At 41.5% G+C, this 72,089-nt stretch overlaps 1 protein-coding gene across 1 annotated transcript; it reads left to right on the top strand.

Moving 5' to 3' along the window:
* The first annotated feature begins 30,871 nt into the window (after nt 1-30,871).
* Nucleotides 30,872-70,651, top strand: CRB2 (crumbs 2, cell polarity complex component). Its single transcript, XM_019472423.1, has 13 exons — nt 30,872-31,062; nt 42,805-43,506; nt 45,823-46,018; nt 46,761-46,900; nt 47,393-47,575; nt 48,491-48,604; nt 59,884-60,828; nt 61,673-62,229; nt 63,116-63,281; nt 64,135-65,002; nt 66,658-66,774; nt 67,248-67,374; nt 70,424-70,651. The coding sequence occupies exons 1-13, from the start codon at nt 30,990-30,992 to the stop codon at nt 70,649-70,651; spliced, it is 4,416 nt and encodes a 1,471-aa protein (XP_019327968.1). The 5' UTR covers nt 30,872-30,989.
* Nucleotides 70,652-72,089: the final 1,438 nt, after the last annotated feature.

The following is a 72,089-nucleotide window of genomic DNA, read 5'->3' as shown; positions in this document are numbered from 1 at the left end:
CTGCAGTACAAGGATGTAAATTTAACAAGGAAAAAAACATCTGAGGTTTGGAAAAAAAAAGTTAATATCTGTCTCTAGGCTTCATGGAATAAAGAGGAAGAAAATTGAATTTATATCTCAATAAGAGATGGGGACTTGAATTGTGCCAAAAGCAACCTGGGATTAGAGTTACCTTGATGAAAGTTAAAGTAATTAACAATAATTATGCTCTTTCTTGGGACAAAATGCTGGCATAGAAAGATTTTTTTTTTTAAATATATAACTATGATGGAAATAATGTGTGTTTCCTGCAGATCTTTTCATAGAAATATTTAAGACATTGTCATGTATTCTTGAATGTCACCAGCATCCCCAAGGCAACTGCGGGAATCACAAAGGCTGACGAGTTGCAGAGACTAAGTTAGGTGAAACACTTTGCCAGAGGTCACACATACAACAAGTAGCATAGTCTGGATTAGAATTCCAAGCCTTGTGCTCATTCCAGTAGGCTGTCCTCACAGTCGTGAGTAGAAGCAAATCTAAAAGGTGATAGTATCTTTGAAAATACAAAGTATATGTCATTAGCATGTAACTTGGAAATTTTTTTTTTTTTTTAAAGAGGTTGATGATCTAAGTGATTCCGGCAAATCTAAACTTTCTAGGAAAAGTGAATGTGGAAAAGGAACTCATAGTTAACTTCTGAATACTGCATAGTGGCTTGTCCTGTCTCTTTGTATCTCCCGACTGGCCAGATTAGGTTAGGATGGTCTGATTTTAAGTACTACGTAGGTTTTGTGCTGTAACAAGTGTGTATAATGGAATAAAACCAATCATATAAGAACAGCATACAGATCTGAGATGCTAATGCAGAGAACAGTCGTGGTGACTGAAGTCTTCTAGGACTCTTTCACTGATGTTTACTGACACAATAAATGCAGAATTATAAAAAAAAAAAAAAAAAAAACCCTCTGTTCCTGGACTGATTTTCCTGCTTGTAGATCTCATACCTGATTATGCCATATTCTATAAATGTGATGAAGAAATTTTATTACCACTATTAAATAAAAAATAGATGCAAGGCAGGAGCTAGTATATATGACCAGCATGTGAAAGCAGTTTTCCTGGGGGCCAAAATACCCCAGAAAAACAGAGGGACCCTTTACAAAATGTTGTTGATAGCTACCGGTTTTAAGCTTGGAGCAAACCAGGCACTGAAATCTGCAGTGAGGCAGCCCCACGGGATGGTGTACTTGGATGATCTAGCATCAGCTACAAATACTACATTAAGGACTAAATGGCTATTAGCTATAGTAAAGGGAAAATTCCTAAGTGAGCAAGGATGAAATGTAACCTACCAAATTTCAAGTGTTTGGTATTGTTTACAGACAAATGGGAATGTTCACTTAGTGCCTGAGGGAAGAGGTATTTTTTTCTTGTTACAACTCAGAAAAGAAATCTCTGTTTGAGACTTACCATTGTCCAGTGACCCAGTTCTTTACAGGTTTCAAATTCTGCCTTTAGACGTACTAAAGTTAATGGGATTTGTGTGAAGGTATCTGAGGACAGACTTTGAATTGGAAAAAAATAACTCTGTATGAGGCGTGTATTTTAAAAATCTTCATAGAAAAAGCTATCTATACATGTGAAATTAGTCTCATAAGCTTCACAAGAACTTAAAAATAACAAAAAATTGGAGAATTTTAAAAGGAACTTGTTTGACTTTACATCTTTTTAATCTATAAAAACAAATAATTGCATGTGCTTAACTTTAATTTCAGTGGGACTAATCACACATTTAATGTGGCTGTTTGCATGCTTTGAAGTTTGGCAATGTTTAAATACTTTCCACACAGGAGGCTTGGATTTGGAAAGGTGATAAGCTAAGAAGATGACTTGCAAATGCAAAGTGTTTTGAAGAAAATCTTGAAGTTCAAAAAAGCAGCTCATCTGTAATGACAAGAATGAAGCCAGAAACAATTCCATGCAACATAAAACAGTGTCCAAAGCCACTCTTCTGTCTTGCTGTATTTGCTTGTGTGGAGAGAAGTCATGAGAAAAGAAGGGAGGTAGAATGTCAAAGGGTGCAGAAAAAGTGGAAAGTCATGATGTCATCTGGCTTCTACAAAAAAACCCCAACAACATAGAGAGCAGAAGGTGAAAGTTAAAGGGTTATGATATAATCATAAAAATAGACGTTGAGCGGATGGAGAGCAGAAGGTGAAAGTTAAAGGGTTATAATATAATCAGCATAAAAATAGACGTTGAGCGGATTAAAACTGCATTCAGAAAGGGTAAACATTTTTTTTAAAAATCCCCTATCTTCACAGGGCGACTATGCAAGTATTAAAACCCAGAGTCAATAAAAATATTTCTGCAAATCTGCATTAAAATCAAAGGCTAAATATCTCAGTAGTCAATTTGTGGGATTGGTCTGGGGGTGCAGGAAGGGAAATCAACAGTGAAAACTTGGCAGATTTTAATTGAATCTGTTTCTCTGCAAGATGTGGGCAGAAGATTCACAGTGGGGGAAAAGAAATGTGAGATGATATCAGTACTAGAGTAGTCTTTGCTAGGGTAGATAAGCATTGCTTGTGGTAGGTGTAACTGTGTGTGGGTATTGATCTTCTGAAAGCATATCCAAGTCTTAACCAAGCAACTCTCCTTACACCCTGTTTATGCTGGGACTGATGTGACTTAAGCCTGGGTTCTCACCACATGGCTAGGAGTGCGAGTACTGTTGAGTTTTACTTTAACATGGGCTCTAACGTGTCTCTTTCCTAGTGAGGATCCTGCAAAAGTTGATAAACTGAGTTCGTGCTCGGTAGTTCTCAAATGCCATTTCTCTGTTCCTTGAGCATCCCACGTTGTTCATAGGTGTCAGAATTTACCTTGTTTTGTGTATACTTGATCGCAGCTTTTATCGTTTTGTTTCATTCCATTCTGCCTTCATTTTTGTTTGGCCTACAGCTACTGGCTGGTTCATCTGTGGCATGATGTAGCAGAGAGTTTCATTCTGAAAAATGCTTACAAGATCTGTATTCATTTTAAAAAAGAGTATATCTATCTCAGGCATAAAAGGGAGAGAATCAAGCGGATAACTATCCAGTGTAGAGGGTACTTAAAAATCTAGAATCTGTGCTGCAAAACAGAACATGACATGCATAAATCTGGCAGTTCTTTGTGTACCTGACTCATTACTAAGAGTTTTACAGAGTACTTGCTAATACCTGATGCAGTCCTGAATTATAGTTGTTTGACTTTGGACTGGAGCAAAGGAGGTAAAATGGTACTGGAGGAAAATTAGACACTAAAAGAGGAGGAATCACACCATGAAATGTACCACAGTGCTCTTCAAGTCCCAGAGCAGGCTCCATGGGGTAACATTTCAGAGATCTTTTTAGCGATAGGGATGAGGATCAGCTTGAAAAGCAAGCAAAACTGGAACCAAGTAAGTGGGAAATACTTTCAGGTTATGACTAATGCAATTATTAGAGAGGCTACTGCATGCACTGTGGTGGATTTAGCTTCAAATAAGAACAGAAGTTATGCCATGTGCGATTGATTCCAGGTTGGGTTACAATTTAGAAGTGCAATTAGTGAGTCATTTGCTATTTTATATCAATTATTAAAAACAACAAAGGTCTAGGTTAAAAAAAAAAAAAGAGTGCGTATCTCAATGTGTGCTGCTCTACTGGTTAATCTTCTGATTTCACGTTTTTGTTTGATGTGATTTAGCTTTGCTGAGTGTCATGGTACAGTGTTCCTTAAACTAGCAAGTGAATTGCTATGCACTGTACCGGCACTCAGCATTACAGTCCCTTTGGTATGACCCTGTCACTGCATCCCTTACTTACTTTGTTTGGCTAGAACCAGCCCAAGTGAATTTGTCTATAGTGAACCTGCAAATCGGCAGCTTCCTGAACCATTTGTAAACAGAAGTGCTTTAATCTTATTTTTATAGGCGCTGTTTAGGACACAGTGCAACGTAGCTAGCCTTCGCCATCCTAACATCTAAATTGTTTTGTAGACTGTGCTGTCTTCAGTCCACTAGTTGTATTCCCACCCCCATCTGGTAACTGCTGAATGTATAATTAAAACTTTTCCACTGGTGGCCATGACAAAACTCATAGCAGTAAACAAGCTTCTTTAAAATGTGAGTGTGCATGTGCAGACATGTTTTCTGCTGCGATCATTTCAAAGTGTTTCTGCAGGTTGGTGGAACCTAACAAACTCTAGTTGATGGTACGATGTCAGTCCCTACAGAAAGGGAAGTGAGACAAAGCGGTAGTTACTGACTCCGTACCTGGCTAACATCACTGATGTTAACAATTGCGGACCCTGGGGAAAAACAGAGAGAACAGACCATGGGAAGAGGCCAGGCTCACAGGCTTTCTCAGGGTGGTATCTCCTGTTGCCACTTTCAGAGACACGATACCAGGCTACACAGGAGCGTTGATCTGACCCAATAGAGCATTCCTTATGCAGTAGGAAGGCCTGGAAACAAATAATACTGCCAACCTTCTATGAGCATTTAATTAAAATTTCTAATAAAGGTGGGGCCCTAAATGATCATCTGAAGTCTTCTGATCCTTAACATCTCTCCTTTGGGAAACGGGGTGTTGATATATCATCTGGCCTTCAATATTTTTCTTTTCTTGTGAATGGAAGTGCTTTTAGCTGCTGTGCACATGGGAATATGGGGCGACTGCTGCTGGTTACAGGGCATCTCTGCCTGTGTGGTCTGTGCAAGGAAAGGTGGCAGAAAGAAGGTTCTACTGTCATGTTGTAGCTGAGCATGTGGGGTTGGCAGTGTCTTATGCAGCAGGTTTCTCATTGCAATTTAATGGCATAAAGTTCAAAAGATTGACTGTTGGTCTGCAACTGTCCTCCCTGGAGAAGCCTGGACTGTATGAACAGACATCCAAAGTAGGACTGAACTTCACAGAGGTGTCCACAGTTTTCAGTCTTAATACTTTATAATACACATTTGATACTTGATCCTGTGATTGCTTAACAATGATTGTGCTTGATGTGGTTAGCACTTATATATTACTGGGATTGTAGACATGAACCAATCTGGAAATCAGCTGTTTTTTCCATTATGTGGGTAGGATATGGTGCATGTTTATCTCATATCAATATAAGTATTTTCATATATATCAGTGGCAAGTAGATAAATACTTGGGGGAATATTAATGTCCTTTCTAGAAAAACAACGATACAGTTGTAAGGGTTATTGTTTTAGGGAAGAGTGTGATTGGACCAGATAAGGGAAGACAGGAGTTTAGTGCGGGTCCTTAGATAGATATATTAGGGTGGTTTTTCTCCTTTTCCTTTGAAGTTTAGGATTGAAAACCTGCCGTCATTCCAAAGAAGAAACAACTTGGGTGGCCTTTTTATCACTAATAGGCAGAGTAACTAGGCAGGACTGTGACTCCACTGAAAGGAGGCTCTGTCATACAAGAGGTTTTCCAGGTCAAGATTAAAAGCAAAATGTCTCTCATCACATGAGCCTTTGTACTGCACCCATATTTTCTAAATGCTTTTGGCTTATCTTTAATGTTTATGCTGCTATCAAAAATAAACCCAGCTTCCATCTCTGCGGGTGTTGTATTTAACATCAACAGTGAATAGGCTTTTTCATTCCTAAATGCTAATTTTCTTTCTGTTTTCAATCTGTTTCTGGTACAAAAAGTTTTTGTTTTCAGCGGTGGTTATTTTCTTCTCATTGGTTTTTTAACTGCATGTTTTCTCCTTCCCATATCTGTTTTCGTCTATGGCGATCTGTATTTTTTTTTTGATGGGAGCAATAGCTGAGTGTCTATCGATGACCCTGAAGCCTAGAACTTGGGTCAAAGTCTGTCTGAGTGCAGCTGGCAGCACAGTCATAATAACAATAATAATAATAATTTAAAAAAAGCTTTACCAAGATTCATTTTCATCAACAGAAAGTGGAGAACTCTTAGAAATAATAGTAATTGTTCGATAGAAATAAAATGCTTTGAACTGTGGTTAGAAATCTGGTCTAAAAATCTTGCTATAATGAGAATTTTGGTTATAATGAAGTAGTTTTATAACTTCATTAAAAATTCTGTGAGACTACAGCCAGAATTCAATGGCATTTGGAAAATGTTCACAAGCTGTACCCTTGGGATAAAATACTGACCTTGTTGAAGCTTATGTGAGTGTTTCCTGAATGTATTGGTAGCCAAACCCAGTATCGCAACATGGGGTCAGAGCAGTTTTTAATTCAGATGTCTATTCATCTCGAAGTAGTTGACATTCTAGAACAAACAGATGTGGTCCAGTACACCAAAATCTAGATCTGACAAATGGGTGTTGGCAGGTCCCTCTAACCAGAATCACAGTAGAAGGCTTACTCTTTGAAATCTGTTCTGTCTCTTGTGGTAATGTGCTGTGTTCCTTGCATTGCATAAACTAGAAGTAATCTTTCAACATTTGAGACTCTTTACTCCATGTACCCAGTATGCTGCTGCTTAACTAACTAGTATTGTCGTATAAAGTGATAAATGGGAAACATATCTGCAACAGATACAGGTCATATTCCAGACATTAGGTGTGTACCTCAAAAATTTCATAAACTTTGATATGCCAAGACGTTATCTAAATGTAGGATATTTAGTAGCTGGAGATTTCAGTAAGCCGTGACTAGCAAATGAGTCGTGTGTGCTGCTGAAACACTGTGAAAGATTTGGATGTCTGTGTCATATGAGGTATGTAGACTGAAATGCTGACTATCAGTTTTGCAGTATACCAGATTTCCCCTTTAAGGGAAAATTGAGCCTGGTCTGTAAAGATGGTCCCCTGGACAGCCCAAGTGTTTGGTAGAATAGATATCCTTGTGATGACCATACACCTGGAAGGAATCTCCCAGGGTTTACTTGCCCAAGTGCAAGTCTGAAATGGTCAGATTAGGTCGGTAGTTTCAGAAGACTGTAATCAGTTATAATTTAGAGAGTCTTTCAACCAAATATGGTAAGGAAGGTAGCAAACTTTATTCCCATAATCCATTTTGAGGAAGCAGGAACCTATACAGATGTGGAGGGTGGAGCCGTTCTGTAATACATAGGGATCAGCAGGAGTCTAGAAATGAATGAATGAATGAAAGAAATGTTTGAAAATTTAGAAGACTGATTTCCCTGCCATGACTGAAGGAGCTGCAGGTTGGAGGCCTCCTTGAGGAGAGATGGTAAAGGATTTTAAAGTAAGGCAACAAGCGGTCTTTATAATGGCGTAAGGCGGGGGACAAGTGCCTACTCTGGGTGTGACAGGGTACTGTACTGGAGTAGGGTAGATGTGGCAACGTAGATTAAACCTGAGGCATTTGAGCAGAAATGTACCTGTATTTTCAGGAGGGTATATTTTACATACATTTTCTCATGTTTAGTGTAACACATCTATGAGTGTAGAAATGCGTCATTCTGTGTGTTGTCTTTGCTTCATGCCTTAGATTAGAAGGTTCTCTTTGAATTTTTTTATCTAATTTCACTTGCATTAGGAGTGGGAAGTTGAAGGCTGTTGATGTATGTTCTTTTTTTTTTTTTATTAACCCGCCAAATAATTTTAATGCAGGTATGTATTGTTATCCTATTTTGCTTTCCTATTATAGATGCTATTCTATTCAGCAGTTCTACCTCTTATGCTTTGGTGTGCAGCCTTTCTATCATGTAGCTCAACAAGTAAATGTAAAAATTCTATTAAATGCAAATGTTCATGGAGCTATGACATTTTATTTATCCAACTTGCTATTTGGTGACCTAAATTATTTCAGCTCTTCTAATTACTTATTTAAGGACTATTGATCTCTCACGTTTCTTCTGGGAGGCCTTATAGAATAGTATATCACACAAATAGCATTATAGTTGCCTGCAAATTAAGGCAAGCGGACAGACTGCTGTAACATTGTAGTAACCAGGCAGGTGGCTTATTTTAGGCTAAGTTCTATGTGAAATATTGATGGACTGATTTAAATACTAAAGAGGTGGAGTTCACGCAGTACTGAGGATTCGCCTCTATGTCAGTCAGCAGTTGAATCTTCCTAGTGGAAAGCCCCACAATTATGTTCTAAAGACATTCAGCAGTTAGGGCCCTTTGCTAGGAACCACAGAGGTCTGAGTCACCGTCCTTGGCTTTCCATTCCTGGAGTGCTAGTGTAGTCATAGGAGAAAGATAACAAGAAGACTGTGAAATTTAGTACATACAGAAGTGTTGTAGCATTGAGAGTTAACATGTGATCATCATTCATTATGTTTCCTGATAACTTTTTCAGGATAGCATTTAAAATGTTCATATTTAAAATTTAGAAAAACCCTAATATATATGGTTCTGTAGGGCTGGTCTTTGAAATTTTCCTGCTCCGTGTCCCAAAGTGTTCTGTGTTTTATGCCATCAGTCAGCTTTTGCAGATAGTGCTACATGACCCCCGTCAAGTCTCTAATAAGGTGCTGTGAAACAATTTTACTGAGACTGAGTGTTGGGATGTTCCTGCTGACTTGCAAATAGGTCCTCTTTCCTTGACAAGAGACAAGTGGCTAATTTGATTTGTTTCTGAACACCATGAGGGTCACTGGCAATGGGGACTGAAATACATAAATAAGTGCTCCTGGTGTCTCTTGGAGGGAGACGTCTGAATTTCTGTTTACATCGCTTGATCTAATAGGCAAGTTAAGTTAGAACTTACAAGTTTGGTAGTTTTATTATTAAAGTCACTGCTCTGTGGTCCAGGTAATCTGTACTGCAGGGTGTGAGATGGAGACCAGTAACTAATAATTTAGTCAAGATCTGGGGGAGATGAGATCTCATTGCATGGGATAAACTATTTCAGTAGTCTTCCAAAATATCAACTACCATTTTCCCCACCAGTCTCTTTTGGTTTATGGTTTTTTACCTTTTACTTTGACATAGAAGCACAAGCCAGACAAATTAAGTAGCAGTAGCTTTTGGTAGATGCAGAGATGGCACCTAACTCTTGTAATTCCAAATTCTCTGTGTTAGTCTTCTGTGTGAAAGAAAAAATAGAGATTGCAGTGTGTGCAAGAACTCTGTCTGAAGCAGATTGGAAAGAGTTGTGTGTCATTGGGGACAGTAGAGGGTACACATTGCTGCTTCTCTGGAGGTGTCAGGAAGGAAGGACACTGTCTTCTCTGGTAATTTGTGTGGTAGTTAGATATGCAACTGGAAGTTAAGATAGTGGGGCTATTATCCTTCTCTGTCACTGTAGTTTGGTGTGTAACACAAGTAAAATCTCAAATTATTCTGTGTTTTGGTTCATCCTGTCTATGCAGTGGGGGATAGTGGTGATCTACTGAGGGTTTATGGAGTTCTCTTAAAAATGCTTGCTGTACCTCTTTGGGTAACATATTCCAAACCAGTCCGTATCATGGAGAAGAATAATGATAATAGTTTGAAGACTTCAGTACTGCTGGTGCAAACTACTTCCTTTTTTTCCTTTTCCTTTAAGGAATTCCACCCTCTGTACTGCATTTCCCTTTCAAAGAAAAGCAACATGCTTTTCTAAGGTACGTTGAAGATGGTAGGTGTTTTGATCATGCTTAAATGTTACTGATGACGTTTTTCTTCCTTTGCTAATAAAAGCCAGGAAACCTTTTCTGAGATTCAGAAAAGGTTTCTTTTAATTTATTTTGCATATTCCCAATTAATCTTTACAGACAAACTTTTCCCAGCTTTGATAAGTGATTAAATGGGGTATGTGAAGAGGATGCAATATTTTTAAAGGATAGTTTCCTATGGGGCACTTCAGTGGGAAGAGTACTAATGAACGGTTATAATTTATATGTTTGAAGCCAGCATGGTGTATTTGTTGTAGATAGCATTCAGTGTAAAAAGGTTTCATTGTGTGCAAAATTAAAGTGTTTTTAAATTATTGGAAAATTTTAAATGTGGAAGTCAAAGGAAGAAGGAGGTTTTCCTGTTTCCTTTCAGTTCTGCTGCATTGTGCATCTTGCAGTTAGTAACCAACCTGCGTATCAGCACTCCCACTGGATAACAATCTTCCAGGCTTATGCTGCTTGTACCCTGAAGCACAGCTCTTCCCAAGGGACAGGCAGAATGCAGTCAACGCTGCTTCTCTGTTCTGTACTCACTAATTGATCTCTGGCTTGGTGACTTCCAGCAAGGTCACAGAATTGGCAGCTACAAAAACAGCGTTCTCTGGAAAATTTAAAGGGGAAGAGTAGAATTACCTAGCTTTGATGTTTTATTTTTTTTAAATTTATAAATACTTTTATTTGGTGGATCTTTGATTTTGCTTCTGCACAAGTCTGAAACTTGGAAAGAACTGACACCAGAAGTTTGTCCATCGTGACCTGTTCCTTCAGTTTGTGAGTAATGCCCTATCCTGAAAATTGTTCTGTTCTCTCTTTGTAATTCTACTTCTGTCTCTATTATAATAGGGCATCAGCATTCTAATTATAATTCAGATCCTGTAAAGGCAAAATGATTTCTAAGCAAGTATAGTGTGATCTTCTCAAATTTTTTTCTTTGCAGAAGACTTGCCATGCTGGCCTTGAAAGGCATCCATGTGTGTTTTTTGCAAAAGGGCTTGAAAACATATATGCTGCTTTCTCAGAACTGACTGATTAATTCAGGCACTTTATTATTTGAAAGGTGATGGAAATTTGGCTTTAAAAAAAAAACCAACAGCAAACAAACCTAAACTGTCAGTCTCCAAATGCCATGGTCTGTGTTGCTCATTAAACACTATGCAAGTAGCGCTCACTGTCTTTGTCATTGTTACAGTAATGCCCTTTTTATAATGCTCTGAATGCTGGCGGCTGTGCTCAGCAGGTAGCATTACAATGAGCACGGCCTCTGTTCCAGGGCCACATGCTGTCTGTTATGCTATTCTAGTTGAGCCATTCTAAGGATATTTACATGCTTTTTTTTTAAGCTGTGTAGCATGCTGCATGTGTTTAGTCTAGCAAAAACATGTCAGAACTGCAAATAAAAAGATGCATTAGCAAAGCTTAAGTGCTTAAATACTTGAAAAGCAGAAGAGTCGACAGGGTTTGGATAAAGGAAATGGTCCAAACTGCATGAATGCAAGACTGGAATACTGAGGGCAGAATTAAGCTGTACTGCGTTATAAGGGGTTTCATGAACGATGTGGCAGAGACTGGAAAAGGGGTTTGGTTGACCTGGTGAGGCTTGTGTGAGCTAGAAATAAAGGGATCTTCCCAAAATTTTGTGAAGATACAGATCTGTTATAGGAAGAAGCTGGAGCAACTGATAAAGGAAGGTTGACAGATGGCCAGTTTTTCTGGATCTTTGGATGGATGCAGAGGTCAATGCTGTTGTCATCATTATTTAAGAGCCTGGATACCCTGATGCTAAGAGCTGTAAAAATAGTTAATAAGCATTATAAAACATTTGCTTCCAATGAAATCATGCATGTAAATTTTTGTTCTTACCTGAACTTTTCCAAAAGAAGGATTTGCAGGAATTTGGCAAATCCCAGGTTTATCATATTAAATTTGTACATTCGTATTTTTCCAGGCCTCGTGCCCAATAATGAAGCAAAAGAAGGGTGCACTTTCCAACTAACTCGTACAGCACTTGAGGCACCAAATATGCAATATACAATTCTAAAACTAGACACGTTTCAGGAAATAGAGGAGTACACGTACAGAATGGGAAACTCAAATATAAATAGGTTTAGGTATAATAGAGGGATACCAGTTACAATAACTCCCCACCTATGCTGAAATAAGAGGCAAATGGAGATTTCGCAACTCTGACAGCTGTGACTTGGGTTTGGAAAATATTAATGTAGTGGGTGAAAAAAGAATATTCTAAATGACACAGTTCTGAATGAATGGAAGTTTGGTAGATAGTATATTCAGTCTCTGCAGTAACTACTTCTGTTGAGAATATGTAAATTATATTAAATTGTTGGTTTCTCTCTTACACATACACAGTTACTGCCTGCTCTGATTTTAACCCATATTTGTTTCTTCATGGAAAGTTAACAAATCTTCAGTAGCAGTAATAATTATTCTAGATCCTGAAAGTTACCACTACCAAAACATCTTGGTGTATTTATGCTTACTCTCTGTCTTCATTTAGTGTCAGAAGAGGTCCACAATATTTGGATAAATGCATACTTTGTAAATAGAGCACTCCTATTTGATGAAGTGCAGCTGGTGTGCATAGAGCCAGCTTGGCTAACCTGGTAAATTGGCTAGATGAATTTCAGTTAATTGAAGTTTTATGAAATACTAAGATGATCTTTAATTATGTCAGTGTTTCTAGATTAGAGTTTTCTTCTGTGGACAAAACAAGCAGTTACTATTAGGTGAAATTATCATTATTCAGAGGGTTTGTGATATTTATTTCTGTGGTTAAATGCCCGTGGCTTATAAACTCTGTCCTGAACTTCAACTTGTACAGTCTGTCCAAAGTTTCCCATCAGAAAAAACAGTTGATAAAAGTTACTTGTCCTTAAAGAGCCTTCTTCCTAATCCTGCTTTGCTAACTATTGTATAGTTGGAAGCATTCTGGCTTGGAGCGTGTCAGCAGTGATGTTCTGCAACTTTGTGTGTAACTTACTCTGAATGGCGTTATGGGGTTGGAGACTTGGGTAGAGAGGAGTAAAGGCTGGGGACTAAATTCGTAGGGAGCAGAAAGAGTCCGTATGCCCAAGGTTAGGCATAAACTTACCTCACAGTGTTCAGCTCAATCCTTCTGTAAAAGTCCTGCAGATGTGAAATTGTCAGTGCCCTTTAATTTATTTATAGATCAAGCAAATAGTTATTGCTGTATGTATTTGAGGTTCACAATGTCATGAAGGTTTTAAAAAGACTGTGAAACAAAAAGTGGAGAGTGTAGATGCAATTTGGGTAGGTCCCCTTGGCTTGACTTAAAAGATTTTTCTTGTGGCTGGACTTCGCAACTTGCTCCTGTGTTAGGCAAAGCTGCTGAAGTCATGGGGCTGCCTCTCTCATGGGATGGAAGGTTGTGGCCATAGAATCAGAGCTGTTGCAGCATCTTTAAGGAATAAAATACGCAGCTTCCTCAGGAGTGGAATGGTAAGCAAGGTCTCGTGAAGTAGTCATTCAGAAGCATCTGTTTGTAGAATATTGTTTATTCATGTTGTGAACCACATCGCGGTAAGTAAGTAACATATACTGTGTTTGTAGTTGCTCTCAATAAGCTAGTAATTGAATTATCAGCTAAAGACATAAAGATTAGACACAATGTCTTTGGAAGACGGGTGTAGAAGCAAGCCTAATTTGATTATTGCAGCAAATCCGTTTTCTGTTCATTGTGAGTTGAAGCAAGTAGTTCGATGGTTCAGAACTTACGTTCCTTCTGTTTCAAAGATAGCTGGTGGTGTTTGATGTTTTAACACTTGTGTGAGGCATGATACCACAGAGAGGAAACAGAAAATGAATGTGTTAAATTGTCACGAACCCCCGAGCTAATGAATTGATTTGATACTGTTTATTCTACTAGAACTCAAAGTGATTAATTGAATAAATGTTTAAGTTTGAATCTTTAATTTGTCTATAAATATGTATAGTAATTAATGAGGAGGCAAGAAGTAATCTTGAGAGTCACCTTGGGCAGAGAATAAGCATGCGTGATGCATTCTTGGGAACCAGAAATGTAATTATGGTATCTAACCTCTGCCACCAAGTGGCAGTTAGATTTCACTGCCTATCATTGGCCCCATCCGGAGGAGGTCTGGCTGCAAAGCTGCCCTGCTAATCAGCAGGCCAACATTGTCACTGTTTCAAGGGAAGGTCATTGTGCCTAAGGGGAAGACAAAGTTGCAAATATTCTTTATGCAAAATCAGACCTGGAGTTTCAGAAATTTTTCCAGCACAAACCAAACATCAGCCTGCATGTGTGACTCTGTATCTGAAGTTGACAGCTACTGTTTTCTGCTTGAAACTTAGCTTTGGGGAGCAGTGTTTACTATTTTGCCCAGTGCAAGGTACAGACCCAATGTAAAGAGGTGGTGGGGTGGAGGTGGAAGAATGTTTCTTATTGATGTCTGACTATTGAAATGGGTAAGGACAGACCAACCTGTAAAACTGTCACAGAGGATTAATCATTTATCTACTACCACTTCTCTAAAAAGTATTTATTTATTTATTTATGTATAATACACAACTGTGTTTAAAATGAAGAACATAAAATAGAAAACAAAAGCAAATGGGAAAAAGAGAATGGAATTAAGGATATAACACAGGAGTCGTTATACTAATGGATCATTTGTATATGTATACATTTATTATAGATCCACTATAGGTAGCAGTGGCAGAACTTGATATAATGGTTAATGTAGGTGTTGTCACCACTATGTGTGTAATCGTAGCATGACAACACTAAAAAAAAAGTTGACTTTTGTTTCCAAGTGACACTACAGCTAGATTATATGACATTATAAGAGTTGATTCAGTTCTGTCCCTCACAAAAATGGTGGAGGTGCAAATATTGAATTAGAGTAGCAAAACCAGTCATACTTTTCAAAAGAACAGTAAAATTGCTGATTAGATAAAGTCCCAGAATAATCTGAACAATTCTGGGACTTGCCATACGTTACAATACTACTGACTAATATGAAAGGCATGATGTATATTCTCTATTTAAACACTTCACATTAAATCAGTTAGGTCTTACAGGCTTATAGGTGTAATGTACCTATATATTACGTTATTCTTGAACAGTATTTTGGCTAAATAAGAGTACAGCAGGATATAGGAGAAAGATTTTGCTCACCAGCAATGTAGATGTATTCTGAGGGGTCTACAGGAAATTTCTTAGGCACATGGGACAGCTTCTTGCAGTGAGAATGGGTGTGCAGATTCTCTGGGAATTATACGATTCTGTTAAACTGGAGCGAACCTGTTGTAGGGCACATTCATGTCTTATCCTGGGTGAGGAAATACTATGGCACAGTGCTGCTTCTTTCCACCAGAATTCCTGTACGCCCTCTGTTCCATACATAATTCAGATGCAATACATAATTAAAGGACTATAAAGCCACACTTACTTTCATATATTTAAATTACTTGGTGAGCCAGAGATGGTGTTTGCCTTGTCTGTGCTTTTGCTTTGCCTTTTTCTATAGTTTGCTGAAACAGTGGGGACCACAGCCTGATCAGTCAGAAGGTATTGAGAACCACTACCAAAATGCTTATCAGTACTAACTGATTGTCAGGATTAGTATTATATTAAAAAAAAGTATAACTATATAACAAAGTCTAATTAATTTGCAGTTGATACTAGGAAATATCAATGTGTTCTGCAGGTATTCACTTCGTCTTGTTAGCAACATCTTTGTAAAGTATAGACTTTTCAAAGGAAAAAAAAACCTAACTTGTTTTCCTCTTGAAGCATACAGATCTCACAGTAACAATAAAAAAACCTTGCATTGAATTGCCTGGACTAGCACACTTCCTAGGAATAGTATCTGTGTAGCAAATGAGTGTGTATAACATCTGTTTTCTCATACAGGTCCACAACAGACTAGCTTACACATGGAATAAAAAGGAAAAAAAATTAGTCTTACATCTTGAACTTTTTCGCTGTTCCATTCTGTTCTGGATTTCTTTTCTTTAGAGCAATAGTTTGTGACTGGATCACATGATAGTATTTCCAGTATTTCCAGTGGTATAATGAGCTCTATGTGGAAAGCATTTCTTAGGTGCCTTGGGCCTTTTTGTTTCAAATGTTGGATGTGTAACATTTTATGTATTTAATCACTATCAAGCAGAGTGTTTGGATACAAGCTATTTAGAGCAACTGTGCTATTGCAACCCACTCTGGGCCCTGAGGGAGACCTATGAACAGAAAGAAGTCTCAGATTTCTTTGAGCAATTCAGTGTTGCCAAATACTGTGGTTTGTTATGGCTGCTGGGTTAGGGGATGGAGAAGTTTTGGGAAGATCTGTTCAGAAAACATTGTGTTAAAAAAGATCTGTTTAGAGATTCAGGAAAGTATTCAGGAAAATGCTGCTTCTCTCTGCTCTGAGCACCAGAACTGTGAAGAAAACACAACTTATGTTGAGCATGAGGTAGAAATCAAGATCTGAAACATCCTTCAAAAACAGAATTGAAAACTAACGTCCTTTTACAGCTCATGGCAGAAAGAACCTCTTCTTTAGTTGAACAAGTTACCGTTTACAGCAATTTTAATAAAGGACCTCCTGGCAAAAAGACTAAAATGTAACATCTCCAAACCTTCTTTTTATAGATAAAACAGTGTGTCCCTCAAAATCCATACTGCTCAGTTAAACCTTGCTAGCATGTTTTGTGATGGGGATACGTAGTCTTTGATAGTCCACATTAAGCCTTTTCCATTGTATGTTGATAACATTTAGTTCCTTCCACTTACGGGATGTTTTCTCTTCTGTACTTTCCACTTCCTCCCCCCCCCCTCCTTGTGGGTGGAAACAACCAACCAAAAGCATTACTCTGTCACTTGGCACCTCTCAAGAGCTCCACTGCTCAGAATTTGCATGAATACTCCTGTAAACAGTATCGTGCCAGGGTTGATTACAACACCAAGCCATCGGTCTGGTATACAGGCTGCTGTTGTACTGCATGCAGTCGTTGGCCTGCCCAGTTCTACGACCTGCCTTGCTTTATGGTGTGGATAACCAGTCCATCCTTGGGGACCTTTTGTCTCTGAGGTTAAGTTCCTATGCTTATCCCACTGCTTATCCTAGCCTGTAGTAATAGAGGCATTTTTCTGACAGGTCATTACAAACAGGATTTCACAGCATGGTAGTCTCCAGCAGAGGGACTCTCACTTTATTCTTTTTTTTTCTTTTTCACACTTTGCTTATGACACCTCCATCTGTTTGCTGTTCTGTGCTTGTATCGTTGCTGTGAAAAAATAAAATGCAACCACATCTTTTTTCCTCTCTAAAGATGGAACAGATGACATAAAAGTTCCCTCAAAGCTTGCATCATCTAGTGTTTGTAACTCATTGGACAGATGTTATTCAGGACTTACTCCCTCTCTCCATAGTTTTTCTGACCTTTGGCAATCTCACGGTTGTCACAATCTGCTGAAATGTGGAAGGACTGAGCTTCTTAGCAGCATGCTCTCTGTGGGCCTGAACCAAAGCCTACTGTAATTGCTAGCTATCTTTAATTATTTCATTGGGCTTTGAGTCAGATGGTAAGTGCAGAAGACACATAGTAACTAGCAATCTCTCCGGCTTCTTCTGGCACTTTGACTTCTACTTGTTGTCCCATGAATACCTCAGAATTTCTTTGTTGCTTTTCTTTTAATCTTCCCATTTTAATATCTCTGCTTTATGTTCCACAAGCTAAAGCTGCAAAAACCTCTTTGATGTGATTTCTGTGCGCCTCAACCCTTTCCCTTGCTCTCCACAGAAATTCTATCTCCGCTGGGCTCCATGCAGAATGTGAGCACAGGAAATCCTGGCTGGGCTTGGAACTTTGGGGGCTCACTTCTAGGTGCTGAAATTACAGGTTTGTACACTCTGAACAGAAGAACTGGCTTGGCCTCCTCACACACACACAAATAAATAAATAACATATCTAACTATATGGATATCTGCTTTTGACTGGTTTTGTTTTCCTTCATCCCCACTTCTTTCTTTCCTTTTCCCTCTCACTACTGGGAGACCAAATTGTAGTCTTTATCCTGATACTGCATTAGGGAGCTAGGGAAGAAGAGTGCCATGCTTCTATGATTAATCTTTAGTGACTGAAGGTTGGGGATGACTCTAAGTACTTCTTTCCTCTTTTTTTTTTTTCCTCCTGTAAACAGTAACTGCTGTGGTATTGCTTTTCAGGCAGGGAAGCCGCTGTTTCCCAGCCTTTGAACTGGAATGAATTCATCTGCTTCTCTGCTTCCTCATCGTATTTCTCCATGAATCGATACTTGCACGTTATGATACCAACATGGTATAAAGCAGTAAAAGCCTGGAATTGGGAAAATGTGCGATCTGACAAGAAAGTGTAAGTCTCCCAATATGTTGCCATACTTCAGCCCCTACCTCTGCTTTGGGAACAGTTGTCCTGTAGAGAAACAAGCTGGGTAGCACCAAGAAAATGAACAGGCTGAGTGCTTCTCTTCTGTCAGCAGGTTATTTTTGTCTTAAATGTTTGTTTTAGTTTTACTTTTTGTGTTTGTTTTAAGTAAGATCCCTTGCAGATGAAAGGTACAGTGTTCAGAAATAGAGAGACTGAAGAATGTACAGAAAAAGCCCTTTCTGTGTCCATGAATTTGTACCGCCTTTCCCTGTGTCTCAATTCTTCAGCAGCAGGGACTAATCTTAATGATTCTGCACTGATGGAGAATTTTGAGTATGTATTTTGTTTCCCGAAGAGGATCCTTAAAGAGTGTGATGTGGATTGTGGAATGTTTTACTTTTCATGTAGCTGCATGTAATTGTTCTTGAGCTGCCTTTTACCTAAGCAGTTCACATTAGTTTAAGCACTTGCAATTGCTGAGTTAATATTCTTGATCAAGTTAACAACATCTGTTTTGGGAGTTACTGCATTTTGCAGTTACGCATGCAAAGCAGAGGGGGAGTACTCTCTTGTGGAACTGTGCTGATGAGTAATTGGGTAGCAGCAGTAAGCTCTTAACCCTGTGGAAATGCAACCACAAGAGCATACCTGATCACGTACTCGTCTAAGTGAGTTTGTGTGACATGAACGAAGGCTTTGTGGTGAACGGTGGGCATTTCTGTTATGTTTAGCACAGGGTAGCGTACATCCTCCTCCTCAGCACTTTAGTTTGCAAAAAACTGTAAGTTTTTCTTGTCATAATTGCTTTTGTGCCTTATTAACTGTGATTCTCTATGCCAGTATACACAATGATTGTTCTCTGTTGTGCTCAATATTACCTATGTTTTGGTTTGGTTTTCAGGATATGAATATATTTTCTTTTCTATATGATGGTGGCATAGTAGGCCACAAAAGGGAAGGGTCATTTAGGGCTGAGTCAGTATTTTTGCATAAATTGTTACCCAGTTACAAATGCTGTAACTGTCGATCTCATAGGCTAGCCCTGAAGCAGCGTCTTCTGGAAAGGCACTGTCTTAGGAAAGGAGGTGCCATGTTTTCTATCTGTATTACCTGGAAAGGAGTACATTGCTATTACATTGCTATAGAGCAGCATAATTCAGAGCATTATATGAAAAGTGTAATGGTCAAAGGATACACAATAACAGCTCCATCAAATATTGATAAAGTAGGTTTATTAATTAGAGCAGGGGTGTAGGATTAAAACGTCCCTTGAGTTTCATTCCCCATTTGATGTAAGAGTGCGGTTTTGTGGTCAGAGAGTGGGAAGCTCAGGACAACTGGAATCTTTTCTCATCTCTTCAATGTGTTTGCTTAATGTCCTTCGTGGTTCAGTGGATATATAATACTGTTGACCGGAGTTCACAGAATTATGATATGCTCCTATGGTGGCACTGCTGAGAATGAACTTTACAATGATTTTTCTGTTAGTGTAGCTTAGTCTGATTTGTACCTCATAAAAAAGAAAAACACCTCTGAACAAACTGATAACTTGCAGTCCTGTTGCCCTGGAGTCTCATCCTCCTTCAAAGAGCTACGTGCTTTTGTGAGACAGTGGAAACACTGGATCAGTACCGTGGAGCAGAGAGTGTATGCCATTGGACCGCTTGGCCCTCTAGTGCAGAGTGGAAGATAACATTTTGCTTTTGATGGTGTGTATAGTGCTGAACTAAATAGATATCAAAGCAAAGAGAATGAATTTAATTTCCCAGTTAAACAGCCCTTGTTTAAAAAAGAGCTTTCAAATTTCTCACACTTCAAAAAGACACTGCAGGTTAGAAATGAGATCTCCTTTTAGAACAAAGCCCTGATCTGCATTACTAATAACAGCCAAGGTCATTAAAATAGAAAGAATTTCCCTTTGAATTTCTTTTGAACAGTATCTGCATTCTCCGCGTCACTGGTGTTAGCTTTTCTTTTCCCACAGTTTTGATCCACCAGGACAGTGCAGTAAGAATTTGTTTTCCTCTTTAGGTTCTTCCTGGTTCTAATATTCTACCTAGAAGAAGTGTTTTAGACCTGTTATAATCATACAAGTTCTGTAAATTCATTCTTCCATTCCTATGCACAAAGTGCACATTCTTGGCATCCCTCAGTATGTGTCTGTATGTGCAGCAGCATTTTAACATTCCCTGTGTGCCCCAAGGCTTTTTTAACTGATAAAACTCTCCAATCTAAAGCATCTTCTCTTTTTCTTTTCCTTCTCCCCACCCTGCCTTTTGAGTGTTTCCCTGCTCTCTCTAGAGCCATTAGATGTTCTGACTATGCACTTCAGGAGATCAATATGCTTTTGGTATTTAGAGCCATTATCATTCTGAGGCTGTACGACTAGTATGTATTCATCCTATTAACATCTGCTCAAAATTCCCAACATCCCACCACAGCTAACAGAGAATGACCGTTTTGTCCTTGGTTAGGCTCTGGATCGGGCGCCTGACACCTGGCTTGGTGTCGGACAGATTCCATTTCACTCTTTGTTTTGACCTTATTTCACCCCCGGAAACTCAGTTTCAGCTAAAGATGGATGAATGAATTGGGAAGCATTGTGTCCATTGCTGCTGTGGCAATTCCTGTGTGTTACTGCCCAAATAAGTTATTTGGTTCCTAAATTGTAGGAACCTGTTCTGACCTAACAGTGAGATTCTATCAGCCCACAAGGATGTGCTTGTAATTGAAGTAAATTTCTGTAAAGCAATAGAAAAAGACAAGAGATCAAGTCCTCTGCTGGGCAGAATCAGCAAATCACTGTCCTTACTTGCTAATTTAATGGAGGATTATGAGCTCTAAAGTCATGGAAAGAGGATGAACTGTGGCTTTGACTTTGGTGTTAACTCCAGTGGCTATTTGGTGGTGAGAATACAAAGTGTCAGCTTTATTATTTTAACAAAAATTGCCAATAGGGTTAAGTTACTGAGGGGAAATAAACAAGGAAATTGGAGTTAAGTATATATCAGTGTTGAAGTTAATAGCCAGGAGCAGATTCACTATTTTAAAATCATGTCTGAAGGCCATAACCTCTTTCTGAATGGGAAGAAACTGTTTCAAGGTAGAAAAACAATGTGTTGACATTCCTGACTTTCTCCCATGCATTTTGGTTGCTTTTGTTTTCTCATTCATGTACTCCTGAAAGTTGGTTGCTATAATAAGAGGTGCTGGATCATTCACATGTAGTGTGCACTCTTGAAGGCTATTTAGGGTTATCTCTGACTAACAAAGGAAAATTCAAAGTAATCATTAGCTCTTTCAAGATTCCAGGGAAATGGCTGTATGATTCCCCAAGTTATAAGAGGAAACGTTTTAACAGTTGACAGTATTGCAGGTTGACTTTTTACCTTTCTAAGTGAAATGAAGCTGTGAAATCTCAGAAATACTGGGTGCTGTATAGTGATTAATCTCCATGTTACGTTGTCTGGCCTGAGTCAAAGGAAATGCAGAAGCAAAGGGAACCTACGTTTTAAAAAGCTTTACAGAGAGGTAGAAATGGAATGAAATAAATTTTCATTTAGTCTCATATAGTACAAGTGACATTGGCTTGTCATTTTCTCAGAACACACACATCTAAAGAGATTTTCTCCTTGCTTCTTGGATTCCATTTTCTCCAGAGTGGTTGACCTACTGACCTTCTGGGAAGTGAGACTAGCAGAAATACGCAAAGTCCCTTGGTTCAGAGTCGTGCATTAAAAAGGCTTTAGGATCAAATGGAGTTTAAATCTTCAGCCAAAGATTTTTTTGAAAAGCACTGATAGGCCCTCATGAAACATCTGTGACTCACGTACAGGTTAGCAAAGCTAAAGATCCAGAGATCGATTCGTACACCATGGAGTGAAATCAAATTTCTGCAACTGTTCCACTATTACAGGAAGCTCAGCCATCTACACTTTGGCTTGCCTTCTGGTCACAGATACAGGAAAGGAAATTTTTCTGAAGTCATGTCCTGTGACAGAAAGAGGAGGACCTAAAGCTGAGTTGGAAGCAGAAAGATTCATCATTTGCCCAGATAGTATAGCTAGGCTGGCATATGCAGTCACTCGCAAAGCAAATGAGAATTAAGTTGTCAGGTTTGTGACTTCTGTCTCATAAAGTATTGAAGCATAATAAATGATGCTGACAAACTGGCCGTGGCATGGAAAACTTCTTTAAAGATAAAAGATGCTGCTTCTTACCGGGGTATATATAGGGTTGACTTAGTTGCAATGGAGTTTCTCAGGGATGAAATGGATAGTGTTCCAATAAACTGTCAATTACCATGTTTCTTTCCAGAAATGATATGTATAATTGGTGAATGGCAAGGCTGGATTAGCATTAGACATCTGATTTAAAGTAATAGAATTCTTTCCATGTTTCTTCCCATAGTTCTTGGGAAGTTTCTAGATCCATCCACTTGAATATTTTGTATACAACCTCGTAAAAAGACTTGTATATCTCTCATCAGACTGAGATGCTTTGGTGCTTATTCTTGCTCTTACTGGAACAATGATGATCCTGATGAAGCTACCATTGTGCTTTTACCAGGATTTACCAGTGCTTTATTCCTATGGTTGTATTCAGAAGTAGGTTAGAAAAGTTTAAAACAGTTCCCCATGTATTTGCTTTAATCTGCTGAGGTCACTTTCTACTGTAAGTTTTTAAGTGCTCGTGTGAATATGGACTCTTCTGCTTCAGACTTTGCTGCTGCTGCTTCCCCTTCCCACACCTGAGGCCTTTGGCAATGCTGTCACAGGACTGATTGCTCTTCAATTTCAGCATAAGCAACAGAGGCCCTCAGCTTAAAAATGCTCCATATAGTAAAATGCACAGTCAAACACCTAGAACTGCACCATTCCCGCTGATTCAGTGTGTTCTCACCACAGTTGATGTAATGCGCAGCCAGACTTGGGTGTTACATCTCCTTTTGCCCATTGTAGCAAGAAAGCCATATTGACCTTGTGCAATGCGATGTTTTTCTTACATGAAAGCTGATTATATCATAGTTGGACTTCTTGATTATTAATCAAGATTATAGACTGCATTTTAATTCAGCAGTCTATAAAAGCTTCAATTTTCTTTTTTTCAGAGGCCATCAAGCAGATTTTGTTTCAGACATGTTGATGAACTCACGTGCACATTCAGCACACCAGTTAGCAGAGCTAAAGATTCAAACACTTGTGTTGCAGATCAATATCACCTTTCACAGAAGCTCGGCAGGAGCTTGGTTTGCCTGCTGTTGCAAGACATGAAGTAGTAAATGTGCGTAAACCATGCTCCCTAAGAGAAGTGGAACAAACTAGAGCTTCCCTCAGGGCAGAGAGAAGCACTAAAGCCCTAAAAACCTCCGCCTGCCCTTGTCTCTGGTCCAGTTATGCAGTTAGAAGCAAACGAGGATATTTTTCAGAAGCAGACAGGAGGGATTAGGCCTGATTTAAGTCTGCAAGGATCATAGAATTAAGGTGGGCATATCTTTTGAGTTTTTTACCATGTCTTTGAAATAAAGTTTGATTTGAGATTAGTGACAACTTAAGACCTGTAACTGATCACTCATAAACCTTCGCTATTCTGAAGTTGGGAAAATGCTTTGTATATTGGTACAATTCACCTATTGTATTTATCATAACTGAAGTTGAGCTGTCTTCGGCAGGGAATGTATATTTCCATAACATCTAATTATATAGGTCCTTAGTCCTTGATTTCTAGTTTGCAGTAATGCAGCAGTACTAACAGAGAATGAGGGCATTAGCTAAATGTGGGATTGTGTCTCAGCTCAGATTGTTCTGATCTGACATTAGTGCTGCCAAAGTAGTAGTGATGTAGTTGGTCATCATCAAAACTTTCCTATGCCAGAAGGAAACAGTCAGGAGTACAAGTATATATGCTTATTAAGTTAAATTTGCTGACTTACATGATATTTTCTTTTCTTAAAGAGAGGTCTACACATACAGAGCAGGTCTGGAAGAATTGTTGCCAATGTGGTGACAAGTTAATTATTCAAATCCTAATTATGAAACAAATTCAGTGTTATTGACACTGGGATGAAGCACCATTTGAAGACCATGAGAACAAGCTTGAATGATAATTATGTAAAGATCTGTATTTGTTGTTCTTAAAGGTTTGTTAAGCAATGTGACAAATGGATGGCAATGGAAACACGAGGATTTAGCATCTCAGCAAAATTAAATGTCTGCCCACATGGCAGTGCGTGCTGCAGTAATCCTTGCAAGGCTGCCAGACTCTCTTACCCAAATGATAGCAGATCCACCAACTTTTGCACACCCGGTTTAGGTAAGGCCATTATTCTGGGGCATCTGTGAAGAAGCAGCAATTGACTCACATGGGAGCTTCAGTCTGAAATATTCTTAGAACAGAAGTTAATTTAGAAGATGTTTGCTACTTTGTGTCACTGTGGCACAGTCAGTGGTTATGCTAATATTGGTGTGAAACATGGCCTAGAAAGTCATATGAGTGTGGGAGCCTAAGATACTGAAAGTAGCTGGACAATATGCCCAGCTTGTGAGTCATGAAGTTGAATATAAGGCTGTTTCTGTAGAGTTGTCCCTTGCCTTCATATTGACAAATGAGTCTCTTCAGTTACCTGGATCAGATTGGGAGGTAATAAGAATGGAGTTTTCATTAAGGTGCAAATGCATGAAAGCGAGCCCCGCATTTTTGGCTTCTTGGAGAAAATTACTCATTCCTCAACATTTGGCACATCCGTGGTCTGCATCCAGTTTACTTCCTGCCACCTACTGTGGTAAGAATGTCCAGTTTTCCCCAGAGGCCTCATTACAGAGCAGACTGTGCACATGCAGACTGTGAGAGACTACAGAGGTTACATCTGGAAGGAAAATGAGGCAGAGCTGATTTATGCAGTATTCAAAGGTGTCATTTCCATGGCAGAGATAGATGTCATATACAGGACTTTGAGGCTAGACTCTGCTTCAGAACACACAGCTCACATGATGCAGCTAGATGTGTTTGTTTTACAGGTCCAGCTGGGGGCTTTTCCAAAATTCCCGTTTCCCCACCTCTGTGTTTGGCCTTCACAGAGCACAAAGTTTTGCATTACAAGGTTCCTTTAACCCAGGCTCTGCTGCAGGGCATAGCTCCCTTTGGCTCTGATTGTATGTTCCTTTGGTTCTGGCTGAGCATTTAGCTTTTCCCCTGAAGCCTGCTAAGCGCCCTAGGCACCAGCATGACTCCAGGGTTGCCAGCAATGCAAACATGTGCAACAAACATGCTAATTTAGAAGGTTGCTTTTCGAAGCTGTTTTTAGGCTGGTAGATCAGCAAACTGCCCAGCACTGCCCTCCAGTGGCGTGAGAGGCTCCCTTTAAGCAGTGATAGTGTAGTGAAAAGAAATATTTACAAGCACGTTGGATCATTTTGACAAAAACAGCAGCAAAAAGGCCTCTCAATAGTCAACACAGCTTCAAAACACTCTCAGATCCAGGCAATGTATTGGACACATCCTTCTTCCTGCTATAACATTTTACTGCAGAAAATCTTGCTTGAGACCTTTTTTACACTGTTAGCTGCTTCCTGTTAGCTGATCAACATTCTCATCTTCCCATCTGCCAAGAGAGGCCCCTTGGAAGGGATTCACGTCCACCGAGGCAGCTGTAAGCAGTGGAAGAGGATCAAAGGGGCTTAAAGTTGACCTGCAGCACTCCAGCAGGGTCTCACATAGATCAAAGGGTACATATATGGTTAGAGCCTGACTTCTGTAACTTCCTTTAGAGATAACTTGGCAGAAGTATGGCCCTATCTTTACTATGGCCTAGTCTACATATATTGTAAATGGGCTTATACGTTGGAGAGGAAGCTATAGGTGCTATGCATATATTAGATATCCTTGTTACGGTTCTTACAATTTGCTCTTTTTTGGAATGAGGCATGTAATGAAGATCTTTGCACAAACAGCCAATATTGCAAGGCAGAGTAGGTGATTTCAGACTTCAGGCAAGTCTGCTTCAATTTTGTCCTCTCAAATCCTAACCCTAGACCTCCTGTAGTCTGCAGACAAATACGGGAGTCTTCCAAGAAATTGCTGGTGATACTGATTAGAAAAAGTTCTGCTTAAGATGTCATTTCTCTGTAGAAGTGATATTCTCTTAAGAGGACCTGGTGTTGTCCCAGTTTCTCAGTTAAGGCAGGATTTCACTGCGGTCTTGTTGGCTGTTTGTAGCTGTATGACTGACATAAATCATGCATTTGAGCCTGGTCTCTGGTGCATCACAAGGGTGAGAGTCCATTGCCACAGGATGGCGCCTGATGGCCAGGCTTTCAGGGCTGCGTGTATGCCAAGAGTTAGACCCCAAACCTACGTGTATGGGATATGTATGCTATATTTGGTCTTAATCCACACAGGTATTTCCTATGAAATTTTCATAAATAAATGTTCATTCTGCCTTTGTCCTACTGGACGGCCAACCCTCTTCTTCCTCAACATTTTATCTGAAATGGATTATTGTGCTCCAGGAAAGTGAGACTGGGTGAGAACTCTGACCATCCATTACATTACTCTATCGAGTTACCGCATAGCAAGAAATAGCAACTTTTCTGCTATTTCTTGACATGACAATTGTTTCATTGCCATTAGCTAGGACTGACCAGTGTCATATGCTCAATAATCTTATCAGGCAGCATGATTTACTTGCCAGCAGTTCTGATTAGCAATGATAGGAAACTAAATTTATTGTGTTTAAAAAGTGCAATTAGGATGTCTCGAGGCTGGAAATTTTGTGTGATTTTGCCAAGTTTTAATAGCACCTTTAAAGTTTTGACTCACAAACAAAACTCTTCCTTGGCTCTTCTGATGTGTGGGTATTGCATTAGGTCTTGTAGTGTTCGGTGTGCCGCTTGGCACAGTCCTACAGCATTTCAGGATGTGTCTAGTTGCATTTGTTTGGCAGCGCTGGTGATAGAAGAATTTCTTGTTAACTCCTGTTTTCACACAATGGCCTTTGCTTGTATTTGTGCAGTGCAGAAGGGACATCTAGTGGCCAGATGGGAAAGTGGTGACAATGCATGTTAAGGGCAATAACTTTGGTTACTATGGGAAAGAGCAAATTTCGAGTTAGAGATTGGACCCTGGAGAACCCTCAAGCTTTATATCTCCAAACTGCTTTTGAACTTTTCAGTTTACAGAATTGATCTGTGAGTCTGTAGGCTTGAAATTCCAAAACCTGAACTTTTAAAAAATATACCTGCCACTTTTCAGCAGTGATTGAGAGCAGAAGAGCATACTGAAGCAGTCATTCTTGCACACTGTTTTTGAGTGGAACTGTTTGTTTCTTAACTAGCTCAACCTCCCAAGCTCTAAGTCTGCAGCCACTGTTAGTATGGGCTCCTTTGTTTATGGTTGTGCCTAATAACCCTCAGAGGATGAAGCTGGGGAAAAAATCAGAAGATTTTGATGCTGTTAGCTTGCATTGTTCAATTCAGAGAAGTAGATTTGTATTCAGTGGTGAGGCTCCAGAACTGTAAGGAGGGAAGGTGAGGCTCTCTCCTCTGAGGCAGGTACAATATGTGCATATGACAGGAGATAGGAATGCCTTTATTCTTAACTGCTTCTGTCTGTGATGTTGGCCGCCATATCACACATCTAAGCTCTAGTATCCAGTCTGTAATATTAGGATTATTTTAAGCCCTGTGTGAGGAAAGACCATGAAACTCATGCAAGCATACATTGTTCTTTGAATGGAAAGCACAGACTGTTTTGCTTAGGTACTTTGCTGCACAGTTCATTCTGAACTGTTTGTAGAAAAACGTATAGGATAGTTTTGTGAAAAGTGTACAAAAAAGTATAGAATAAGAGGACAGAAAGGCTTTGCTGAGTACCCCAGACCTACTCTCTCCCTTTTCTCTTAATCCAGCTTGCCTACTGCTGCCCCATTTTCATGGCTTGCATTTCCGGCTTGCAGAGTTTCCTGCCTACCGGCTGAGAATAGAAGCTTTGCTGTTATGCTGTCCTTAAGTCTCTTCTAATGAGCGTTACACAGACGAAAGCAGCTGTGTCCTTTGGCTCTAGTTTTAATACTGTGTTAAAGAGCAGATTATACTGACGTTGGACTGCAGTGGTGCGGAGGTGGCACAAACCATGGCTAGTTTGGGGAAGGCTTTAGCAAGGATGACTAAGGACTTGGAGCTTACGCTTTAGATAACAAATCCACCCAGTTGTGCTCCTTCTTTGGAAATGTAGTCAAGCCTAACAAATCAGGGCCTTAACAGAGTTGTATTAGGGTCCTTTAATTGGACTAAGCTGGTTAATACCCACATTGGCTTTTGTATGCCCAAGGGTCCAGCACAGAAATGGTCTGCCATTTATGCTGGCAAAATCTCATAAAATTGCGACCATGAATGTTGAAAAAATTAAATTCCAATATCCTCACAGGTAGACACTGGATTAAGGTATTTTGATTATTATAAGGAAGTCAGATGTCTTGACCTATGCGGGCTTCGTTAGCTTGGGTTTTGAGCGACACTAAATGAGCCTTAAGTCCCGGCAGACCACTTGGATATGCTAAGCAGTTAACAGTGGTCACAGAGAACAAATGAACACTTTTTTCAAGAGGATCATCCCTCCTAACCTGCTCCAACCCCAGAACTCACAATATATGTGTCCTGGCAGCAGTACAGGCATGAGAGTCCCACCTCTGTGGAAGATTTTGACTGAGAACCATATATTGCTGCCATTTCCCAGGTTGCTCAAGTCCAAACCCCGTTGTGACAAATGCATGAAATGGTACCTTCAAAAAGGTACCATTCATAGCGTTCCTGCATGTGTAATATTATTGACACACTGGCCATGTTAGCAGTTCAGTTCGAACCCATCAACATTAACTTGACAGAAAGACCAAGTGAAGGCTCCAGAGTAAAACTCAGTCACTAGCACAAGAAGCTACTGCTTGAGACATTGTCTGAAATGTACTGAGAGACACCAAGAATATTCCTCTCTGGAGCTTTTTAATTGTTCAGCCTCTGCTAAACTGTTTTGCTCTTTTCTGAGTCTAGCTAGCATGTAACAAGACTTTTGTAGCTAATGGCTCTGTTAGGGGTATGGGGTGCCACAGGCACACAGCACAGCAGTAGCAGCAGAGCTGCACGAGACCTAAGCATCTGTGGGAGGACCCCCACTTTGTTACGTGTGGGGATTTGTTACACTAATTCTGTTTTATGAAAGCTGAGCATACCCTTCAGGTGGACATATAAGCCATAAATTAGTATGGATAGTTTTATTTTCCAAGTGTTATGTACTGCACTAGTCGACTTACAAAAGTGGCTGTATTCAGTCGAGGAAGAATGGTGGTTTCTTGCAGTGTTAATTGTGCAATGGATTCATATGTATTTGCTTTGATTTGGAAAAGGTGAGTTGTTAGGAGGATAATTCACACAGGTGAGGCAAAAAATTTCTGAGCAGAAAGATTCTGCACATGTCAGTGCTTGGTTAAGTCTCCTGACAGCAAAATGAGAATCTAAGGAGAGAGAAATGAGTTCCAGATGGTTGTGGTAACTGGCAAGAAACTAATACTGAGGCTGATCTTGAGAAAACAGACTGCAGACACCAGAGATCAAAATGGGGGCAGGGTGGTCCAGATAAGGTTGATAACACATGATATATCATCTTTAGAGCATTCCAAGGCAGGGTAGTGAGATGAACCATTTGTTCCTGAATTGCAGTGTTTTGGTGGTGAAAACACTCTTGCTGTGACTGTTCTGCTTCCTGCACTGAAGGTAAAAACAATGCAGTAAATATCCCATTTCCCTGCACATGGCCCATCAGCCTCTGTCTGCTCTGCAAGGATGCTGAGATAATATAAATTACTCATTGTAGGATTGCTGTTGTTTTCATCATGTGCAGCCTAGGTCTATCTGCACCAATTCCTTGCTATCTTGCATATTTCTTGTTTAAGCTAGGAATTTGTGTGGCATCTTACCTGCCTTCTATTTTTAGTCGTCAGTGGAAGGGTGAGGCAATGTACGTAATTCTCATTACAGTTAATTTAATCCAATTGTGATGTGGATTTAGAGGTACTTAGTAGGTCACAACTGAGTGTGGGTTCTGTCTTTTTCCAGTTTCTCTCATAAAAAATGGACACTGATAATTTTTTCCACTTGTAAAACTAAACACATGCATCTAGAGGTGGTGATATGATTTGGTGCTTCTGTTATGCAGATACTTTCCCTGTTGATCTCTATAACTGTTCCTTAATTGGGAAAAGAGGGTTCATGTACATTTTGTGGGTTCGGATGTCTTGTGGGTTCGCACATCTCATGATGTATGAGAGAGAGCAGTAAAGACTAATGTGGACTAACTCAGCTCTTTGGGATTAACAGTGCGCTTTTTGTGTCTTTTGTCTTATTTTCTCTTTGAACAAAGGAGCCTCTATCAGAAAATTGTGATTGATCCTCATCTGGAATTTGTTTGTAAACACGAACTGATACAGAAGCCTGCATCCTAGAAATGATCGCCGGCCACCTCGGTCCCCAAGCCAGTTCTGAGCTCCTGTCACAGCTATGGAGGAGACACCAGGTTTGTTTTCTTCATTATGTAGGGGGAGTTAAAAAAACAGAAAGCAAAAAACCACACAGGGTCCTTTTTCCTTTTTGCCTTGTACTGTGAATCCCCCAGTTCTTCAATTTCTCACTACCTTTGACAGCCTAGGCTTTTTTCAGACACGGGCCTGTAAGCTCTCCAGCTGTTGTGCCTGTAAATGTGACTTGCTTTGCTCTGTGCAGTTCAATCCGTGCGATCCAGGCAGCGTTTTCTCTTTGTTCCAGGAACACGAGTGAAGCATTTGAGAGTGGACAGGGACTCTGTCCACTGTGTTAGTGCTAGTCCCCAGGTCGGCCGAGCATGGAGCGAGTGCCTGTAGTAGAGAAAATTCGCCAAAGTCCGTGATGTGGGGAGAGCTGGTATTTGCTAGCTTCCAACTACTGTTTCTCCCCTGAGGGTTTTAGAACAGCCACTCTTAGACTTGTCATGGAATTAAAGAAAACTACATCCAAGGTGTACAATGCTGCTCTCCTGCTGCCACTTTTCCTCTTATTTTGGGGTAAGTTTTTGTCTTCTGTGCCTGATTCTTACCCAGCTACTATGCAGTAACTTCGGATCAAATCTGTGATCTGCCCTTGTATTGCAAAAGTAACTGAACAAAATGTCACTCACAGTTAGATTTGAAGTCCGAAAACTTCTTGTCTGGAAGATAAACAGGCATTTCATTCTAGATACGTTTTTCCTTCTATTTATTTCTCGTCTCCTTTTGTCTTTCTCCCTGTGCACATGTATGTATGCATTTATTCACAAGAGCTAAAAGTGTGTGCACTTTCATGTAATTAAGTATTCAGCTATTATAGTAACCATTTTCTCCATTGAAAAGTTCTGAATTTTGCAGTTGTGTCCATACAGAAGAAACATAGAGCTTTATTTCCATTCTATATGCTTTAGAAATACATTTAGGCAAAAGAGGAGTGTACCTAGGGGAGTATACTAATAAGCTGAAGTGCCAGATACCTCTGGTACAAAATGTGGAGGGAAGAAGACAGTACATGAGTATTCTCACTTAGAAATTTGGAAGAAAGCAGATCCATCCTGAAAGTGCAAGAAGTGATGAGGTAACAAAAGAGACTATCACACTGATGGAGGTTTTTGTTTTGCTTTGTTTTTTCCACATTGAAAACTTATTTTAGAGCCAAAGAATATACTTAGGTATACTGGGATTCTTCAAGTTCACATGAACTTGTCTTTGGGCTCCAAAAGTCACCCTTGTATACAATTTCTTATGGTCCCTGAAAAACAGATTTCTCTGTTTCTTCTGGAATGGGTGCATGGAGATCTGCTGGGCCTAGACATCTGTTTTAGTCATCTAGGGATTATAAGGTCATGTCAGGAACATGTCCAACCTTTTACTGGAAAGTATGATTGGGATTGAACCGGCCTCCTTATCCTCTCCTCGGCACTGCTAGGGCAATGTCTGTATATAAAAGTCCTGTTTGGTTTCTGCTGAGCTAGGACAGGAATGATCAATGACATGAAGTGGAGGTGAAATACACAGAACATGCAGAAAATACAGTCAAAGTGCCTTTTCTCTGCTAATATCTGCTGAACACTGCATTTGGCATTTTCTCACATTAGTGGGTGATGTTTACGTACTTTCTGAGAGTTGGAGAAAGTTTTCAGCTTTTCCTTTGATTCCCCAACAGTCTTTTTTTTCCTTCTGAACCCTCCCTAAATTTTCTTTGCTCTGATCACCTCAAACTACAAATGTGAAAGTCAAAATATGTTTTGATTTTTGTCTGATTTTTTTTGTTCCTCTTCCTTGTACCAGCTTCTTTGTCTGGTACATTCACTCCAAGTGCCTGGAATTCCTCTGGCCACAGGGAAGCAGCAGGACTGTCTTTTGTATCTAGTAACCATAGCTACTGGTTTGGAGTGTGAAGCAATTATGGTGGCTTTGTATTGTGTAGAAGGAAGGCCCATGGCATATACGGTATTGCTCAGTATGTGGCTGCCAGAGAGCTGGCATGTTTCTGGGGATTTGTGCTCTTTGACCATTGCACTGATAGCTTTTCACTCTTGGGTAAAGCTCTATTCTGGAACAGTAATTTACTGAGAACGTTGTTTTCTTTTGAAGTGCAGGTGGATGACGCATCTTGATATAGCCAGCAAAGCTCAAGGGAAGTGGTAATTTCCATAGTCTTTCCACCTGCTCCTATTTTGCAAGGGGAATTCTGCCAGATTTTAACTGTAGTGAATGGTGGTGTTTATGTAGGACTTGTAGAATTTTAAGGCCGTAAGGAAATGCCTTCTCTTGCCCTTGTGTGGCATATGACTACTTTTATTTTATTTCTAATTGACTGAGTCTAAATGTCATTGAAGCACGGAGTAGCTAAGTTACTTGTTCAAAATGTTTGAGAAAATTGTGATTATCCAGATGGCCTGTTGCAAGCTGTAACCATAAGACCATCCTGCAGCCAGATCCACACTATCTCCGATTGTTTAAAATAAACTCCAGAGGGACAGTGGTACAGACTCTGCATATGTGACTCCAGTTTTACTGCTGCTGTCTGTGTAATGGGCAGAATAGCTCTCACCTTAATTTGTTGTGTTCTAAAGGAGATTCTGGAGGGCAGAACTGAGTGTGTACTCATTTCTGTTGCCACAACTCTAGCGAGCAATGAGCACAGTAATTCACATACCTTTGGCCTGGAAAATGCTTTGGACACCTATTGAGAGAGAACGTGTGCAGACAAACCTTTTTTCTGGCAGTTTGCTATCTGCTCTAATGCAAGCTCTTGAGATTAGCTCGGACATACGGACAGTTTAAACCTTACTCACTTCAAAACAAGGAAATAAAGAAATACAATCTTTTCAGCTGTTTTGTTGATTGTCAGTATATTTAAATAAGAATTGGAAATTAAAGCTTGTGACTCAATCTGATTAACTGAATACACAGGAAACCCCCTGTCTCAGTGTTTGATCTGTGGAAATGGCTGAGAGATCAGAGAATGTGTAAACCATGAAGGTCAGCTTGGAGGAGTGTTTATTAAGGGAAAATACTGGGGTGTCATAAGCACAGAAGATCAAAGAGTTACTGTGGCAATATATGCAATACTATCATAAAACATGGATCTGTCTTTCTCCAAGTTCTAGAAGCATGATAATAGGAGTTACATCTTCAAATCTGCGTTAAAACAGTGAACAGATAATGAAAACAAGCTAGGTGGCTACTTGTTCTGCGTTAAGAGTAAGTTTAATTCCCTGAAGTGGTATTTCTGATTAATGCTGTTAATGCCTCTGACCATAATATTGGCACTGCTCAGCCCTATGGATTGCTGCCCACCGTTTGGCACCATTCAGCAATTCACTGGGCAAGCTGGGTGGGAGAGAGCCAGGAATCAGCATTCTTCTTCTTTGAGGGGGTAAATATTCCGTATATTTCAGAAGGGGAAACTGAGCCACATCTTCTTATGCCTATCTTAATGAAAGTCTAGTGGTCTAGGCCTTTATAAATTCTTTATAAATATTTACACTAGTAGACTGTGTACATATCTCTGGCATGAAAAAGCTCTGTCACATCAAAAACCTAGCATGCAAATGTTGTGGTCTGGAACTTGTTGGTCTCCAGTAACAAAGAAAAACAACATAAGAAGTAGGCTGGGAAGTGATGAATGCACAATATCCATCTAAAACTTTGGATAGGAAAAACTGCAATCTGAACTGTGTGCGGGGACTTCACTAGAGGTTTTTAAATTAGTATCCAAACTGGTGGTTGGCTAAGATACTGGGCTTGTGTGCTTAATCTACCAAAACTCTACAAGATCTATCAAAGGCATGAATACTAAGGCTCTTTTTAAAATGACTCTTCTAAAAGATGCTGTAGGCATTGCTAGGATCCCTAGCGTCTTGCTGGGCCATTTATTCAGCATTGTCTTAGAGGTACTGCCAGCTGATTGCCAACATTGCTTTTTGATTATCTAACCTTTATTTTGAGGATTTTTTTTGTCATAGTGTCATGTCTTGCTTCACAGAGATTGTCAGATCTGATAAGCTGTTAACCTGAGATGATAATGGTGATGTTTAGATTCAGCCAGCAGATAGTATCTCAGCCTGCATTTTCACTGAAGTATCATTTCTCCCTTTTACACTATTCACTCAACAATAAAAAAATTAAATAGTTGCTATGGAAAAATGGAGAGGAAGAACTTGATTCTGGGCACCAGGATCTTGAGGGGAATTGAATATACCTGACCCTAATGGTGACACCACCTGAGCATGAGACCAGGAAATTCAAACAACAGCTGATGGGAAGTGGTTGCGGGGAGAGGGAGCAGCTGGTAGGTGGGAGCAAGCTACTTGAACAGAGCTTCTCTGATGGCTGGCAGAGGTGGTGAGCTGCTGCAGCTCTGGGGCTTAGTCGTTGCAATCAAACATTGGTATTTTGGAAAGTTTCCCGTGCCCACATCCAATTTTCTGATGCTGAATAGAAAAGCCCACTGTTAAAGCAGCTGTCAAAAGATGCCCGTTACTATGTTAAACAGGACAAGGAATACAGGTTATGAAATATTTTAGGCTAGGTGAAAAATCAGTGCCAATTATTAGCATTTCATGAGCTTGTCAGTAGTCTCAGAGAATTTCAGGGGCTTGTTTTCTGATGCTAGTATTACTAGGAGCAGGTGCTTTGCTCAGGTCTGGGAAGAAAGTGTTTAATCTCTCTGTGTCAAGAAGGAAATCGGGCTTGTAAAGCCACCTAAAAAGGCCTTGTATATGCCCTGGACAAGTACACTGAAGGTACATCCTAAAGAAGGATTTCATTTTATTCTGCCATTACCTTCCATAGCAGATATGCTATCCTTCCAAAGTTAGCAAGGATGGGGGAGAGAGAGGGTGAACAGCATGAAAGCCCCTTTTCAGACCTGCCCACTCTTCCTTCCTGGTGTGTGGATCCTGGGAACGGGCCATAGTGTGTACCCTTTCACTAATCCTTTACACTGACCAGGATAGGGAAAGATCAGCAGAGGTCAGCAGGGATTTACTAATATAAGCACATGCCTTCCTGTTGTCATGGAGACATAACTCTTTCCATTCCTTTATTCAGAGTTTATTTAGTAGTTGTGTTGCTCTGATACTTGAGGTGGAGGGGTTCCCTTTCTACCCTTGGCCTCGGTATCTTTCTCTAGTGGGCGATGTGCTGGGGTGATCAGCAGGAGCGCAGCCTGACTGGTAAGAATTACATCAGGCTGGGGTTTTAAGCATCCACGGTTTAGGCACGTGAAGATTCCTCTAGCTCTATTATTGCGGTGCAGTTAGGGGCTGCTGGTGGGAAGCCTGCTATTCTCACCTCTTGGTTATAGTTGTCTTTTTTCCAGTTATTGTAGTGTGTAGGGCAGGTGAAATACACCTGAAGGAAGCCTCTTTCTCCACAAGCCTGCAGTGCCTTTTTGTAAAAGATGATAGTCATAGGGAGAAAGATTAAAAATAGCATGGAAGTCAAGGAACTCAACAACAAATCCATGCACAAAAGGTACTTAATACATCATGAATGGTCATAATTTTGGAAACATAAATAAATACTCGTAAGCATGAAGCAGTCTTTTCCAAAAGTGTATCACTAAAACAAGAGGAGAATATGCCTGAGTCCTGTCTGTTGCAACTTGTTTAGTAGAAAACAAAAGTGCTACACAAGGAGATGCAGTGTGCAAAACTCTTTTCTCCTCTGTTTGGGAATCCTTCACAGTAATAGGTCCTCGAGGAGAACAGTGCACATTCCCGTACTCTGCTCAGTTCATGTCATGGGGAAACGCTGTTGGGCATACGTGTAGCCTGGTTACCTCTTAAAAGCATTGGAGCTTCAGTCTGGTATTTTACATCCTCTGTTTTTCTGTCTTTTTTTAATCTGGACTGTGGGTAATGTGAATTGGGCTGACTTTCTGGAAGAGAGAAGCTGAAGGGATGGGAAAAGTTGGACCTATGCAGACTTGACTCTCATCCTTTTGTCATCCTTTTGTCTCAGAAAGCCCCACTTCTGATTGACCCAAAGATAGGAAAGACACAATTCCTTTTATCATTAATGTTCCCATAATTAGTCTGGGTGAAGTGCCCAATCTGATATCCTATATGACTTTAGAGCCTACCTTCTCCTGCTAGGTATTCTCTGCTTCCTGAAATGATTCAGGCATCTAGGAATGATCAAAGCCACAGGTGGAATGTGTAAAATTGGGCAAGTTTTCAGAGCCTGGAACTTGTGGAAATACATTTCATATTGTTGGTGTGAATCCAGAAATAAGATACACCCTTTTCTTTGATTGTCTTTCCTTTTGCTAGACAGCTGTAATATTTATATTAGGTGGTGAAATAAAACACCTCCATGTTATAGAGACTGGAAAAATCTAAATTTCTAATTCTGTAATACCTCTAATGTAAAGTATTAAAGGTTTCGAATAATTTCATCTTACAGGACACTTGTGAAAATATATACTTGTAACTATTTTTTAAGTTGGGCAAACTGATACACAAAGTGGAACTGGCTCGCCTAAGCTCACATTAAGTTTTTGCCAGGCCAGGAAATAATATTATGGCATCCTGACTCTTCTGGCCTTTGCGTCTGATTATGAGCGTTTTGCTGAGAGATTGTACACAGGAGGTAGTGAAAAGATGAAAATGTACTCTGAGTGCAGTGTACATGCATGAACAGGTATTCAGAGATGGGTATTTTCAGTAAGAACCACAGACTCTGCTTAGAGGTTTTTTTGTGCTTGTGGAGATTATATTGTCCCGTTTGAATAACACATTAAGTATAACTTAAAAAACCCCCAACATTAATCACTTGTCAAAATTGTCCTTCAGTATGAAGGAAACAAGGTAATCTCTGAGCTGATAACCCCAATGCCTGCCACTTCCTTGTTGGAATTTTAAGTGACCATTAAGAGCACCTTTAAGGTAGTTATCAGTGAAGCAGTGTGAGGATATAGAAACTTCGGGTACCATGTGCATGGATAGGGTGACAATTAAGGGGACCTTGGGAATCAACAACTTAAGCTGCTAAAATTCAAGTGAGAGAGAGGTTAATGAAGATGTGGCACTAAGCATCTTCCATGAGGTCAGGTGTATCCCCAGCTGGAGGGCATGCATCGTTATCATAGTTTCGCAAGACTTTGAAAAACCAAACTTGTGAAAAGCAAAAACAAAAAGTAGAAGCCAGTGAGTAATGCCAAAGCAGCATCTCACAAGCGGTGAAGTAATAAAACGACTGAAGGTCCTTGTCCTGTGTATTGTCTTAGCAACTCTTAATTGGTCTCTAATAAAACCCTGTGCCAGCAGTGCTAACATAATGTCAGGATGGAGAGGGGAGGCTGTGAAAGAAGTTACTTCAATGCAACTCATGTTGTGGGGGAAATTACCACTGAGATTTCACAACATGTGTGAGATAATGGAGAACAGACAAAGTTGAGGGGTTTTGTTTGTTTTTTAAGGAAAAAGTCGGAAACCTTGCTACAGCTCTTTGAGAACCTCCTCCTCCCCCCGCACTGTCTTTATCAGTTCCCACAACTCTCTTTGCCAGTGCAGTGCAACAGCATCTTGTCCCGGTTTACTGAAGTAAGAGATTCCTCAGGACTCTCTGGGAGAGAGACAGTGAACTATTACCAGGGGGGTCTCAGATTGCCCAGCATCTCATTAATTTCTGATTTCTCTTTTTATGGCTAGAAAACTCGCTGTTGCAGCTGCCCTTTGACAAGATCATTTAGTAAAGGTATAAAGTACAAAATTATTACAGCCAATTATTAAAACAAAGCCTGGCAATGCAGCTTGTTTGCCTTAAAGTGATACAAAAGGTCACAAACCTCATCTTTTAGGGAAAACCTTTGTCAGTTACCTTTAAAGTGTAAAACCAGACCTGTCCTGACAGAGCTCAATGAATGCTTTTTATGCAACTCTGTTAGCCTTTGAAGTTCCTCCTAATCCACCCCTAAATGCCTGGAACGTATTCTTCAAAGAAGCTGTAGTCTTCTCCAGTTTCATTTCAGAACAGGGTTACAGGATGATACGACTAATTTTTTTTTTAATCTTTTTTTCACTTACAAACATCATGGATTCGTATTCTTCTTGTGAAATGTAAAGGAAAAATCCTGAATGTCATTGTTAATCCAGCAACAACTACTTTTGTGGAAAACTATAAGGTCTTGTCATTCAACGACTTCTTTGATCTGATTTTCACCATTTTCATGAAACAGCATAGTCTGAATTACATGTTTTCATGGTTGGTATATTGTGCAGCAGGAAAAGCTAATTTATTCATTATGCTTATTAGCATTTGGTGCATATTCATATGCTATTCACATTCATATAATAATCTATTCCAAAATTGAGAGGAATTACTGTATGCCCTAGGACTGATGGACGAAAATAACAAAACCAGAGCTAAAAACGTCATATGTGTTCTTTGTCAAGCTAGGTAGTCTAAGTCTTTGATACTTATTTAGTACACTGAATTCTTGCAGACTCCGTGTTTAACTCCCTGGCGACGTCACAAGTGGTGTACTCACCTCTCACTGCTGAAATTCCCCTTTCTGACGTCACTCTGTAACAAATTCGGTTTTGAATTAGTGTCTCATCCGTGGCAAATTATTTAGCCAGTTTAGCCCTGCCACTGAATGAACATATTATATGGCTTATAGTATGGGTTATACTTATTTATATTTTTATGAAACATATTATTATTAAATATGTTATTATTTTATATTTATACTTATTATGGGTTATACTATATTTACACAGAGGCATGTTTTGTCCTTGGGAAAGATTCCAGTGTTAGTATAGCATGCTATACACAGGGAAGTATATGATATAATCCTGGAGTTAGTGTTGTTAATATGCCTGTAACCTCTACTGAGTAGGGCAAACATATGAGTAATTCTCTGCAATCTGCAGTTCACAGAATAATTTGAAGTTATTTAGATACTGTTTCATTTCTGGTGGCATAAGTTGCAGTCTTCTCAGCCTGCTCCGTGCATGCCTTATAAGCAATGCTGTGTTACTTCAGGATATTTGTTCAAAAAAGGAACATTTTCCTCCAAAATGAGGTCCTGCTGAAGTCATCACTTTTAGACATAAATAAAGTAACATTTGGTCACAGAAAGTAGCTAAAACTAGTACAGTAACAATGCAGGAATTCAACTTTATGCAGTCCTGTATATAACTAGTTATTCACCACAAATTATGACTACATGTAACTAGTTAACCACTGCTATTGTTCATGATCACAGTGAGTCTAGAGGAGGTTGGAATTCTCCCTATTACTTTACTGCTGTTCTTCGGTAAACCAAGAGGGCCTTTTGACTTTTTAGTGAAGCTTTGTGTTTGCTTGACTTGGTATCTGTCTGTAGGTCAGCCCTGTTGTGTCTACAAGTTTGTGTGTGACTATGGGGCCATGTATTTGTCACCAAATCTTTTTGTAGTGGACAGGCATTGATGACTAACACAGATTATTGAGCATTGCAGTCATGTGATGAACCAAAATAAAGAAGGTACAAAAAGGTACATCTGTTGTGAAATAACTTCGGAAAAGACAGGAAATAGCAAAGGGATTTGATGTTTATCTTTATTTGCAAGAAGCATTTAGACTGTCTACTTATAATGGAAGCAGAAAACTATGCATGTAGCCTTTGAAATTACTTCAGCCTGTCTACACTAGCAGTGCTTGGTGGTTCTGTTGAAATGTGATTTCTTTGCAGATGGAGTCTGCTGCAAATCGAAGTCGTTCTGAACATGCAGTGGACTTGGTCTCTTTTTTTTTATCAACAGACTGTTCTCCTGGCCTGTGGAAAGTGCAGGCTGGGACTGGTTACTCATTAAGTGTACAAAGGCTCATATCTCCTGCCTAGTAAAGCTCGTTTGTGAATAGTTTCCTGGGTTCCCACTCTAATTGCTACAGAGATTCCAGGCAGATTGCGTCATCCTTGTTTTCTGCCTGACTGGGAATCTGAGAATAAAAGGGTTGATGGCAGAATAATGAGATTGCTGGACAGTGCAATGCTCAGCAACTCTCCCCAGCATCACATGAGAGAGGAAGGGAGGGGTGGGCCATAGAGATGATGCTGGGAAGAGAAAGGGCTGTCTAAATCCCTGAGCACCCTCCCCCATCAACACTGCCTCTTAAAAGAAGACTTAGAAACACTAGTCTTTTGGTGGGAGGAATTTGGGGGAGGTCAGGGCAGGGGCAGGCTTTTGTAAACCAAAGTCTCCTACAAATCCCTTTCAGGCCCTGAAGTCAGATGCCTCCACCTTCAGGTACAAAGAGACTGAGGAGCTGATGGGGCAGTGAGCTGATAGAAAACCACTCACACAGATTAACTACTGGGTGTGTAGAAGGTGCACCAGAGCAAGGCAAACATGACCAAAAATGGGCTGGGATAATGACGGCCTGAATGAGAGAATGTGTAAGGTCAGCTGAGAAATGATGCTGTGGTGTGTGATCCTGGCAAATCCTTAGCATGGAGCATGGCACGTTAAAACAACATTTCTCAACTAGCAGTAATGCAGTGAGGGTCAAGGGTGGTGAGCTGTGGGTAGTGTCAGAGTAACTGCCCACTCTCCACCTGCAGTTTTATGGAGTTTCCCAGAGACTGATTCCTGTCACTAGCTGGCCCACAGTTACATCCAGAAGGCAGCGAAAAGGGCAAAGAGCTGCTTACACAATGGCATCTAAAAAAAAAGGTTAAATGCTAGTGATTGCTTGACTTCCAATGCTAGGCAAAGTCAGGATTGTCTCACGAGAAGCAGTCGCTATTTCTCAGATACCATTTGCTATTTAATGACCTTTACCTCTGCTTTGTGGCCATTTTTTGTAGACTTTTTCAAAACATCTCTATGTAGTTGTTTGCAGAGTTACTTCCAAGTTTGGATGTTTCATAATACTTATGCAGGAATCAGTCTGAGGTATCTCCACCCCACAGTTTCTCTCCTATGTATCCTGGAAGAAAGCGGGATGGGGGGCTAATGACTGCTGCCTTTGTGAAGGGAGAAGTTCTCTGTTTGCATTGCCTTTGTCCCTTTATAGTATTTTTGGGGTTTTTTTCTTCGGAAAGTGTATAATCGTGTCATTGAGTCCAGGGCATATATCCTAATTCTAATATCAAGGCAACTATCTCCTGTCCCCTGGGCTGTTCTGCCCTTTGACCAGATTGTTTCAGAAAGTGAATTTGAAATTTCTTTTGGAAAAGAAATGAGGATTCCTCCTATTCTTCCATTCTGCTCCATTGACAAATACCTAAATTGAACACTTTTTTGTTTTTTATATCATGCATCCTATATAATCTCATTTGTATGAATTAAATTTGCAGTCCCATGGGCATGTCGCATCACATTTCTGGATGGTGGAATTGCTTAACTGGGCAAGAGCCTTTTAAACACTGCCATTTTGGGGGCAGCAAGGCATTGTGGCTGGGCGTGAATAAATTGATCACACCCAAATGCTCCCAGATTTAGGGGAATCTGGTCTCAACATTAGTTGCTGGTATCTGGATATAAGACTGGTGTTTTGGCTCTGCAGATACTAAGAGTTTGGATCTAAAATGCCATCAGTACAGTGAATCTCATCAGTCTCTGCTCTTTTTTGCTGTTCTTATAACACCTAAAAATTTCCTGCTGTGTAAATTTACATGTCTAAGCTATGGGGAGAGGGTGCCTGGCCAGCGATTATCAAACTTTGAGCTGATCCGTGTAATCAGAGACTGTGTGAAGTGTGGCAGGTTGGAGTTTGGGTTGGACTGTTTATGGCACCATCTTCAGATCACTAGTGGATTAGCTGGGAAAAAATTGTATCCCCAGAAGGAGCAGCTGGGACATTTAGAGCAACAGCCAATATCTTAAAACATACCATCTACCTCTCCGGATTTCAAAGCACAAGTCTTGTGCCCTACTGGTGAAACGGGTCATTCAGTTTTACACAAAGTTCATCTTGTGCATGGATTTAAGGTGGTATGTTTCACTGCTCTAAAAGTGATTCGGGGATGAAAAAGCACAAGTAAAATGGTTGGTTTGTGAGTGCCTCCTGAAAAACAGGCATCTAGTCACCCAACTTAGCAAGACATTCCTGATTGCCATGATATAAAGGCATGTTGTGTTGTCTTCTTTATAGTAAATGTTTGATTCTCCAGTATCTTTCTCAGCTAATGGCTAGAACAGCCCCTTGCAGTGTGGAATTTAGGTGGGCAGTCTCTGAGTTGTATGTGGTGATCGGCAGAACTTTTTCTTTTAGGGCTACAAATGCTGACTAACAAAAAGTCTCTTTTCTCAACAGGAACTTCATACTCTGAAGATGATAGCAGCTGTTCCTCATCCCCATGTGAAAATGGTGGGAGCTGTAAGGATTTGGAAGTGGGTTACCAGTGCACCTGCCCTATGGAGCCTGTAGCCTACATGGGCATAAACTGTGAACTCCTCTATGACGCATGCATTAAACATGAGTGTCCTGCCCATAGGATTTGCAACGGGACTCCAGGACTCCTGGAATATGAATGCATCTGTATGCCTGGCTTCACAGGTATTGATTGTAACATTAATATTAATGAGTGTGAGAGCAACCCTTGTAAAGATCCTCGTTTTGAATGTGTAGATAGTGTAAGTGGATACACCTGTAAATGCCAAACAGGACTGAATGGAGAAGGCTGCCAAACAGAAAGCTCTGTGTGCTCTAGCCACCCCTGCCTAAATAACGGGACGTGTGTCGAGGGTCCTGGGGACTATACCTGCATCTGCCAGCCTGGCTTCACCGGGGCCAACTGCAGAGACAACATTGATGAGTGCGCCTCCAACCCCTGCCAGAACGGAGCCATCTGCCGAGACAGGGTGAATGAGTATAGCTGTTTCTGTGTGCCTGGGTTCCAAGGATACAACTGTGAAATAGACATCAACGAGTGTGCGTCCCGGCCCTGTAAAAACAATGGCACCTGCCTGAATGAGATGGATCACTATTTATGCAAGTGCATCCCCGGCTACACAGGTACCTTTCATGCTCATGTACTAGCCGGGTGGTTGGGTTACGTCTCACTGTTCATGTAGTTCCACAATTTGCCTGCTGCTAACGTGTCTTGTAGTGTTAGTAGCTGTCCTGAGAAGCTGTTGTTTTACAGCTATGAGACTAAATCTCTGTTGCACAACTCATGTTTCTGGAGTGTTTGGTACTGTGTGTGAATAATGGTGTCGGGCTGCTTGTTGCGGCTTCTGGGCAATAGTTGAGGCTTTGATTTCCATGGATGGTGTGGATGTTGAGACACATGAATCTGAGTGGAAGTGGGTGGACTGTCTGAGACTTGAGTACTAGATACAAAGTAGATGTGATTAGTTCTCAGTATGAAATTAAGGGAGATATACAAGAAAAGAGACTTACTATCAGGAAATCTATACTTAGTGTTTCCAGGTATAACTTATCTCTGCCTATCTGGCCTGTAGTTCCTTGTCCTGTCCTGCAGGATTTCTCTGAGGGAAGTAGTCTTTTTGGAATAAATTGGCTTTTAGTTGGAGATTTCTTTTCCAGTTCTTTCATGCCCGGCAAATGTTTTTTGGCGTGTGACATAAGTATCTCTTTTTTTGTGCATCTGTGCTAATGGTGACTCAGAGAGTAATCTACACCTGTGAGTTATCTGTGAGGGAGGCAGTGGGGGGTTCTCCTTTCTCCAGCCCTGCTTATCGGAGTGGAATGCAATTGTACTGCGCCGATGTCTGCCTGGTACCACCTAGCACATGAACTTTCTCAGCCTTCCTCGTTGTCACAGACTGAAGTGTTTAAAGAGTTAGGTTGCTGTGAAGGAATGCTGCTGATTACCAGTGGAATGAGGAGAAGTTATAACATCAGGAATGCAGTCCCTGATGCTGACTCACTCACTGATAAAAATGAACAGAGATGAAGGAGAAAAAAAAAGCAGAATTTCTGTGTAGGCCTACTACTGATTTTGAGTATCAAGCATAATTCTGTCTTTGCAAATCAGTTTCTTTTTTATCTTTATGCTGAATCCTCAATTCAGGATTGTGGGATTCCCCTGCCAAGGAAGTGATAAAATGACCCAGGCAGCTGGAGGAGCTTGTTGTGCTCCAGGTTATTCTGATGTCAAATATGAGGCTTTGCCTTATGAACTAGTGCTTCATCCAGAGGTTCTAGCACCATTGGCTAGCAAGGCCAGGTTGTTTCCTGGTGCTTGCAGCTGGAATGTGGGTGAAGGAAGTTTTGAGTGGGTATTGACGGGTTTGAACCAGCAGATTAGGGGGCCCACATTCCATCAGGATTAGGATGGCCATGTCCACTATGTGGTGAGCCTTTGTCAAGAAGGGGAGATTAGATGGATTGGCAGGTGCCACTGTAATGACTAAGGTTTGGAGGTGATGCCAGGCCACGGACAACTCAAAGAGATGGAATATAGTATGGTAAGATAGTTGCATAGAAGTCGCGCAGGAGGTCTTACTCTGTCAGGGAAAGTTGAGAGTTTGGAACAAAAATGCGTGACTTGCTGTTATTCTTCACTGGTAGTATTGGAGCTAACACCTAGTTTTTAATAGCATTTCATAATAAAATTACTAATATCTAGTATCACTGTAATTAGCGTTTTGCACTGCTTTAATGCTTTTTTCCTAGGTATCTCAAAGCAAGTTACAAATATTATTTAAACAAATGGAACAATGTTTTGGAGAAGCAGGTAGAAATCACTTTTCCCATATCCAAAATGCAACTGCCTCTGATGTAGAACACTGGATCTGATTAATAGCAACGCAACACAAGTGAAGAGTACCATGTCTAACTAAAACTGTAAGAGCTCTATCATATATAGAAGTTTAAATAACACTGACTAGCAGTGTGATTCTTCTCTTCCCACCCCTGTCCTCCCTGCCCTCAAAGGATCCCAAACCAAAACAGCTATCATTAGATTTTTAAGAGCTGTATGTAAGATCAAGATTTTATGGCTTACTCAGAAAATGGATGTTATTTGTGAAGTGCTGACTGATTGGCTACTTCAGCAAACCTGAATGAAAGAGACTAAAGCTTTGCAAATACTGGAAACTATTTTTAGTTTTGATAGAAGACTAAAATCCAGAAGTTTAGACAAAATAATTTTGTTTACAAATAAAAATTAAAGGTCCTTAATTTGTAAGAATCACATACTGTTCATGAGCTCCCAATATTCTTATGGCAAAATTAGAACAGATCACTATGCTAGCCAGTTTGGGTTGATAACATGGCTTTTGTGATTCCAGCTCACAAGTCCAGGCAGCACAGATATACTTTTCTGGATTTGTAACACAGATATTTCTCTGTTTTGTAACAAAGGTGTGAACTGTGATGCTGAAATAGATGAATGTGATTCAGACCCTTGCCAGAATGGGGCCCTGTGCAATGATCATGTCGGGTTCTACACCTGCACCTGTGCATCAGGTTACCAAGGAATCCGATGTGAGGTGGACATCAATGAATGTGTGAGCCAGCCATGTCAGCACAATGGGACATGTCATGACCTCATTAACAGGTGAGAAATCAGTGTTGCTTGGGCAGTTAGATACCAGGACTGATCTAAAAAAATTTCTTTACTGAAAGAGTGGTTAAACATTGGAACAGGCTGCCCAGGGAAGTGGTTGAGTCACCATCCCTGGAGGTATTTAAAAGACATGTAGATGAGGCGCTTAGGGACATGGTTTAGTGGGCACGGTGGTGTTGGGTTGATGGTTGGACTCGATGATCTTAGAGGTCTTTTCCAACCTTAATGATTCTATGATTCTGTGATTCTAAAGGTCTACTTAGTGTAACCTGTGAAAATTAGAGTAGAAATCTGTGGGAGGAATTGAATTTAGTGTTTTGTACATCCCAGTGGCAGTAACAGAGTGATTTATGGCAATAAGCGAGAAGGCCCCTCCCAGCAGCAGAACTTCTAGGATGCTTAAAGGAAGGCAGGAAAAGATTCCTGTTATTGCTTCCAGCTGACATGTCGGATACAAAGGGAAGTGATTTGCAGAGCATGAACAGCAAAGGCAACTGCTGAGAACATGCCTGTGTGTCTGAATTTACCTTTTCACAGGTAAGGTGCGAACTCGGAGGCTGCTGAGGGTTGTCTGCTCTCTCATTAGTGTGGCCTGTTTGTGCAGATGGAACTGTCTTTTTCCTCTGCCCCACAAGTGGGCATGAGGACTAACAGCTTAGCTCCATTTGCTCGTTCCTCATACTGGGCTTTACAGTCAAGAGCTTATGCATTGCTCTGTTTTGCTGCCCCACAGCTACCATTGTGACTGCAGTGACACAGGCTTCGAGGGGGACCACTGTGAGTTGGATATCCTGGAGTGTGCCTCTGAACCCTGTCTGAACAGTGCCACATGCGTGGAGGGAATCAAAAACTACAGCTGTGCCTGCTGGCCAGGTAGGTTAGAAATCTATTTTGCTATGCTGACATGTAGGCACACTGCAATGGAGAGCACATGATAAATTGCCGTGTTGAATAAGTAAAGAATTAATAATCATACTGCATGGTCCAGTGTGATTTTTCTTTTTCTTTTTTTTTTTATTGTCTGGAACAGTGAGGCTGTCATGCTGCCTTTTACAGGCAGGGCATCCCAAAATCCAGTTGACTGCATTGCTGGGAAATGCACGCTGATTCTCAACCATAAATTTTTCTTTCTCTTTTCTGCCATTTTCCATCATGTGTTTTTCTATCATGAGGTAATGCTTTCCTGCAAATTCATTATTTGGCTCCTACGTTTGACATAGTGGAGAAAGTGGAGGGCCCTGTAACTCCCTACTAGGTGAGCTGCAGTGTCTTCTGGGTCTTATTCTCACCTTCAAGGCAGCCACAATATTTGGGATACTAGTTCCAGAAGTTGTGCGTGATGTTGACACTGGTATCTCCTGGCAGGTTACACAGGGCAGCACTGTGAAGAGGATGTGGATGAGTGTGTGACAGATCCCTGTCACAACGGAGGTGTATGCTTTGAGCGATCCAACCAAGCCTATTACGGAACACGACCTGACTTCCCCAGTAATTTCAGCTATAGCCAAGCAGCTGGTTTCCTCTGTTCATGCCAGCCAGGCTTTGCAGGTGAGCTATGCAGTAAATGATCATCCTGTCTGCACCTGATAGATGCTGCATGGTTTGAATAGATAGGAATGGAGCAATGTTATCTGTGCAACAAAAATCACTTAATGACTGGTACTTCAGAGTGGGCAGCAGCCTGATGCATCAGGAATGTGCTTCTTTTCACATACCCTATGAATATATTGCAGACAGCTGTCTGAATGTCATTCTCTGTCCAGCAAGCCTGTCTCAAGGCTGAGGCAACAGCCTATGCACTTTCCAAGTGCTTTGATGAATGCCCTCTAGCTATGCAGATGCCAGGGTGGTTTCTCTTTGTCAGTCTTTCATGCATATGGCAGAATTCATCCCTACAGGATATCTGTGAAACTCCGCATCAGAGGAAACTATTTCCCTGGAGTCCCAGATAACTATTCTAGGTGTTTCCTTGATGAGACTACTCTCATGACAGCAACTGTATAATCAGAGTGGGTAGGAGAAGAGGGGGTTCTTGATATCTTGCTCTTGGAGCTAGAAGCTCTGTGGATGTTCAACTGAAATATCACCCTTTCCCTGGTTTATAGATATGTATAAAAGGCTGGATTTAACAGCTGGCAAAATTCCCTGGTAGGAGGGGCTAAACAATAATACTTCATTCTTTTTTGAGAAAAAAATGAGAGTTTGGTCCACTATTGCACAGATGGGAATGGTTCAGAAGTTCTGATCCTGCACTGCTCCCTTTCATGACACTGGAAAATCATTTGACATTTCCGTACTTTGTTTTCCCTAATTGTTTCAGTGATAGTATCTATTTGCCAGAGTGTCTGGAGAGACATGCTATTGTTCAAGAAATTATTTGCATTTTTAGATGACAAAAAAGAAGTGCAAAAAAATATGAATGCAGTTGTCATTCAGATGCCTATTTGTGTTTTCACTTTAAAGGGGAGACCTGCTTTACTAACATTGATGAGTGCGGGTCCCAGCCGTGTCAGAATGGAGGGCTCTGCGTGGACCTTATTAATGGCTTCCTTTGTCACTGCCTACCAGGTTATTCAGGTAATGTTGGTGAAGGGGGGTGGCTGGAATCAGGTCCTTCTGGTTAACTAATGCTGAGCTGCTGCATTACTGCCTGGCTGCAGGACTGGATTCCAGCGCTGGGTAGCCCAGGCTGCTGAGCAGGACTGAGATGAACTGTGGGGAGTGCCGTAGTGGTGCAGCGGGATGCCTGCAGTTCAGGGCTCAAATGCCATGGGAAAGCTATGTGATTTTGGTCAAGTAAGTTGATAGGCTATGAACTAGGTTTTGAGACATAAGATCAACTACATAGAAGAGTCTAGGATCAGAATATCTAGGGGATCTGCATCCTGGAGTGAAAGTTCACTGCGAAAACTGTGGGGTTTTTATACACATACTATGAAGGCGAACAAAACCAGCCTTCAAATAAAAAAAGGCGTGCTTAACATTCTAGTTGTCACAAGCTACTGACTGTAGCAGATTGGATCACCAGCACATAAAACATCTGTAAAAAAATCTCCATTCCCTAACACCCCTGAATGATAAGAGCCATCGATTTTTGGCTGAAGGCAGTAATCTGCTATGTTAGGAGGTCAAAAGGTCTTTGTGATGTGAGCAAATGAAGCCTTCTCTGTTTACAAGGGAATGGGGAGTCTGGATTCTTACACAAATGCCCTGCCTGACCCTAATGGGTCTCGGTTTTCTAGCTGAGAAACTAGGGGATAGTGAATATTGCACATCAGCTCCGTTGGGAGGGTACACTGCTAACTGATACTAAACCTCATCGTAGTTTAAAACATTTGTTCTCAGTCTTCTACATCTTTAAATTCCATGTGTGCTCTCTGTTTTGAGCAATTTACACCAAAAAGTAGTTCATAAGAAAGGTGGTCCCCAGCACAGTCTTGTATTTATGTATTTTTGAGGTGGATGTAACCTTTCCGCAGTGTTACTAGGCTGCCATCTCGTGGGAAAAAGAAAAACTTGAAGCCAGAAGAAAACCTTGTCCCTTTAACTTCTCGCAACAGCAGGTAGCAGCATTCCAGAGACTGTCTTAGGCCTTGATTGCATGGGGAAAGTTTTCTGTTTTCCTTCTGTGGTCATAGTAGTTGAGCTATGTTGGTGTAACTCTGTCCAGCTCTTTCCTGGGAAGACCCATTACACAGGTACTTTCACTCCCAGAATCTCAAATCAACTCCTAGTTAATGCCTTCTGTAAGTGGACTGAATTCTTTGTGGGGTTTTCTGGCCTATCTCGCTTGCTTTGAGTTCCTAATTTAGGCTAGGCCAAGAAAAAATTGCTTTTGTAGATGAGGACTTTGAAAATAGGCTTTTATCTAAGCTCTTTATTGCTACTTTCTTGGGTAGTTACAATGCTGTACTCGTGAACTGAGATCTTGTCCAAAGAGATGGTTTAAAGTTTATCCTACTTGTCAGAATTCCCACTCACATATGTGCCCTGTTCCCTTTTCTTCCTTCAGTGCCCCAGCACCCTCACAGAGTTCAGAATTTCATTGTGCTTTGCCAAACTGCAGATCTGTTTAATCCTTTCCAGTTCTTAGCGTGCTCATGAGCAGAAAAGCTGACAGAAACACAGGATGATGGGCAAAGGAGTGCTAGAGTTCATTCTGTTGCATCAAATTTGGGTTCATTAGTACTTGAAGGGGATTAGAAGCAGGTTGCTCTTCTGGATATTGCTTTTGGTAAAGGACTGTCTCAGCTGAGGTAGTTCTGACACATTAACACAGTGAAACGCTGGGAGCAGTCTGTGAGATCAGTGAGAGCGTGTGGAGGAGTGAAGCTGACAGGGAAATAATAGCAATTAATCTCCCCTCCTTTGTCAATTAATCCCAGTACAGTCATGCTGGGTAAACAGCTTATTACTTCATATTAGGATCACAGAACAACTTTGTGAAGCTTCCCATAATGTTTCTGTTCAAAACACATTTCTGTGGCAGCTTAGATCTGCCATGAACTTGGGTTTAAGCTGCCTCCGCTGATTAAAGTGAACTTGCTACTCTGATGAAGAATGCTTTCTTGGGGCGGCAGGGGGTTCTTTCTGTATTTTTTTTCTTTGGTCTGAGGAATTTGGGGAGTGTTGGGATAACAATGTGAGTCAGGAGAAATTATTTCTTTGCAAATTAACTGCCTCAGTGCTGTCTCAGGCTACAGTAGTGCAGGGAGATGAGCCAGCTCTCTCTGAAATGTAGTTGCAGAAGCAGTGCCTCATTCCTAAGAGAACTACATAATAGGTCCTGAAGAGTCTGTTCAGTGCATCAGTTTGTGTGTTAGTAGAGGATGTACCCTGAGAGGATGTAAGAAGTATGAATCAAAAGATTGCATGGGTACTAAATGAAGTGAGAAGGAGAATGAATCTTGCGTGGTCTTGGAAATGATGTCAACTGTGGTCAAGAGAAAAAGCATATTAGGAAATTCTGTCTTTTAGGAAAAAAAAAAACAAAATGGATTCTTTATTCATAGGAGTGGTTTCAGTCCATCATGTATGTACTAGGCAATAGTTTAGGCCAGGACATGAAAGAGACAGGTATCTCCATTTGGAATGGAAACCGATTTTTAACCTTCAAGAATATAATCACTGAAGTGGAATTTGGCTCGTTCATCCTTTAAAAACTTTTAAATGGCCTGAGTGCTCCCACTCATATTTCCACTCCTGCTAAAGTTGTCTTTAGAAAGGCAGTGTCCTAAAACACAGTGCTGTGACACGGGTCAGCCTGAATGAGAGAGGAAGAGCACCATAATTTCCGTTGCAGACATCCCTTGACAGTGGCACCTTGTGATCATGGTAAAACTCAGCTTTTTTGCACATGATTGAGGAATGCTTCTACTTTCATGAGACATCAGAAGGTGATGTGGTCATAAATTTGGGAGGGATTGTGGTTGTGAATGTATCTCAATATTGTTGGAGTTCTTATTGACCATTTTACTTTGTTCAGCCATAATGTCTTTGTCAATTGTCCTTAAAGAAGTAGGATACTTCTGCGTAGCTAGCTAGAAATGGTTACTCTGTAAGAGTGCTAGCCCAGATCAAATAGGCTTGAATTCCTGGGTCGTGGGTCATGAAATAAATGGGAGATGTCCCTTCCGTCTATCCACCTTTGGATAGATTTAATTTTTTTGTGCAGGTATTTCTTGATGTCGGATTTGTTTTAGAGACGTAGCCTCTACAGAAAGGGCAGCTAAAAGGTTAAGATAGTAAAGAGGTTAGAGGACTGTTACCCCTTCGACACTTTGGTAAATACAGCTGACGGGAGCTAGGGAACACTTTGTGAGACGCCCCCCCCCGCCCCCAGATCAAATAGGCTTGAATTCCTGGGTCGTGGGTCATGAAATAAATGGGAGATGTCCCTTCCGTCTATCCACCTTTGGATAGATTTAATTTTTTTGTGCAGGTGTTTCTTGATGTCGGATTTGTTTTAGAGACGTAGCCTCTACAGAAAGGGCAGCTAAAAGGTTAAGATAGTAAAGAGGTTAGAGGACTGTTACCCCTTCGACACTTTGGTAAATACAGCTGACGGGAGCTAGGGAACACTTTGTGAGACGCCCCCCCCGCTTCCCTTCCGTTCCACTTGCATCTCCCTTCTGGGTCATAGCTCCATGGTTAATCAGACCTTTTGACTTTCCTGTCATCTGATCAGAATGCTGCAAGAGCATATGCTTCAGTCTAGATCCTGCTTGTGTCTAGGTGTCAGGTGAGTTTTGATCAAAAGTGTCCTCTGAGATTCTGATGCTTGTGACTGCACAATCTGTTTTGAACTAGCCCTTTGCATAGATTTTCTGACTACGGCCAGCCTGAGATATGCCAGCTCACCATGGTTAAAGACTTTTTGAGAGGATTATGAATGGTGGAACAACTCTGATGAACTAAATTTGACTTCTTTACTAACCAAAATGGGTGAAGCCCAGCTTAATGCCATCTTCAGAATCAGGCCAGGCAAGTACTTGGGCAGAGCAGTGTCCCAGAGAGACAGAAGAATCCTCCTGTGTGTAGGTATGGCGAAATGGCTGTCTTCTAATGGTGCCCACCAGGAGAGACGACTTCAAGATGTCAGATATTAGACTAGATTCAGTGCGTTGATTTTCACATAAAATGCTTATCAGCAGTGTTTATTATTTTCAGTGATAATGGATTTGCTTGCCAGGAGGCCACTGCTTGCAGTATGTGAACTGCCATGTACACTTCAGGCAGACCAAAGTTTCCTTTCCTTTCCTTAAAGGAAAGCTAGCTCTTGAGACTAGAATGGGTGTCTCTGAAGCCTGGAAAGAAATTCCTAAATTTCTGGGACTCATTTACCAACACAGTGAGGAAGTTGCTAATCTCTATCTAAAGAACATGTGTGAAATTTGGGAATTTCTATTGAAAGTTCTCTCTCCATTTTGACATTTTTCTGCTAAATGTTCTTTATCTTGACCTCCTCCAAGAAGTTTTAGACATGATTAGGAACAAAATAATTCTCTGAATTTAAACCCCATGACTGAATCTTGTAACTTGCATGATTGCCAGTGTGTAAGAATGGGGAATTAAAACCTTTAGAAAATGAATCATCTGATCCTTTTAATTTCTTTAGAATACTCCAGTCTCAAAGAACCTAAGCAGTTACTCCTCAGCTGTGTGTAGTTTGAAACAGATATTCAGTGATCCACCATTTTGGCTTATAAGAGGTCTTATTTAAGTATTTTATATTGCATATATATGTACTATTTAGAATTGTTATGACTGTGTATTTCTCCATCCTCATTCTGTTTCTTTGAGAGAACCCTAGTCTGTATATATCCTTAAACGGATCCTGGGAAAAGAAGTAATCACAGTTTCTAATTAGCAATATTTCATGTAATGAATTTGAAACGATGTAGTGACTAGTAGGGAATCAGAATCTGTGCTGACTTACGCTACATGGGTTTGGGTACAATACATTTCCAATCAGCAGTATACAGGTAGTCTCTATGTGTGTATGTAAATATATACATGTGTGTGTATAAATCAAAATATGGATGCTTTTAAAGGGATTTAACGTTCTCCAGTCTTCACAGTTGTTGTACTTTATTGTTGCAGTAGGCGGTTGAATGGGCACAAGCTACCCATTTGTTTTCTCTTGAATAATAACAGAAGGGTCATACTAGCTAATATAGATAGTATTTAATATCTGTGCTAGGATAGGTCTATGCATGCATAGGATGCAGATGTGACTATCTGAGAAGTTTTGACTCCAAACAAATACTCACCATATCCTTCCCACTTAAAATATCTGTAAAATTGACTGGCATGTTTGGATTGAGTCAAATGAAGAAAGTAAAATAGCTACAAGAGTTGTTGGAATGCTTTCTTTTAATATCTTAAAGTGATACTGTTAATGCAGATTCCAGACTCTGACATGTGGGAGTTTTTGTTTGCTTGGACCTGACATTGATACTAACGGAGCAGATAACATTTCTTCACAGAAATAAGAACCTTCTCTAGGTTCCTTACAACATGAAAGTACAATTCTGCCTCCAGGAACTTTACAATATGAAAGTAACCACATTTTTCAAAACAAAACAGAACCACAGAGGAAAAAAAAAGAGATTGCAACAGCTAATTTTATAAGGCTGCTAATGAGGAAAGAGAGAGTTTTGATTCTGCAGTCCCATGTTTGAACCAGTACAGTCAGCATAATGCAGGGAATTTCCTTCCATTCAGTTTGACTTCAGAGAACCAGATCGTGGTAGTTGAAACTTGAGACTTTTCTTCGTGAATATTGCAGAGTAGAAACGCTTGTGCTCACAAACGCACAGAATGGGGCACATGGAGGAAGAAAACTACATGAAGTGCTGGTCCCTGATTAAGTCAGTATTGAATGTACAGCAGGGCCCGGGTTGCACCTTGCATTTGGAACTCTCCTTATTCGTGTGGTTTGGATATTACACAGCGGTGGAAATGCAGCTTTTTGGCTTAGCCTATAAAAAGAAAAATCCATATTTTGGCCTTATTCATGGAATTTGGCAGATTCACCTGGGAGGCAGCAAGGGCAAGAGATTGTTTCTTGACTTTTTACTGTTGGAGCTAATGCTGTGGGTACTGCAGGGTATTACTGTAATGCACTGAGTGAGAATACACTGTGAGTACGCATTCTTCCTGTCAGCACTGACAGAGGCCAGCTGGGGAGGTTTAGAGCAGGGCTGGATTAGATCTCACTACAGCGCAGGTCTCTTCTATATTGGCTAGTTTCATCTCCAATCCCTTTTTGTCTGACTGGCATCAGGGAGCGCTTACACACGTTCTGCCGTTTCAGTCCAGCCTTTTTTGTCATTCCTCCCCCCCCTTCACCCCCATTTTTTTCCCTTTACTGTCACAAATGTCCACAAGGAGTCGGCCATGAAATCTGTGCTGATTGGCGTGATCCTGAAGGGAATTTTTCTGCTAGCAGGTAATGAGATCTATACAGTAATTGCAATGTGTCCTGAATGTTTGCGTGCCTGCCCAGGGCAGGGAGCTGGTTGTGCAATTAGTGATAGCTGGAGGCATGAGAAGGAACAAGAATTGACTAGAAAGGAAGAATGTTTTTATTTTGAAGAGGCCTAAAGTTTTGTTTTGGAAACTTTAGGGCAAGGAATTTCCTTGTTGCCGCAAGATGAATGCGGAGCTGTCAGCATGCTCTGTGTGCATCTTTGCTACAATTCTGCCTTGCTCTGTGCAGTATCAAATCCCGGGTGTTCCAAGGTGTGGGTCCTTGTTTTGTACTCGGATGTACTGTATAAACACACAGATGTCTCCCTGTTAGTTCTGTGAAACGTTAGTTTTGCTTTTTACAGATGTTTTCACAGTTTTCCTTTTTCCTTTAATGATTTAAAACTCCTTTATTGAGAAGTCGGTTTTGTTTTAACTCGGAGGACAAACCCTTTGCTGGCCTATGCACTTTTCCATCTCCTCCCCCACCGTCTCCTTGAGTAGTAGTGCACGGTGGGAGAGAGGTCAAAGCAGTGTGTTGCCATGGAAATGGCAGTAATTGTGCAAATATAATTGTGTCGGGGTCCGTTTGTTGCGGCTAATTCTCTCTCTCCCCCCTCTCTCCCTCCCCTCCTTTTTTCTTTTGATAATAATAATACAAACCCTAATTAGGACGCACCAGGGAAAGGTTGCTAGGAATTCAGCTGTCTTACGGGAGAGGGCAAGCTGGTGCTGGCTGGGAAGCCCCAGTGAACTTGCGTGTTTCAAGATTGGGCCCATGAATAGACCTCGTCCTTCAAGTTTTTTGGGTATATGACAGCTAAATTAGAAAATCTCTTTACATGTGCTTATTCTTTTAACATATTATGTATCTGTTGAAGTATATGATTCTTACACTGTATACAATGAATCCTAGCTTATTAACAGCAGTCAGTAAATCATTATCTTCATTCAGGGAATGGCGAGCTGTATGGATTTTAGTAACACTTGCATCTATGAAACAAGACTGTTCTCACCACCTCAGTAACACTTTAGAATCTAGTGAATAGATTTGTATTTGAAAATACTGCAGGCTGTTAAAGCTCAGTGAGTTCTGAGTGTCTGTTTCTGGCCCAGCTCCTGTGGGTTGTTAGCTTGGGACTATTAGCTTAAACACTGCTAAATGAACTGGAATGTTTGAAAATACTTGTCTCCAGATAGCAGCCTTTTAAATAACACTTGTCTGATTTTCAGATAACAAGTTCCACTGATTTGCATTTGTTAGTCTTTAACTAGATAAGAAACTCATTAAACATTTTAAAGGCTCCTAATGATGTAATGAATCAGATTGGCAACATTGCTCTTACTATTGATAGTTCAAATAACAGTAAACATTTGAGCTAAGAACAGAGAAGACTATGTAGGAGTAACTTGTTTTTGTCAAATGGAGTCATCCCCCCCGCCCCTTTTTTTTTTAAATATACCTGAAAAGGGATGCCTAAGCTTCTCTTACAGAAACAAATTAGTTTTGAACTTCTTCTTAATATCCACTTTCCAGTGGGTTTGCAAAGACACAATTGTCCATGTCTTGGAAAAGATTGGAATAATGGATATCCAGGAAATGATCTGTACTTCTGGATACTGTAATGGCCTACGGCAAAAATCTTACTTTTTCTGAAGTACGGAAAAGTTCCTTTATTTTGCTGGCATCCCATTCTTCATTTACGCTCTGTCATCTGCAGCCAAAATCCAAAACTACAGACCCCTCTGCTGCACTGAAATTAGCATCTAGGAAGCAATATGCAACAGAAATCTCCTTCTTCTGCCATGGAAATGGCAGTAATTGTGCAAATATAATTGTGTCAGGGTCCGTTTGTTGCGGCTAATTCTCTCTCTCCCCCCCCTCCCTCCCCTCCTTTTTTGTTTTGTGTGTAACTGAAGAATTTGACAAACCGGAGATGTTCAAACACAGCTGACAAAAATCATAGGTGGTAATGGAGGAGGAGAGAGGGTGAGACAGCTGGCTGATGAAGGGTATGGTCACTGCAAGGCATGTAAGGAGTTAGTGATATAGCACCAGGTAGCTGTTCAGCAAGGGGTGACATTGGCTTCCAGGAAAAAGCTGTTGTTAGCCAGATTTTTAGAACTCTTGCACAGTCTCCTCCAACATCAGTTTGTTTTAAAAACTGCTCTGAATTCAAATCTGGCTCTGCACTGGCTTCTAGGAGGGCAAGAATACATTAGGTGTTGCTTTAGAGGCCCTCTCCTTCTCCTGCTTTAGTCCTGTGAAGGCTGGCTGTTTGCTGGCAGAAACAATGACAGCGATAAAGATGATGCTTGTGTTTTTTGGTTCCTCTAGAAAGAGCCGCCCTCCTCTCTTTCTGCTGCAGAACATTTCCTTTGCCTGTTTGTAAACTGTGAGGTTAGACAGTGTGTAAAGACCTGAAGTGTCAGCTTATTCTTTTCACCCATTTCAAACAAATAATCTGAGAAATCAAGCCAGCCGTGTCCCATGGGAAAGCCTGGTGTTTAATTAGCCACCAGCCTGGGGTTGTGCACTCACCGTAGGGACTAATTTGCCACCTGGTGTGAAGCATTCACCCCACAGGTGCCAGCTGGGAGGCTGGGAAACGGCCTAGGCAGGTGTTCCTGCTGCTGTTCGATGGAGAGAGCACGCTGGCCGGAGGAGACGCGGTCAGGCTAGGAATGTGATACGGGAAAATGGGGCGCTCGACCCTGCCTCCCAGCCTTCTCAGAAATGCAAAAATTGAGGGCATCTCTCCTTTTGTTATCCAAACCAATGCTATCTTCTCCTCATTGCCCTGGTAAATATCAACAGCTCTGATCTGAAATGAGCAGCAGCATCTCGAGGATTTGGGACTATACCAAACCTATCTGTCTGACGCCACTCAACAGCCTCTCCCCTTAAATCTGACTGCAAATTTGCCTCTTACAGTTTTGAGAGCCCTCCAATCCACCGATAACTCAGAAAACCCACTCCACATAGTTCTGCTGCTCTACTGATTTTTATTAATTCCAATTGAAGTCTTCCCATCTTCTCCCAGACTGGGATTCTCCAGGCCCAGAGATGTCCATTATACTCTTATTTATTCCAACACATTTCCTTCAAGTGTGGCCATAGCTTTGTGCTGAAATCTTAATTCTATCCTTGCTGCTTCCTGTACAGGTAAGATCACACTCCAGGTTCTGTGTGCTGAGCAAGCCCGGCATTAATAGCTGGAGAAAAAAGGTAGTATTAGCAACTCTGAATCTGTCCATCAGCTGAGCTCTTCCTCAAGGCAGACGTTATTGGCCAAATTCAGTGCTTTTCCACAGGCACTACACAGAGCAGTTCTCCTAGTTTATGTCAGTAGAGAGCTATGTCCTAGAGGAATCCGAGGTAATGTTGCCTACAGAACAGCTCTAGCATAGCTGGAAAGTGCAGAATTACCAGAGCCTTCCATTTCTCTTTCAGTGCTTCTCAGAGCTCCATACGTGTTATGTCCCTACACTGAGACAAACCGACATTTTGGAGCTGGAAGCTGGTGCTGAGTCTTCGCCTATCTGCAGAGATAGCACTGGTAACAGCAACTAAACACTGGGTCTGAAAAGAGTAAAGCAACTTGGTTAGACAGCAGGGTACTAGATGTTTGTGCAAGACTGCCTGTGAGGCATTGCTGGGGCATGAGGGGGGACAGACCATCAACGCATATATTCAAGAAGCCTGTATCTTTGCTAAGTATTTTTTTTATCACACATCAAGTCCAGCTCCAGTGCTCCTAATGCCCCATCTCCCCTCATCTCTTTCCCTCAGGCAACTCTCTAATCTCTTTGACATGCACATTCTGTCTAGTGGCTTTTCTTTACAAGTGTCTTTTGTGTTTTGATTCCTCTCCTTTGTATGTGAATTCCTTCTTTTTCTTTCTGCTGTCCCTGTTGTGCTTGCTAGCTAGATTCGGCGTGTAATGCTATTAGATTGGGATAATCCATGCTTGGTTTATCTGTGTGACTGTCTCTGAAGATTAGTGAAAACCAATGTTATGGGCTAGATGAAGTGAACTTGTTCAGAAGGGCTCTTCTGTCAGTCTGGAGATGCTCAGGAAAATGACAGCAGATTTTCATTAACCAGATTTGAGTGTAATGTCTTGTAATTTACTGGAGCCCTGTTGGGATACATGTGCCTCGAGGAGACAGACGAGCTGCAATGCAGTACTTTTTACCCAGTTCACTTCTGCAGGACTGGACAGAACTGAAATCAGCTTAGTGCAAGTATGGCAAAGTGCCTGTGGAGCATGTTTTGTTTGTTGTTTGGTAATGAATTGAGTTTTGTGAGTGTTTTACAACTGGAGGGTTGTCTGGGAATTTGAATTTTCTTAACTGAGGCTTTCCCATAACTTCCCCAGCTAGTGATCCATTTTGATGCTGTCCGCAACAACGGTGCCTGGAACATGCTCCAGTCAGATCTATAGACTTACTTTCAACGTACCCAATCTATGTATGAAAGAAGCATAAAATCCTTGTCTGTGCTGTTTTGTCCCTTTAATATCCTCTGCTTGCTCTCCTTGCATGTTGATTACCTGTGGTGTTTGAGATTGTCTGGGAGAGGACAGTAGAGACTGTTGGATGATGTAGGCTGCCTGGCTGAAGCTCTATAAATAGCACCTTCTTTGCAGCATCTGGGACAGCACAGAAGTGTTTTTCTTGCTCTTATGTTAGTGGTAGGCCACTCTGTAGTGAGCGCGGGGCTTCTTGCTGGCAGCTCTTGGTCATTTGGTGGTTTCCTGAAGAGAATGGCTTAGAGAGCGGCAGTGCTGGGGAGGGCGGTCTGTGCCTGGCAGGCTTGCTCTGGGGAAGGGAGTCACAATCCCCTGCAGTGAGATCCCATTTCTAAATCTCTTTCGCAGGTGTGGAATGTGCTGTTAACATCAATGAGTGTGAGGAGGGTCCCTGCAAGAATGGAGCTGTCTGTGAGGATGGCATTGCTGACTATACCTGCCACTGTGCCCCTAGCCAGGATGGCATTATATGGGGAGGGAAGAACTGCTCTGTCAAGCTCACTGGGTGCCAGACGCACGACTGCCAAAATGGGGCCTTGTGCATCCCAACCTACCAAGCTGAGAGCCACGGCCACCTGTGCCAGTGCCAGCCTGGTTTCTATGATGCCACATGCTCAACACCAACAACGTTTTCCTTTGCTTCCAGAGGGTATCTCCTCATTGAGCTGCCCGTGAATAATCAGAGCAGGAGGGACGTAGCAGATCAGCTTGCCAGCGTGTCCCTCCGGTTCCGAACCACCTTGCCCAGCGCTATCCTTTTTTACCGAGGCCATGAAGCTGAATACTTGTTCCTGGAGCTCTTTGATGGCATTCTGCATGCAGGACTGAAGAGGGAGGATGCTGAGTACCCGCTGTTCCTGGAGGGGCTGAGAGTTGATGATGGCCAGTGGCATAAAGTTGAAGTTGTTCTGCACAGCACTGTGCAGCTAAAGCTCTGGCATGACTCTTGCAATGCAGGTGTCTGCCTGCAGAGCTCTCCTGTCCCACATGGCAATGCTTTGATCCTGCATGCCTTCCTGAACATGTATGTGGGAGGTGCTGAGGATCCAATGGCCAGCAACACACTGAGCCAGCAAGGCTTTGTCGGCTGCCTGGAAGACTTTCAGGTAGATGCTGAAGCTGTGCTCCCGGTGGATCTGCCTGTGGGCGAGTCCTCCCCAGTGAAGCGGGGCTGTGACCGGACAGAGTGGTGCCTCTCCCAGCCCTGCTTTCATGGTGGGCTGTGTGTGGACCTTTGGGCAACCTTCAGGTGTGACTGTTCTAGGCCTTACGGAGGCCCTGCTTGCTCATATGGTAAGTGCCACATGATCTACATCTGCCAGCTCCTCTGTCAGTTGGTGCTTCAAAGATACTAGATAAGCATTGATGCTAGCTCTGGAAGCAGTATTTTCTACTTGACCAGTGAGAAAACTGAAGCCAAACCCTCTGTAAATAAAATTCTCATTGATCCCTTTTCTGTCACTTGCTCCTGCAGGAACAATTGTCAGTTTTGTGGTGCAGATGTTATTCCTTGTTGAGCCAGAGGCTCTGACTTCATCTTTGTATCAGATCTATGTGAATGCAGGAGGGCAGGGAAGTTGTTTTACTGTGAAAAGTTGATCTTGAGCTTCTGCGTTAAGGATGAATAGGAATGTATTGCTTTATAGATAAAACACAAAGTGTTAAAGGAAGCTCTTTACAATTTTGAGTTAAAATCATATCTATTTGCATTTTTTTGTTCCTGCAAGGCTTATATTAATATTTTTCCAGTTTTTTGTTTCACTCCTGAGCCCTCAACATGGGAAGTACAAAGTTGTTTGGCTGTTACCACCAAATTTACAAATTTTGAAAGCAACTTTGTAGCTTAAAAGTCCTTGAGTAAATCTGCTAGGTGGCAAGGACTCTGCCAGACCTGTTTTTCTGTCTTCTGCTACTTGGGTGTTTGAATTCATGCCCTCCAGAGAAAGCAAGGACACATTCACCTACTTCTTAATTTCACAGATCTGCGTGGGGAGAGAGCATAACTACCCTGATGCCTGTTGAAAATGTTCGGAAGAAAGGTCTTCCCTCATTCATAAGGAGTTGCAGCTTAGAATATCCCTGTGCCAGCTGCATTCCCCTTGTCACTGAACTGATGTGTGTTCGTTTTCTCTTCCAGAGCGCCCAGCAGCAACATTTGGCCTCGAGAATTCCACCAGCTTTGCCTCTTTCACCCTTTCTGATAGCCTTGGTGCAAACTTCAACATCTCCTTTTTCATTCGTAGTCGGAAACCTAACGGTTTGCTATTGCAAATCAGCAACGAAACTGACCCTTGCCTCACCATATACTTGAAGAATGGCAAGCTGAAGATTGAGATGTTATCTACAGATGCTGTGACGTTTCCAGAAAATTTAGTTGATGGGAGAAGACATTTGGTAGCTCTGTCTTTCCAAGAAGGAATTGTTGGTGCTCACCAATCAGACACATACCTGGAGCTAGGACAGCTCATAGCAAGACCTCTTTTAGCTGGTTATGAAGTGTATATTGGTGGACATCATAATGCAGACAGCGCTGATATGTGGGGAGGCTATTTTAAAGGCTGTTTGCAAGACATCCAACTGAACAGCCACCAAATACATTTTTTTCAAGTTGAGAACTACAGTCTGCCGCAGGAACTCAATAGGACTCAAAATGGTAATCTTGTGGATGGTTGCATCTCTGATAACACCTGCAAGGTATGATGTCTCTCGTTTGTCTCTACATGTGTACAGTTGTTTATTATAGTTCTGTGATTACAGAAAAGTTTTGACTGTTGCTGATATCAGGAAGATGAGAAGGTTGGGGTTTTTTTTAAGTATTGAAGGACACATGGTCCCATATGCTCCTACGTCACTCAATATACTACATACAATTTAAGCATCAAGTTTTCTCTAGCTCCCCTGTAGTTTTTGTAGTTTGTAGAACTTGGGCAGTCTGGCTCTTGTGCTGCCCGCCTCCATTTTGCTGAGCCCACACACATGTTCCAGACTCCACCTTCTAACCAGTAACCTTTCCAGCTCTTCCCTTCGTCCTGTTTCAATTGCACAACAACCTCTTCCCCCAGGAATCCGTTGCTTCAGGAACAACAGTTCAAGGAACTGTCTCCATGGTGCCCTTAGACCAGAACTGTCTCTCCTTTATGCCACACGTGATGATGGGGAGGCCGTACTCCCTAATTTTGCCCTTCTTGCTCATGGTGCTATGAAGTACTGTCACGCCTCTGGTATTAGGTGTGCCCCTCTAGTGACAGAACTTTGTGAGGTTTTCAGGAGCATTGCAGCATGTTTCATCTGTTTCTTACCTTTGCTTTTGTGCTTTGTTCTTTTCCAAATTGATGGAGCTCTGCCTAGGGAGTTTCTGTTGATCAGCAGTGCATGCAGGGAGAGGCAGCGTCTCGGGAATTTCTTGTACAGAGACCCTTGTGCTTCCTCCACTGCTGTTGAGTCACTATTTTAATTACCCTTCTTTCTCGATTCAAGCGCTGCTCATGCTAATCTTTGTTGTCACATTTCCTTCTACCAAATTCTCTTACATCCAAAGATGAATTACGCTGCTCCTAAATTCCACTATTTTGTTTTTCAGTCTGAACCATGTCAGAATGGTGGCAGATGCATCGTCACTTGGAATGATTTCCATTGCAGCTGTCCAGCAAATTTCACTGGGAAATTTTGTGAAGAGAGAGTCTGGTGTGAAAGTGACCCATGTCCTGAAGCTACCACCTGTATAGATGTTGTAGCAGGATATGTGTGTAAGTGCTGTTCCCCACTTATGTGTTGGTAAAATCCTTAATGTTCACTGTCTATAAGCAGTATTCCTAGTTTGTACTGTTGCAATAAATATAAACACGTGCCGCAAAAAGGAAACTGAGAATGATGCCCAGGTATACACTCTTGCAGGCAGCATGCACTTCATGGATTTACCACCAGGTTCTGATAGAGCAAAGATGGTATTCAAAGGTGTTTTATTTTGTTACTTTGACTTGATCAGGGAGGAACCTGTCCACTTTTGTGGAGTGATTGCCTACCTTATTATCATTGCAGTGCAAGGACCATCCTGCTCTCTGTAACGTTCAGCTATTTCTAGAGTCTCAGGTTATTTCACCAAGTAGGACCCAATTAAATATTGCAAATGTGTCTCAGTTTTCTCCTAAGACAGAACCATGGAGAATGAAGAAAACTAGTTAGCTAATGATGCCCTGATATGGAGGGAGTGTTGTCTAGTGGCTAGGAAGTGTCCTGGAACTCAGGATGTTGGGGTGTTCCCAGCTCTGCCACTGGCTGCCTCAGCAGCTTTGGGTGTATTACTTTCCTGACTGACGTTCTAGTTTTTCTAGCAGTAAAAGGGGAATAGTTCTATTTTTGTGCAGTGCTGTGAGACTGATGAGTAAAAATTGCTACACAAGAGCTGGATATTATTATCAGAGGTAAAACTGTAAACAGGAAGAGCTTTAAGGATGCCAGCAGCTAGGCCTGTAATCCTACTCACACTAAGCTTACATGATTCTTAAGGGAGAGAACCTGCCAGGAGTTTGCCATTGGTCTGTCTCAAACATGACACCAACTGTCTTTCAAATCCCTTATGCTCTATCCCTTTATTTATAGGTCTGGCTAATGCAACATTTGATAGTTATGCTGCCATTGAATTTACCACCAATACATCAGTGATTAGAACTCTGAGCAGCCTCCACGTGGATTTCAGAACCAGGGATGAAGATGCTGTTTTGCTTCGGGCTGTGGAAGAAGTGGATTCCCTGCAGATAGCCATTAAGAACTCCTCCCTGCTTGTTGACATCAGGAGTGGGAATAGCATCGAAGGCGTCAGCTTCCTGAGTCAGAAGTCTGTCACGGACGGTGCCTGGCACACCATCTCTGTGTCTATGGAAGAGCCATCTGCGCTTTCTTCCAGATGGCTGGTTCGTTTGGATGGGTCTGTTAATATGACTCTGCAGGGAAATGCTGGGAACTTGGACTTCCTAAAGAACAACGCACTGATTGTTTTAGCTGAAAATTTCACTGGCTGCCTAGGACAAGTGAAGATAGGGGGGATCTACCTGCCATTCACTGCCCAGCTCTCGTACCCCCAGCCAGAACAGTTCCAGCAGTTCAGCAGAAGGACCATCCAGCTGGGCTGCACTGGGGCTGATGTTTGCGCTTCTAGCCCTTGCCTCAATGCTGGCACCTGCGAGGACTTGTTCAATTCCTTCAGCTGTGCCTGCAGTGCTGGCTGGGGGGGGCTGCTGTGCGAGTCTAACCTTGATGACTGCCAGTCAAGCCCATGTGTTCATGGGGACTGTGTCGATGCAGTAGCAGATTTTCAGTGTGAATGCTTCCGGGGATACATTGGGAAGAAGTGTGACATCAATGTCGATGACTGTGTGCGGCACCAGTGCCTAAATGGAGCCACCTGTGTTGATGGGGTTTATGGCTACTCCTGCAAGTGCCCTCCTCAGTATTCGGGACCTCGCTGCGAGTAAGTGCTTGGTTGGTTTGATGCAGGGGTCAGAGGAGCCCCCAGATAAATTGGACTTTTACTGTGGGACACTTTGGGAAAATTTTTCATTGCAAGTATCTGGTGGGTAAAGCACCTAAATTCTGCCATGAATTGGAAGGTGTTGTCCAGGTCCAAATCCTCACTGAAAGGTGCTCAGCCTCATACAGGATAAGGATCCTTCCTTTTTATGTGGGTTATCCCCATGCTATGTTTCAGAGCTGTTTAAAGTGCAAGTACTGTAGCCTGTTGTCACTTCCCTCTTGCATTCCCTAAGAAATCTTCTCCAAGATTTGACTCCCCTCTGGCATATTCCTATATTGATTTAAAACAAAACAGAACAAACAAAAAAACCCCCCGCTGGCCTGCTTATGAAACGAAAGGAGCCTCCCAGCCCCCGGAGGATGGAGCAGGCTGTATGCTAAAGTTTCAGGTGCACTGAATGTCCCAGAGTGATGGTCCCAGTGAGGATGGGTTTCTGGGCAGAGTGCAGAAGAGGGACAATCTAATCTCTGCTGAGAATACTGTTTTTGATAAACCTTTGATGCTATGTTTATAGACATCACCTGTAGCAGGAGTTCCTAACTGCGGTTATTTTTGCTACCAGTGGTACACAGCCAGCTTTCAAGGGATACTCAGCCTGCCTGTGAGCAGAAAGCTGCCAGTGCTAACGAAGGTGCCCATTGCTACTACCTCTGCAAAAACAAGCCTTACCCTGACAAATATTTTCCTATAATATTATAGATAAAAATACATACGCACTCCTAGACTGATTGACAGCATTCCTTCAACCAAGGGCTTGGTTGTATTTTGTGGCATTGGCCCTAAGACTAAGGGCATTGTTTCTGTGTATTGGTTAAAAAAAAAAGTCTATTTGAGTATTCTTCTTATCGAAGGCGTACTGGGAGAAAAAAGTTTCTCTACCCGTCGCCTTACTGCCTGTACTGCTTAGCAGTGCACATTTCATGATCCCTCCATGGAGCTCACTTAAAATTTGATGGGAAATCGGTATAGAGTCAGGAGGAGGGCTGGGTTTTTTTCATAAGGTCTGTATTTATAGCATTTGTATTAGTTTGGAAAAAATCCAGCATGTTTAGTCACAAAGGTATGTCTCATATCAGTAAAGGAAGTAGGAATCAACATGTTACTTAGACTTCCATCTACTTGTGCCTGTTCAAATTGAACATTGAGATAACTGCAGCTCAGCCATGTAAGTATTTATCTAATCTGCCCAGGTCGAATTTCCCGTTGTTCTTGCTTCATTCTGGTGTAGACAGTTCTCTAGTACTTGCATTATCCTTTCTGTGGCCTAGCTGTGCTGCAGTTTGGTATTCCAACAGTATCTTGTCTCTGTTTATATTTTCATCAGCAAGAATAGGCAACTATGTGAGAAGAGTCCTAGTACTGATAGAGCTCCTGCATATTCTCTGGGCATGCTCAAAGTGATACTCTGATATCATGGAAGATTTCTGAGACTATTCCCTTCTCTTCCCTTCTCCACTTGTGCCAGACTCCTTCCTAGAAATACCAATGACTGTGCTTATGACCCTCGCCAGCCCAGTCTCCACTGAGCCTGAGTACACTTTCACCCTCCCCAAAAACTGATTGCTTTAAAGGCTGTCTCTTGCTTTTCCCAGATGGCCGTTCCCACCTGAGCAATGTGGTAAGAACTTCACCTGTCTGAATGGTGGCAAGTGCATCAGTGAGAGCTGGGGAGCCAACTGCACTTGCAAGCCAGGTTTCACTGGAAGGAAGTAAGTGTTTTTTTTCTGATGCCTGCAAAGGAGCTTGTGTTCTGATTCTTACATCAGTGGGATAGCTGAGCAGGTTCAAATCATCCTCTTACATATCCTTTTGCCATTCAAACAACTGCTCCAAAACTGTAAACTAGCAGTTATTTTTAGAAGAGGCAGGCTTGATACGATCCTGCTGACAACACCAATTTTTGCAGTGTGAACTGCTTCCGAGTAGTTCTTGTGCCTCATGAGAATTCATTAACTGTGCTAGAGACCCATACTGGCTTCAATCATACAGAAATGACAAAAGGAGGATTGGTATGAATGGGTAAAATTTTCATGTCGTTGACCCTGGAGAAAGCACCTGAAAAAGATACAACAGGAACTTTTCAAATAAATGAGGCTTTTGTAGACTGTATGATCTTGTGTTCTGTGGCACAAGAACATACGTGAGAAATTTCGTTTAATTCTAATACACTTTTCCTTTCCAGTTGTGAAATTAATATAAACGAGTGTGATCCAAACCCTTGCCAGAACGGAGGTACGTGTCGAGACTCTGAGAACAAATACGAGTGTTTGTGCAGTGCCAGCTACACAGGAGAGCGCTGTGACATTAACGTAAGCACTTCCCTTCGCTCGCGGAAGCTCCTGTCTATTCTTCCAACCTGTGCGTTGTGAGGAGCAGCAGAAGTAGGCTTAGCAGAGCCCTTGGGTACCAGGGTGTTAGTGACTGCCTACGCGTTGCACAGTCCCCTGCATGTGTCTTGGCTAAAGCACACCGGTAAGCACAGTTAGGAAATCAGCTGGTACCAAAGAAACCTGAAGTGGGAAATTTTATGTTCTTTGCAGTGCTGCTGCATGGTAGTCTCCAGCATATAAGCAACTGCAGCAAATACTTCTCAGTATCTGCACGGGCTGCCATATGGTTTTCAGGGCTGTCTCTGCAACTTTCCTTAGATTTTACGACTCCTTGGACAGTAATCAAACTACTGCAGTTGGACCTGTAGAAAGGAGATATTACTTGTATCTTCCCCCCCAGTTTCCTGGAGAATAGAATTTCAGCTGGCATTTTATCTTGGATGAGATAGTTACAAAGCACCTTCCCTCTCCAAAGATCATCTGGGTAGAAATGGATGTGTTTGGAGAAGGGAAGTCGGATGAAGTCAAGCTAAAAGTGATTCAAGTACAAGTAAAAAAGTAGCATCCTTTATCTGCTGAGTCTGCTTCTGACCGGATGGGCCTGGTGGATGGGCAGTCTCAGTGATGCTCTTCCTTTTCTGCATAATCAAAGCATTGCTGTTTGAGCCTGAAATCCTTTCTGAGTGGAAGTTGTTAAATCATACACTTGCTTTTTCTCTGTAAAGCTATTGCACGGACAGGTAGCTTGTCTGGTAACTTGGGAATGTACTAACCCATACTGCATGGAACAGGCTGTGTGCCGAGGTGGGGTTTGCTGCTGTTGCTGTTACTAAGGGTTCTGTAATGCATGTGCCACGAGGTCACTCCTGACACTTCCAGTTTGCATGCATAGACTCCTTCAGGCATCTCTGTCTCCTCTGTCCCAGGACACTTGTAGATTCCGTGCATTCATTTTCACCACCCCCATTACTTTTTGCAGAACTGTCTGTCTTTTCCCTCTTAAAAGGCCAGTGCCTGTGGTGGGGCAGGGAGGAGGACAAGGTGTGGCTGTTGGCCGTGTTTCCTATTAATGATCGTTGTAGAAGCGAAGGGCTGTTAGCTGCGCTCTCTTGCTCTTTCTCCCTCCCACCAACAGTAGCAACTAAAGAGCGTGCAAGAGGCAGTAGGGTGGACTGCTAAAAACTCCTGTAGTGTTGGTACCGTGTGACTAATCTGCATGCTGTGCAAAACTAGAACTAAACCCTAGCACATCGCTTGAGTTTTGGCAGGCTCAGAGAATCAACTTGAACTTCAGTCATTTGACAATGGCAGAAGAACTTCTAGGTACTCTGGGAATATTCCTTCTGTGCTGTATTGCTTTGTGACATTGGCGTGGACTGTATGGCATCCAAAAGCTGTAAATAATCAAGCTGGAATTCTTTTGTTTTTATCTGTAAGGTGGCAGATACTGTTTTTAGCAGTAAGAAATATTTCTTATTTTTAGGCTTATCGTAATTTTAAAGCTTTCTTTCATGACAAAAATTCCACAGTTTTTTCATTCTTTGTTGTGTTCCATACCATCCTTAATTCCACCAGAATCTAAAGAATACTCATTCGGCTACATTTCTCTCCTCAGTACTTGGACCTTTTATTGTCTCCATCTCCCATCCATGTACTGACCTTTTTAACATCCTCCCCTTCCTGCTGCAAGTTGTCTTCAAGTCTGTTCCACAGCATTTTTATATAGTGTGGACATTAAAGTATGTGCCGTTGTAATTTAAAAGTTTTGAGCTACAAATTCAAGGGCTCTAGTACTTGCCATTCACTAGTGAAATTATTTAAAATCTGTTGCCCTAGGATTTCGTAAAGTTCCTGCAAGGTATGTCAATTCTTGGTTTTGTATCCTAGTCTTTCCTCTGGCTTTGAGATTTGTTAACTGTTAAGCCTGAAACTTACTACATCTCCCTGTCCCAAGATCTTCAAGGAAGCACTGAAACACAAGTCTGCGTATAATCTTCTTGCGATGGATAGTTTAATAGCTAAATAAATTCTCTATCTTGCCGTCAGAGGCATCATTGAACTTTTTTTTTAGTATCATTCCCCTGCTCGGGGAAACTTTCTGGGGTTACTGAAAATTCACGTTACTCTGCATTAACTCCTTAGTTTTAAATTTTTTTTGCAACATTGATTAGATCTTTCCTAGTGCCACCTACGTATTTTAGTCTGATATTGGCAAGGAGGCCCCTTAAAAGATTTCCACCGTGGATGCTGAATGTACTGGCATTTAAATCTTAAGGGGCCGTCCTGTTGTGAAAAACCATAAGCAGAGAGGAGAATATGGAGTGTGTGATGCTATTTGGACAGTTTCACCTCATCTAACAATGTCTGAAGTGTTGCTCAGACTCTTCACTACTGCTGTTCTAACGGTAACAAACAGCCGTGCATTACCTTCATCAGCAAGTGGTGTGCAAGGGACAGCTCTCTTTGTAGCAATTTTATAGCTCCGGGATTGGTCCCATAAATTGTCTGCATTTAGTTTTGCTGTCTCCATGCCGGTTAGCTGCCCAGCTCAGTAAATCCTCTCTTTTCTTCCTTGTGGTAATTCTGTCCATGTGCCCTGCATGAATTATTGTAATGGTATTAACTGTTCCATCGGTAAATCTCTGTTTGTAACTCTGCCCTGTCGAGATCAGCCTCAGCAAAGCTGCCAGTTAAAGAGTGTCGTTGATGAGTGTCACTAGCTTTGAATTAGAAGGAAAAATTCAGAATGTGTTACTGTCTTTGTATTAAAAATAGTCAATTTTAAAAAATAAGTTTGAACGTGTTTTGCTGAGAGATTAAAGAATGAACATGAGCATTCTTTGTGCAGGTGCCCTCAAGCCCTGTACTTGTTCCTTGCTTGTCCTTCTCCAGTCAGGTACAGATCTTCTGCTTTATTTTTTTGCTTTTTAAAAAAATTTTCCCCTCTAATCTGACCATTTTGGTTTCTTCGACTTAAGTTATTGTAACCACTGGAGTTTCATTGTTTCTCCATTAATTTCTTTTACAGAAAGGGACTCCAGGTGCTCTCTTCCCCTCCCCACTAATTGAAGTAGCTGTCCCTGTAGCCTGTGGCTCTTTACTGCTACTCAGTATTGGTCTCATATTCATGATTCTCACTGCAAGGAAGAGGCGCCAATCAGAGGGAACCTACAGTCCAAGTCAGCAAGAAGTGGCAGGAGCTCGGTTGGAGATGGACAGTGTCCTAAAAGTGCCACCTGAAGAGCGGTTAATATAGGCACTACCATGACAAGGAGATGCACCCGCAAGGTCTGCTTTGACCTTGATCTCTTTCCAGCACTTGCAGCAGCAGATCCACCCTATCTCAGTTTCCTTAAGGCATGGTGATGAAGACATGGACTTAGAAGTGCAAGGCAGACTGTATATGCAGTAGCTGTTCCAGCTGGTTTCAGTTAATTGCGTCAATTGCACACCCCTGGCTCAAAGTGAGCCTCTTTCCCGCCCCACCGACTGCCCCATACGTTCACCTCCACAGGAGCTGTTGAGGTGCACCTGCTTTGAAGTTGCTCTGGCTCCATTCCACCTTTCAGGCAGCAATGGCATAGCTAAATCTGCTTTAAAAGGCAGGGTTCAATTAGGCACTAATTTACAGATTAAGAGCTATATATACTTTTAAGGAGCACTGTATAGAGGGTATTTATGATTGGTTTGTATATACTGTTCTGTTTTTGTCAATAACTCAAAGCTTTTTCAGCTCAGGTGTATGAGGTTTTTCACAAGCAGTCAGTCTTCAACAGCAACAGCAGCTGTGAACTCCTGCCCTGTGACAGCCACAGCGTTACAGGGAATTGTCAGGAATTACTGAAATCATTGTACAAATCAATGTTTTATGAAGTGATTGCTGTTAGACATTCCCATGGGTACCGCACAGGAAAGGTGCAGTCAGACCGTTGTGGGTTTGTGGGCCAGTGCTGGAGCTGTCGGCAGTACCTGTTGCCAAGTGCTGAACTTACTGCTTGCGTCGGGGAGGGGGAAGAGATGAGCAGGAAAAGGGCCACCAGACTGCTTCTGTATTCCCTGGTGTGACGGCCAGGTGACAGTGCAAGGGGTGGGGTGGAGCTCCTGTCTAGCACTGCTGTCAGCACAATGCAGCTTAGAGGGAGGCGCTGGGGACTGGGATGAGGGATGTGAAATGCAGCACTGTCCACGTGGAAGCTCTGAGTAACACCCTGTTCTACCACAGCAGCCAGTGTGGGCGCATCTTAGCAACTCCTCCGTTGTGGGAGCAGTCGGGGCTGCAGGGGCTGCCCTTCTCCTTGCAGTTGTTGCAGCCACGGCGATTGCCATGAAGAGGAGGAGAGCAACTCGGGGAACATACAGCCCAAGCCGTCAAGAAAAAGATGGGGCTCGAGTGGAGATGTGGAATGTAATCAAGATGCCACCGACCGAGAGACTGATATAAGAACTGGGGTCACACAACAGGTGCTGTGTCATCCTTTAACAATCATGGAACTGCTGCAGCATCTCTGTCTTAGGTCTTGAGATGTGTTTTTGTAGGACAGGTCTGTACTGCTTTAAGCTACTTCATAGACTACAGGCAACTGCCTGCTGTTACTTGGCAGTAAGATTCAACTGCTTGAATGAGCTCGGTTATTGCAGCTCAACCCATAAAAGATTTATGTAAAACTGGTCTGCCAGCAAGAGCAGTAAAGTCT

The sequence above is a fragment of the Aptenodytes forsteri genome, unplaced genomic scaffold, assembly GCF_000699145.1.
Source record: "Aptenodytes forsteri isolate BGI_AS27 unplaced genomic scaffold, ASM69914v1 Scaffold68, whole genome shotgun sequence".
NCBI classification, from domain to species: domain Eukaryota; kingdom Metazoa; phylum Chordata; class Aves; order Sphenisciformes; family Spheniscidae; genus Aptenodytes; species Aptenodytes forsteri.
The sequence above is the reverse complement of the archived record's forward strand: the minus strand, read 5'-3'. Positions and strand labels throughout refer to the sequence as shown.

Coding starts and splice junctions, on each gene's coding strand:
- CRB2 (XM_019472423.1), top strand. CDS start 30,990: ATGGAATTAAAGAAAACTACATCCAAGGTGTACAATGCTGCTCTCCTG. Junction 47,576..48,490: donor ATGCCAGCCAGGCTTTGCAG/GTGAGCTATGCA, acceptor TTCACTTTAAAG/GGGAGACCTGCTTTACTAAC. Junction 48,605..59,883: donor CTGCCTACCAGGTTATTCAG/GTAATGTTGGTG, acceptor TCTCTTTCGCAG/GTGTGGAATGTGCTGTTAAC.